Source organism: Primulina eburnea, chromosome 3 (genome assembly GCF_022965805.1).
Source record: "Primulina eburnea isolate SZY01 chromosome 3, ASM2296580v1, whole genome shotgun sequence".
In the NCBI taxonomy this organism is placed as follows: domain Eukaryota; kingdom Viridiplantae; phylum Streptophyta; class Magnoliopsida; order Lamiales; family Gesneriaceae; genus Primulina; species Primulina eburnea.
This window is the reverse complement of record NC_133103.1, coordinates 50,481,036-50,543,098: the sequence shown is the minus strand read 5'-3', so window position 1 is coordinate 50,543,098 and position 62,063 is coordinate 50,481,036. Positions and strand designations below refer to the sequence as shown.

Here is a 62,063-nt window from a genome sequence, read left to right as displayed (position 1 = left end):
TTCGTTCCTATTTCTGAAATTCGAAAGAGAGAGTTAGAAATCGAGTTTTAGCGTACAAATCTACTTCGAAACTCGAAACAAATTATATATTCGGAATCCTCGCGTTGAGAGCATTCTTTTGAGGTAAGTCTCTTTTGGTTTCAGCACTTTTATTTATTGAATCGCTGAAATATCATGTATTTTAAGTTGATTTTAATATATGCGATAGAATCATCAACAAGAAACTATTGTTCCAAGTTGGAATTGAATATGTTACGATTTCAATTTGATATGAATTTTCAAAGTTTCAAAAGATTTTTGGAACTTGAATTGTTGATTCTAAATGAATTCATTGATTGGAATGAATATTTTGATGATGTAGAGAGATTTTCTATACTGAAATCTTAAAGTTACATTGAACTGGAGACGAAGAATTAAGGTATGTTGCAGCCGAGTAACATACAATAGATATCTGTGTCATATGATATATGTTTGATTGATTTGACTGAGAATATGTGTTTATATATCTCATTTGTTGAGTTGATGTAGCATACATGACATTCATGATTATATACTGATGTATAACATAAACATTTTGTTAACACACATCATTCTATTCATACATCGATACATGACATGCACGTTGAGCTATGATCTTTAGATACCTTGATGTGATTGGATTTGATTCTGGGGTTTGTAAACACAGTGCTATGTTTGGCATTATGTGGCCCTTAAAAACATAGTCATTTTTTGCCCCAATGATTGATAGAGATTTGAGATTTGATGGCGCTTTGCCGACGCTATCATATGATCATCCCTTATACTTGATTGAGGCTGGTGTGCCAGTTCGAGCATTGATTTGATAGCGATTCGATTGGTTCTAATGCATGCTCAGTGGATGAGTATTTGACCTGATATCCCCACGACATGCATGCATTGCATATCATATATCATTGTGTAGGCACATATTGTATATATTATGGTTGTTTCATACACAGTTTTGCTCGCCCCCAAGGGGGGTTGTTGTCATCTTTGTGTGTGGACAATGGCAGGTACTCCTGGTTATCAAGAGACCAAAGAGGGTATTTCTGGAGGAAGTCACATCTGAGTTGAGATTTACTGGTCTATCCCAATATATATATGTATCTATATATCGGGCATGTCCCGAAGATATGAGTTGTTATATGTAGTTGATTTTGATTATGTGTAGACAAATTTTGTGATGTGATATGTTTAGATGAGACGTTATTATATACTATTTTTAGTATCATAATTATAGTTGACACATTTTGGGCACATTGTAAAGAAAATTTTTACTCGTTTTCCGTTATAATTACTTAATCCTAATCAAATTGGATAAAATTAGGCGTTAAGGGCCCACGCCGGTTGTTAATTTCGATTTTTGAATATAACAACAACAAAATCTCGATTTGTAAATAGGTTCGTTATTTGATCCAGATTCCAATTAGATCTAAACATATATGTAAAATGAGCATCCAGTTATTACATTTGTTGATTCAATTTCAATGAAGCAGAAAATATTGATTTTGAATAAGATAGAAGTTGTTGGGGGTGCAATTGTGGTTATTTTTAAGAGAGCAATCGAAACGTAACGTTTAAATTTAATTAAAAATTTGGTCAAAATTTTTGTTTAAAAACACATTTGAAATAGAAAGATCTTTAGAGAAAGGAAAAGATAAATGGCGATGGAAGAGAACCATATCAATTAAAAGTATTTTGTACACAATTTATGTGATATCAATAAAATAAATTTGTATGATATTATTATTTTTAGAAAAATTACTTTAACAGATATTTTATAAATTCTAAAAATCACATAATTGTTTGACATAAATTAATTTTAATTGAGTTCAGCCATATCTAACCAATACTTTATATATTCACTTTTCAGATTCCATAATATTTTGTCAAATATTTAAAATACTACTATTTTAAGCGTAAATGGTATACCTGTTATCTGCTTTCGTAAGTTCTTTATTTATTTTAAGAAAAAGAAAGACGAGTTTCGGATTTTTCCATGTCAAAGATTTTTTGGTTTTTCTAATATTTTGATTTTAATAAAGTCTTATTTTATTTTTTTATTTTTACTTTTTAAATAAGGTCAGTTTTTTTGGATTGAGGGATAGTTTTTAAAAGTGAAATGAATTTTTATTCTTAAATATTCCTTAAATAATATTGATATATATAAATATAAAGTTTTATCTTTCTGAACTATTAGATTTTTCTTAATTAATTTTTTCTTTATTCGATAATATTGTGATAATATTATTGATATTAATGATAAATTCTCTAGGTATTTTATTACTATTCTTTGTTTTCTATGTGTGTAAGACCTTATACAAAGAATAAAATCTAGGGATAAATGAGAAAATAATAAAGAAAGAATAGGAGAGCAGCTCGGTAGATAAGAATCCGTAACTTTCATTATTGATTGTTGAGTCGTCTGGAAAACTGAGAAGTGAAGTTTTGCGTGATTAACTTACATTGTTTTGTCGTAAGGTATTGGAGACACTCGAAGATAACATTAGTGTAAAGTGTTGGTCGAAGAGTTACTTGTGGTTCTGAGTTTTTGGCAATACAATCTGTGCATAATTGATTCTGTGTTATTTTAATCTTAAAATTTTCTTTGTGTGGTTAACTAATTTATTTTGCTACATTTTGTGGATAATTTTTACAATACTTACACACAATACTTAAAATTTGATACACACAATCTAAATATTTTATGTACTTTTATATTAAACAAACTAACTCTACCAAAATACATTGATATCGGAAACCAATTAAAAATGATAATGAGTTGGGTATGGAGACAGATCTACTGAGACCCAAGACTTGACCTTTTGGAAATTTACACACATATGACTTGATCCTTGGACTCATACACGAATTTTATGGATTGAAGTCAGGGGTGGATTTAGTGTAAGGCGAACGGGGGCCACGGCTCCCCCCAAAAAATTTTAAAAAAATTTTTAGTATATATTAATTTTTTTTAAACTAAATATATAAACAGATATATATATATGTGGCCCCCCCAAAATGAAAGATACGTCCATGTATCTCAGTGGCTAAAGCCAATTATAACAATTGCTCCACCCGATTTCGAAACCTGATCACTACAAAAAAACGGACACCATAGCGACGGTTTTGTTAAAACCGTCGTTTTCGACGACGGTTTGGTTAAACCCGTCGCAATATAGCGACGGGTTTGCAAAAACCGTCGCCGATCAAGATCGGTGACGGTTCTTGTCAAAACCGTCGGTATATAGCGATGGTTCTTAATAAAACCGTCGCTATTTTTCTATATATACCGCCCTTGCCGAACATTTTCTTAAACGATTTCGTCCATATCAGGTAGTTGTTATACTCTTATCAATTTTTTCGGAGTATCGATTTTTTTATTTTGTACTGACATTGTTTCGTATTTATCTCGTAGATTTGCTCGTCGATGTGATCTTCCATCTGGTTCTTCGTGGGCTGTATTGCTGTAATTAATTAGTTTGTTCCATCTTTTAATATTTTGCTCTTTGTTTTATTGCTGTAATTAATTAGTTTGTAATTTGTTCCACCTGTTTCCAGATTGATTTCCTCACTATTTCCAGTCACCGGCAAAGCTCCCTGGAGTCTTCTTCGGCGAGCCGCCGTCCCGGGTCAGGTAACAACTGGATTCAGCTGCGTTTTTGGTAATTATTGCTGGAAATAATTGACAATACTCATACTTATTTTCAGAAAGAAGGTAATTCTACATCCTCTTGAACTTATGGATTATTGAATTCATGTTTGATTTATGAGATTTTATTGTGTTATGATGTTAGTTGATTTAAACGATCAGATTTTATTTATTGTTTCAGGTGTAGTTTTTTTTCATAAATGGGAAAATCTGGTACAATTGATAAATTCTTTAAGAGGAAGATACCAAATCAATTAGATTCACCCAACTCTACAGCTCAGTCCATAGCCTCGGATGATAATCTTCCACCTGAGGTTGAGTCTCAAAAGTTTAGAAAGGTTGAAAATACCGGGGTTGATCTTAACTTGTTAGAGCGTGATCCAGGATTGTGTCGACAAATATGGGAATACTCTCCCAATGAGCAAGAGGAAATTCGTCGAACTTATCTAAATCTGAAAGCATTTCAGCCAATACTTTCAGAATACCCACTAAACAAAAAAAGTCTCCATCCTCGCAGGTTTCAATCGTCCTGGTTTGAGCTTTTTCCTTGGTTAGAGTATTCCCTAGCAAAAGATAAAGCTTTCTGCTTTCCATGCTTTATCTTTAACAAGCCATCTGGATGTCCGAAGCAAACTGCATTTACAGTTGATGGATTTGATAATTGGAAGAAGGTTCGAAGTGGAAAAACATGTTCTTTCCAATGCCATATTGGAAAAGATAATGTATCATCACCCTATCGTATTGCAGAAAAGGCATGTGATGATTTAATGAACCAACCTCGACCTATACAAAGATTTTTCGACAAAGTTAGCTCAGAAACAGTTGCAAGAAATCGTCTTCGGTTGAAAGTTGGTATACATGTAGTTCGGTTGCTTGCACTTCAAGGCGTTCCTTTTCGAGGTCATGATGAGAGCTCTAATTCATCTAATCGTGGAAATTTTCTTGAATTTCTTGATATTGTGGCCTTGTATAATGATGAACTTTCATGTGCAATAGAGAAAACCCCAAAAAATGCCAAGTACACATGCCATGATATTCAAAAGCAAATACTTCACATGTTCTCAATCCGAATGAAAAATATAATTCGTGAAGAAATTGCAGGGAGCAAGTATTGCATAGTCGTCGATGAAGCTCGTGGTGAGTCGAAAAGAGAACAATTGTCTATAGTGTTGAGGTTTGTGGACAAAGATGGATGCATACAAGAACGTTTTTTTGGGCTTGTTCATGTGTCAGATACGACAACTTTGACATTAAAGAATGCTATATATTCTTCTTTGGCACATTACAATTTGGATGTTCAAAATATTAGAGGTCAAGGTTATGATGGTGCTAGCAATATGAGGGGTGAGTTCAATGGATTGCAAGCTTTAATTTTGAAAGATTGTAAGTCGGCTTATTATGTTCATTGCTTTGCCCATAGACTGCAGTTGGCTCTTGTTGGAGCAACAAAAAATGTAACTCCCATTCATCAGTTTTTCGATAAATTAACTTTCATAGTTAATATTGTTGGTGCTTCGTGCAAGCGTAATGATGAATTGAAGGAAGCTCACACAGATGACATTGCTCACTTGATTTCTATTAATGAACTTGAGACAGGGCGTGGACTTAATCAGTTGTGCACTTTACAACGGGCAGCTGAGACGCGTTGGAGTTCTCATTTTAGATCTGTGTCGAGCTTGATCAAGATGTTTAGTGCATCATGTACGGTATTGCTCAAAGTTATGGAAGATGGGCTTCCTTCCCAACGAGCAGATGCAACATCTGTTTATGATGAAATGACTTCATTTGATTTTGTATTCATCTTGCATCTTATGAGAGAAATTATGGAGATCATAGATATTCTTTTTCAGACATTGCAACGTAAGTCTCAAGACATTTTGAATGCAATGGAGCTAGTGTCATCTACAAAAAAATTACTTCAAGAGCTAAGGGATGACAAATGGGATGATTTGCTTGAAAAAGTGAAGTCTTTTTGCGTGGCTCGTAATATTGATGTTCCTGATTTTAGTGCTCAATATGTTGATAGGCGAGGTAGAGCTCGTCGTCATCAAGGCAATTTCACCATTGAGCATCATTATCGGGTAGACTTATTTTATGCTACGATAGATTCACAAATGCAAGAAATTAATGTGACTTTTAATGAAGATGCGGTGGAGTTACTTATGCTTAGTTCTGCCTTAAATCCTCAAAATGCATGTGACTCATTGAGATATCTGGATATATGCAAATTGGTTGAAAAGTTTTATCCACAAGATTTTACTAGTGACGAAAAAGAGCGACTAGAGATGCAGTTGAAGCATTATGAGCATAATGTAGTTATAGGGCTATACTACAAAAGTCTTTCAACTCTTTCTGAGTTGTGTCAATGGTTGGTGAAGACTAAAAAAGCTGATATATACGACCTTGTTTTTAGAGTGATCGTGCTTGTGTTGACTCTGCCAGTTTCTATAGCTACTACAGAACGATCATTCTCAGCTATGAATATCGTCAAAGCTTGGCTTCGGAGCAAAATGGAGGATGATTTTCTCTCGGATGCATTGATGATATTTATTGAAAGAGAAATTGCTAAAAATATTTGTATTGATACTATCATTGAAGATTTTGAAAACTTTAAGGAACGTCGAATTCTTTTTAGTTAGAAATACTTTTGTTAAGAAACGTACGGTTGATGTTTTGTTCAATATAACCCGTAGAATTTTTGTCTTTTCCATTCTAAATTTTTGTTTGTCTTTTGTAAACGACCCCCCCAATGTCGAAATCCTAGATCCGTCCCTGATTGAAGTCGTCAGACCCGTCTAACCAATCAAACAAGCATATTTTTTTTAAATATTTGACATTTCTAATTTTTAATTAGTACATTTATAACAAAAAATTAAACAAAATAACTCAGTCACTGTCTTATTACAAAATCAATTCAATAAAATTAATCAGTAAAATATAGGTAGACAAGCTGATATATTTTTCGTAATTAAATTAAATAATTGCCTACAAATACTTTGACATGGCAAATGATATGGTTTTCTACATTTTAATATAAAAACGGAATTAAAAAAATCATTTGCATTATTTTAGGAGCAACGACGAACACGAGGGAGTAAAAATATAAACATGTAATATATATATATATATATATATATATATATATGTATATATATATATATATATATATAAAAGACATTTTCATAAGAGCTCTAACCAATCCCCTCCATATCCATCTTCATATTAGCTGATATGCACACTAGACAGGCTAAAATCAAACTCCCGGCTAGAAGTTTTAGACCATACTTTTGTTTCTCAACTTCCTCTTTAGACGAATCATCAATGCTTGTTGTGATAGTCTCTACACTGTCATAGAAGTGCTCTACTGGCGGAACATCGGGAAAAAGACCTCTCCTGAAGATGTCGACTAAATCACACCAAAAATGATCTAGGGGATAGTCACTGAACCAGAAGTTCTATTTTAGAGCAATGGGTATAGCCAATGATATATATATATATATATATATATATATATATATATATATATATATATATATATATATATATATATATATATATATATATATATATATCATATGTTAAAACGAATATAACATGTAATATGTTAAAATTTTTAACATATTACATGTTATATTCGTTTTAACATATTACATGTCATATTCGTTTTAACATATGAGATAACATGTAATATGTTAAAATTTTTAACATATTATATATATATATATATATATATATATATATATATATATATATATATATATATATATATATATAAAACGAATATAACATGTAATATGTTAAAATTTTTAACATATTATATATATATATATATATATATATATATCATATGTTAAAACGAACATGTTATATATATATATATATATATCATATGTTAAAACGAATATAACATGTAATATGTTAAAAATTTTAACATATTACATGTTATATTCGTTTTAACATATGAGATATATATATATATATATATATTACATGTTATATTCGTTTTAACACACTCATATGTTAATTGTCTCATATTAATTAGATAAATAATTTGGGAGTTGTAAATATGAGCTTGGACAATCCTCTCCTCTTGAGCTAGCTTTTGGGGTTGAGTTATGTCTAAGTTTCAATCTTAACATAGTATCAGAACTCACCGTTATGTGTTGGACTACCTATAGTTATGCCACCCGTTCTGCCCATAATTGGGTCATTTGTAAACTCCACGCTCCATATGTTCATTCTTGACCGTGAGATGGGTATGTTAATTGTCTCACATTGGTTGGATAAATAACTTGAGAGTTGTAAATATGGGCTTGAACAATCCTCCCCTCTTGAGCTAGCTTTTGGGGTTGAGTTTGATCTAAGTTTCAATCTTAACATAGTATCAGAACTCAGGTTCCACCGTTATGTGTTGGACTGCCTATACTTATGCCACTCGTTCTGCCCATAATTGGGTTATTTGTAAACTCCACGCTCCATATGTTCATTACTGGGCGTGAGAGTGGTGTGTTAATTGTCTCACATCAGTTGGATGAATAACATTGGAGTTGTAAATATGGGTGTGGACAATCCTCCCCTATTGAGCTAGCTTTTGGAGTTGAGTTAGGTCCAAGTTCGATCTTAGCATGGTATCAAAGCTCATGTTCCACCGTTGTTCATTCCTGTACGTGAGAGTGGTGTGTTAATTGTCCCACATCGGTTGGATAAATAACTTGGGAGTTGTATATATGGTTTTAGATAATCCTCCTTTCTTGAGTTAATTTTTGGAGTTGAATTATGTTCAAATTCCAATCTTAATATCGTACGCGATCCTAAGAGATCGAGTCGGATATCCGTTATACCCTTACCCATTGTCATCATTACCACCAAGTACTCACATTCCCTGATATTTAATTTTTAAACAATTTCATTTCAGCAAATAAAGGTTTACAAAACAGACGGCATGTTCTCACATTCGACTCCAAAAAGGTACATCCCCAGAAGGCACCAGAGAAAGGCAAAAGAAAGAGATAAGATATAGTTTAAAATATTTCAAGAATGTGTGACGAACCCTAATTAAAGACAAAGAAGACAGATACGCAAGCAAAATCAAGTAAACAATTAACTCCATCGACAAGTGTCTCTCCACATGTTAGAACCTCAGCCCACAAGCATGCCACGTTTACTTCCACTAACCCTCTATATAATAATTTCACGCATTCCAACACCCAATCGTACCGCAGTCACTAAGCACATCTGTCTGCAGTGTGGGTTTTATCTACTCTGTCGTTCCTTTAATCGGCACAAGAATTTAATACGGATAAACGGTTCTGAGGTGGGTTTCGTTAAATAGATTTCGAAGGAAAAAATAAGAGATAAAAAATGGCGAGAGCAGTTGCGAGGACTTTGGCAGCTCCGTTGCTGTTTCTGAACCTGATTATGTATTTTATTGTGTTGGGTTTTGCGAGTTGGTGCATCAACAGGCATATCAATGGCACCACGAACCATCCAAGTAATTATTAGGCTATTTTTACTTCAAAAATTTTATCTTCCTTTATATATTTGTATGTATATATGTATGTATATCTTCTTGTGGAATATGATATATGAACGATATTTGATTTGATATACTACTTCAGGTATGGGAGGAAATGGTGCGACACCATACTTCTTGACGTTTTCTATACTAGCTGCTGTTTTAGGGATAGTTTCCAAAGTTGCCGGCGGCGGCCATCTCAGAGCTTGGAGGAGTGATAGTCTTGCCGGCGCAGGTGCATCCGCCGTTGTCGCTTGGGGTGTCACCGCTTTGGCTTTCGGGTAAATTAAACGGAGAAGACATGGATATTTACATAATACATTTTAATACTTAATTTGAAATTGCTTAATTTACTAATAAATTTTATATATGACTTCGTTAATTAATATTTTTAAAAATTCGATTTTATAAAGAACTCTCATCTTGTCTTTCTATAAATAAAAAAAATCAAGCAATACAAAAAATATTAGTAAATATTTTGTGATGCATAGAACTTTCTCTTCATGTACATGGGAATTTTTTTCTCAGAAAAACTATGAGAAATTTCTTCCATATAGGTGTACAGTATACAATCGATGGATATTAAATTATTAGCATACATTTATTCACAGATTGGCTTGCAAGGAGATAAACATAGGTGGATACAGGGGATGGAGGCTAAAGGTGCTGGAGGCCTTCATTATAATTCTTGGAGTCACCCAATTGTTGTACGTGATGCTGCTGCACGCCGGGTTCGTGAGCAGCCGATACGGCCCCGGATACCGAAACAACGACTACGGCACCGGGGCGGGTGCGGAGCCGGTGCCCAAAGGTGCGGGTGCGACGGGGACCAGGGTCTAAATTTGCATCGTGTGCATGTATGGTATATTTTGTGTCGATTGTTTCATCTTTTGTTGTCGTGTGATGTCCTGAATTTGTTGATGAATTAGTGGGGTTTGTGCAAGTTGTGGTGGAAGTTTCTGTAAATTTTATTTTCTTTTTAAATTATCTTTGCTTGTGTGTTATGCAAAGTGTATCAAGATTCTTGTTGACAATGTATATATTATCTTTTATATTGCGGTGTGTATAAGAAATATTATCAGTAAGGTTAACTAAAGGTTAAGATAAACGGTTCGTTGATTTTTAGAGTTAATATTTGATTCGTTTTCAAATTTATATCAAATATTTTTGGAGTAAATCTGTTTTGAGATAATGTCACGAATGTATTATGTGAGACGGTGCAATTGTAATTTTGTGTAACGAATGATTATCTGTGAGACGATATAATCTTAAGTTATATTTTTTTTGTGTCACGAATGATTATTTGTGAACGGTATAATCTTAATTTATATTGTTTCATAAATGATTTTAATAGAAGATCTGTATTATTAGTATGATATATGAGATTATCTCATATAAATTTTTTATCATATTTTTGAATATATGAATGTTTTTTAGTCCAATTCTTAGTATAAATTATTTTGTTTTACATTAAATTGAACATGAATATATACTAATTTTTTAAAAATTCGAGATAAAATTATTTTATTGTTTAACGAATTTAATAATTTATTAATATAATATTCTCAAATTTCGTAAGTTGGGATCTCGATCTCCCAACAACATTAATATTTGAGTGATATTTTGTGAACATGTCGGAACTCAAAACTTCATTTTGAGTGTAACTTTTAGTTCGTGTCGAATCCGAATTCTAATTTTTTTATTATTATTCGGTGGAGTATAACTTGAAACTTCATTTTGAGTATAACTTAGTTTTAATTTTTTTATTGTTATTCTGTTTGAGTGTAAAATAAAATATTATTCGGTTGAGTATAACCTAAAACTTCATTTTGAGTATGACTTTTAATTCAGATTTAATTTTTTTACTATTACTCGGTTGAGTATTTAATTTTAATTCGTGTCGAATCTGAATTTTAATTTTGTCACTATTATTCGATTTGTTAGGTTAGTTTGATTATACAAAACTTAAAAATCAATCATTAAATGATGTCCAAAAAACGGTTTTTTTAGTAGGTATTTTGTGAGACAGTCTCACCAATTTTTATCTATAAGATGGATCAATCCTACCGACATTCACAATAAAAAATAATATTCTTAGCATAAAAAATAAAAAAATTTCATGATAACTCAAATAAGAAAAAACGATTTGTGAAATCGTCTCACACAAATTTTTATCTTCTTACAAACGAAAATTGTTCAATATCAAGTTTTGCCAAAGTATATTAAATTTTATTTCTAGTATACTAATTTTTTATTGTTAGCTTATTTTAATCAAAATTGAGAAAATCAATAATTTTTGTTGTCTTATTATAAACTTTATCGACGCAATAAAATAAAAAAAAGAAACTGATGGAGAGACCGTTGTTATCCAACCACCAAATTTAATTCTTATCCTCAACAGGACAGAGTGTCTTATTTCTCCCCGATACGACGTTTGATAGTGACCAGTGTAATAGTGAGGACAGGGAAAGAGAGATTTTTTTTTTAGGTAAGGTTTTTTAATAAGAATTAAATAAAATATTATAGTTAAATTTAGTAAGCAAAGAAAGATGGGTTAATTGAGATTCAGTACATTTTGAAAATGGAGTTGGGTTTTAGTACATAGAAAGAGAAATTTTCTTCTAAATTGCCAAATTTGCCCTTTTGTCCTATTCAAATTTAATTGATCCCCCCGCTCTCGAAAATGGTATCAGAGCCGAAGGTTGATTTATTTCAAACACAAATTTTATTATTACTAGCAACTAAATGTACGAGAAGGAGAATTTCGAAAAAAAATTATGAATCCGAACTTTAGTTCGAGAAGAATAACTTACAAGAACTATTCCAATATTTTGGAATATACACAAGTTTATCTAACTATTGTTAGATATCAGAAACAGGAGAACAAAAGAAATTTATCTCTTGATAAAAGATAGCAGTGTTTGCAAAACGTTGCATACACAAAAGGTAGATTCTTACAGGCCAAAAAGACCAGATCTTCATTGATCTGTTAAATATGCCAGGGACTACCATCCAGTTCGAAATTGAACTTATTTCGCTAGAAATAATTCAATTAGAGCAAGAATTACAGCGAAGTACATGCTTCACTGAACTCAGCACAAGAGGTATGCGTTTACAAGACCTAAAGAACCGTAAAAACATACTTCAAAGTCTACTCAGAAGAAATTCTTCAGAGAACAATGGATCTGTATAGACAGCAGATCTACGAAGGGAAGCAACAGCACCCTCAGGTAAAAATTTATGATTCAGAATAATAAATTTCTGGAGATAGTACCAAACTCCTCTAAGCTCTCTCTGGATCTTAGAGAAATCCAGAAAACGGTACAAAACTATGGCAATATGCTATATTATGTACCTCAAAGGATTGAAAAGGTCCTAGAAAAACAAGAAGAAATTCTTGAGATCTTAAAGGATATTCAAACAAGAATACAGAAACTAGAACAACAACCAAGTTCTAGTAGAAGAACTTCAGGAGGCTGGTTACCACCATCCTTTGGTACCGAACCTTTGTTACATCAACAAGGGAAGGCCAGAGTGGTGTCAAAACCTTTAACTGAAGAAGAAAAGATGATCAATCTAATCAAGTCTGTCTCATAAAAGAAATTGATCTGATGACAACTTTAGAAAAGATTGGTTTGGAGGATCTACAAGAGCTTGCGGAATCTTTCGCAAATCTCAAAGTAGTAGATCTAAAGATGAATACAGCAGTAGGTGAAACACCACCTGCAATAACCTGGTCATCTTCTCAGGAACCACCAAGGGAAAGTATGGGATCTCATAATGTAAATATGAGAGAATCTCAGACTGACTTCCATACTGGTGGAGGATCACACCCAGCGGGAACAAGGGCAAGGAGAACTCAAATTCCTTTGCATCAAACACCCTATGGGAAAACTGTTTTAGATCCTATACATCCTTACGGGGTTATGCTTAACCTTGATATTTTGGACTTCAAAAACAGAGAAGATCTCATAGACGATTGGACATCTGCTATGAGGATTGCAGCAGGAACACTTGATCTCAACAAAGAAGGATTTATTAAACTTTTGGAAATGAGTCTTATGGGATCAGTAAAAATTGCTTGGGACATGACTTCATCAGACATGAAAGAGTCAGTCCTAGTTGGGGAATCTCTTAGTGAGATCGCGGGAAAAATGGCTACCCTATTTAAAGCACACTTTATAGGGGTAGACTATTTCAACAGTCAAGATACAGAGAAGAAGAAGAAATACACTCAAGCTCTGTATAGTCTTGAATTACATGACATATGTTTGGTGGATGAATACATTATGTTATTCACTAAATACAGATGGAATTCAGGAGTCGAAGAGGATATAGCTATGCAGCTTTTCTTCGCAAAAATGCCGAGCCCTTGGAGAGAAATGCTTATAAGGGAATACGTACCTGGTAATCCAGATACGTTGGCAAGAAGAGCCTCTTTCCTTAAAGGAAAACTGGCAGAATGGTGCCATATGGCAGCATTACAAAAGAATTACAAACGCTTAAGGGGTATCAACAAAAGAACTCCTTTGTGTTGTAAAGAAAATGATCTTCCAACAATAATTGGAAGTAAACCACAGAAGCATAAAAGGAAAAGCTTTAGGACTCATCCTTATGCACGAAGTGGGAAAAGTTCTTGGAAACCAAGAACCGTATGGTCTAGACAGAAAGCCAGATCTTATAAATCTGGACAAAGAAGCGGACCATCGAGAAGTAGGATATCATCCCAAGCATCGAGTTCATCTCGAAGCACAGGAAGAACACCTACAAAGAAAACTTTCAGAAGAGCTCATACTAGAGCCAATGAAAGTTTCAAGGATTGTAATTGCTGGACATGTTGAGCAAGAGGTCATATTTCGACCAACTGTCCAGAAAATGAAAACAGAGGTATTAAACGCTTTGATCCTACCCCGGATATTGAAGAAGCAGTTTATTACCAAGATCTTATTCAAGTATACCGATTTGAGGACATCGCCTCAGATGAAAGTATATATGAAGAAGAAGAAGTCTTAAGTCAGGAAGACTCTGATGGAACAGAATCGGAATCTGACTGAAGAAGAGGTGTTTCGACACGAAACACATGAAGATCTGTCTGGGTTTTTCAGTCAGACAACAATATCTCATAACATGGTTCAAAGAATCATGAGAGAAAATCCGAGTCTACAGAGATATCAAGGTTTCTCTGCAGGACAGGTAGAAAAGTTCTTAGGAAGTCTTGGCCTAAGAAACAGAAAGCATCATCTAATCTATAAAGTTTCTAGAAGGGAAATGGCAATCCCAATGGAACTTACAGGAAATAGAATGGAGATGCAGCTAATTCCTTCCGAAGAAATCAAGGAAGAATTACAAAAACTCAAGATAGAAGTAGCAAGGACTATGTCCTGGATTCATATAGGAGCAATCCAGATTATGATAAAGGCTACCTTCAAAGAAGGGATAGATTCACCAATTGATATCGCTATATGCGATAAAAGAATGGGGAATCTACAAGATTCAGTACTGGGGACAATCTCAGGAAACCTCTGTGCAGGAAAAATTGTAGGAGTAATCTATCCAAGGATAGCCTACAACCTGGCAGATCGAGATTTCAGCCGAGCCTTGACATTGCATCAGAACTTCAAGGAAAAAAGGTTGATGAAAGAAGGTAATAGACCCTATTCTATTACCTATCAGATTTCATATGCTCTATCTAATACACATCATTCTGAATTGTTTATTAGAAACGAGTTTATAGAAATCCCTGAAATATTCGGAAAAGTTGCACAGGCAATTTATCCAGAAAGAGTCGAGTTTCCTTTAATACAGGAAACAGATATCCAAATCCAAGACAAACCGATTCTACAAAGGAATCAAAGTCTTAGATTAGAATTAAGAAGACTATCTTTTCAAGGAGATAGAATTACAAGTTACAGATGGGATAAAAGGCCTGTCATAAACACCCAACAGGAGCTGAAAAGTTTTTCTACAATAGGAAAACTTAGATGCCCGGAAGGGTGGAAGGAGGTTGAAATAGTATTTGATATTACAAAGCAAAGGAATCAATTTCCTTGTAATTCAATATACTATTTAGAACAACCTGCGATGGGAACTTACCAAGGACTGATTAATATCGGAGAATTGGAAGTCCATATTCAAGGAGTTCCGGGAAAAGAATCAAATCGACTGATTCTTGGACTAGAGTTTCTCGAGGAACACAAACCTTGGAAACGTCTAGAACATGGAATGGAGTTTATGGCAGAAGAAAAAATGTGGAAAATCCAATGACCACAAGTCCATTCTCCATATACATTCCAGTAGGAATGTTGTATGAACAATATAAGGCAGAATACTTTGCTGCATATATTGATTCAGGTGCTGGAATATGTACAGCGAAACGAGGCGTTTTTCCAGATAATTTGGAAGAAGAGTTACCAAAGATTGCTGGAAGAGATTTTTCCAGAAGAATCTTAATCTTATGTAAAGGGATTAAGATGACTGAAATTATGATTGGCGGTGCTGGACAAACACCTTGGTACATGGTAAAAACACCACCAATTTATTTTCATGATACAGGAGCTGACATATTGTTAGGAAATAATTTCCTACAAATGTTCAAATCCTATACACAAGAAAATGAGACTAGAAGATTAGTGTTCACAACACCATGTGATCACAAAATCATAGTCCAAAGACTTCGAGAAGCATTTTACAGAAAATTGCCGATCCAGTTTCGCAGCAAGCGTGGTGATTCAGGAAAACTTCTGAACCCAAAAATGAAAGATTCAAGACGATTTGGAGAAACAATGCTCCAGTTGAGAGCAGATAAAGAACTCCAACCAGAAGATATAGAATGCCTTAAGATAACTCTACAAACAAATGAAGTAGAGTTCGAGTCTAAGGTATCATTGGAAGATGTCAAGAAGAGGATCAAAGAAAATTACAACGAAGATCCCTTGGCATGGTGGGACAGAAATCAACTCAGGGCTTGCCTTAAGATTAAGGAAGGCAAAGAGTATGAATTTGTCCGTTGTAAACCCATCCCAATGAACATCATTGATCAGAGGGATATGCAGATTATAATCAAGGAACATTTGGACCTTGGATTGATCAAAGCAGGAATGTCACCATATAGCAGTCCAGGTTTTCTGGTAAGAAATCATGGTGAGATTAAACGAGGGAAACCCAGATTGGTTATTAATTATCAAGAAATTAATAAGATTCTGGAGTTTGATGGGTATTTTATACCTAGTAGAGAACACTTGATTAGTTGCATACGCAACGCCAAGATATTCTCTAAGTTTGATTGCAAGTCCGGATTCTATCAGATTCGGATGCAGGAAGAAAGCAAGAAATTCACAGCCTTCTCCACACCACAAGGACATTATATCTGGGAGGTATTACCAATGGGATTGGCTAATTCACCACAGATATTCCAAAGGAAAATGGATAATCTCTTTAAAGATTATTTTAAGTTTATGTTTGTTTACATCGACGATGTTTTGATAGCATCTAAAGATATGAATGAACATGTTAAACATTTGGAGATTTTCTCTAATGTTTGTATAAAAGAAGGACTGGTTTTATCGGAAAAGAAAGCAGTCATTGCTACAAGAAAGATTGAATTCCTCGGAATTGAAATCGATGAGTCAGGAATAATTCTGCAAGAACACATAGTGGAAAAGGTGCAGAATTTTCCAGAGAATCTCAAAGACAAGAAGCAACTTCAAAGTTTTCTAGGGGTTGTTAATTTTGCTGGGATGTTTATCAAAAACCTAGCAAAACACAGGAAAGTGTTCAGTCCATTGTTGAAAAAAGATGCTAGATTTATATGGACAGAATAACACACAAAAGGACTTATCCATTTAAAGAAGGTTTGCAAAAATCTTCCAAAAATGGCTATTCCTCAGGACGAGGATGATCTGGTATTATATACTGATGCCAGTGATCATTGGTGGGCTGCAGTACTAACCAAGCTCACACCAGATGGAGAACAACCATGCAGATATTGTAGTGGGTTATTCTCAGATGCAGAAGCCATAAGATGGCATATCAACGAAAAGGAATTCTATCTAGTAAAAAGGGCTTTTGAAAAATGGCCGTTATTTTTACTTGCAAAGAAATTCACTTTGAAAGTTGATAACACTCAAGTTAAAGCCTTTTTGAGGAATAGAATTGAGTCTAAACCAGAGAAGGCTAGATTATTACGATGGCAAGCTTTATGCCAAAATTATATTTTGATATTATGATAATAAAATCTCATGAAAATATTCTTGCAGATTTTTTAACAAGAGATGGACAGCATTGACATTGATGCTATTATCAAGATGCAGAGGCATTTGAGGGAACACCTTGAAATGCTTCAAACCGAGTTCAACAAGTTAGCTGTTAACGCAGAAGTTGCGGGAAGGCTACAACAAGCTGATAAGAGAATTGTCTCTGAGCGAATTACAGGATGTTTACAGGCATATACTCAGTTATGGTCTGTAACGCAAAGGCCTATCCTCCAGGGCATTGAGAGACCACTGGTTTCTCAAATGGAGAGTTTTCGAGTACAGGACTCTATACCTGTAGCGGGGGATTCAAATACCCCTTGCACAAGTGTTAAGTCGGGATCATCACCAGATGAGTCGACTGAAACAAAAATTGAGACTCCTGATCCTTATCTTGAGTCCTCAAGTCAACCCTTCACCTCGGGGATTGAAGAGGGAGAGATCAACCTTAGGCCTCGTATTGACAAAGGCAAAACTAAGGTTGGTACTAACGAAGCAACCATTTCTCCATTTCAGGTTTACCAACAAAATTGGGAGAAATTAAAAACAAGAATTGGCATTAACCCAGCTACCAATCGGGTTGATGTTTCAGGGAAATATCCAAGGGTATGGATGAAACAAAATTCGTATCCAAAGGAGGTTAAAGCGTGGTATGAATTCGGGACTCTTGCCTCAGTTTATACTACATCACCCAGCTTTCCAGAAATTTCAGGTCTACCAAAATGGATCCAGGAAGCTGTTCACGAAACTTGGACGAATAATGATTATTTGTCCAGAGGAGATGTTTTGGAGCTATACTTTTTTAGTGCAGCACCAGAACCAGCAGGGAAAGGTTCTCACGAAGCCTTTCATTTCATCAAGCTAAGGAGGCCAGATTCAAATGTCCAGAAATTTATCAAGGACCCTCCGACAGAAGAAACACCCCTGGTGTCTTCAATAACTGAAGATGACATTTCTACCAGAAGAACTTGGGGTATTTGGGTCTGTCTCACTGAGATGGACAAAGTCAAGTTTCCGTTCAAATTCTACAATCATTCAGTGAACGGATCATTCCTGTTAAATACCATGACAGGAAAAACAACAAGTTTTGCAGAAGATCTATTTGAAAAGAAAAGAAATCTTTTGTGGAATAGCAAGCTGCCGGCAAGTAAAGAAACTCGCCGGAAATTCTGTAATATGGCACATGTAGGAAGATGGTCTGAAAACATCTGTCCAGAATGCCAAAACCAGAAGGAACCGGAATTTGATAAAGGATTCAAGCCGAGATCTGATCGGAAACACTTTACCGATACCAGTACAAGTGGGGATGGACCACATTCACGATTTCCTCGAGGAAGCCGAAAGCCGAAGATTCCTCGACAAAATTAAAAGGGACATGTGACCCTCCATTACAAAAGCAGGACCACTACCATGTGAGTGGTAGAAACAAGACAACCACTAATTAGTGGTAAAGGACAAATGGACCACCAATAACAAATGGTGGATGACTCAGCAAGCATTGGATACCAATCTAAAAGGAATCCAATGAATAAAAGTAAATTAACTGGTTCCGAAAATTCATCTATAAATAAGGACAGAAAGGAAACCAGTTAACACACCAGAATCAAAACTTAAAAATGTATCGAGTATATTTGAAAGTTTTGAAAAGAAGGATAACATACAAGAGGAAAGAGGCAGAAGCTCTAAAATGGTTAGTAAATCATTTCAAAGAGTATAAAAAAGATGAAATTACTGCCGATATCCTGGAAACTCATCGTCAATGGTATCTAAAAGAGATAAAGGAGGATGAGAAGTTGATGTCCAGATTAATAATCTAGACAGGGACCTTTCAACCACTACATGGTCCCCAAGCAAGCTGTAAAGGCTAATGAAGATTTGAAATCCGAGTTTCAAATCCAAAAGAGCCTTCTATAAATAAAGCCGGAAGAAGGAAGTGAAGATCATCAAATATTTTCTCCATTTCTTTCATATAAGGTTGTAATATTTCCCTTACAAATTTATGTGTGTAGTAAGTTCAGCTACTATTAGTAGCTAAACAAGTTTCTCCTCCTCTACAGGAGGTTACTATGTAATATATTAATGTTTGTGTTTGAATAAAAGAGATCTTTTGCTCTAGCCCCTCTCATGTATTATTTTCAAAAATTTCATCTTATACTGTACACCTTAAGGTAGGAAACGAATTAAGGTTGTGCCAAGTGCTGCTGAAAGAATCTACGTCAGTAACCATAGGTTGCGATCGCGTGGTTAGACTGTGAGGAGCAGTCTGTAAAATACGGTGGATAAAACCCGGTGGCACTCTGGTCAAAGAGGTATAAGATTTAATTTATTTTACGGAAGCATGATGGGCCGTTATTTTAAAAGAAAACTCAATTATTTAAGAATGGATAGGAAGGGTATTTTAGAAAATTGGGTACCAAAACCAAAGTTTATAAAAAATGGGTACTGATACACAAGTTGCCCAAGAAAGATAATAAATTCAAATTGTGAACTAAAAAATAATGAATTATGAGAGGAATTCAATTTTATTTATTTAAAGGGTTTTCTTTTGTTCAATTGTATTATTATCATTGGTTAATAATTACTTATTCGTACAGTTTCAACCAAATAATCTTATTTTGTGTGTGATTCTCATGGATCTTATTCGTACAGTTTTCTTGAATGTTTTTTTGACATAATATGAACCAAAAAGTCCTTTATAATCGGTGTACGTATATATTAAACTTAAGGGAAAGCGTTTAAAGCTAAAGTTGAAGGGATCTTGAGTTAGTAAAGTGAACAAGTTTGTGAGTGGATCTTATCGATCGAATCGGTAGGCAAGAATGGCACAAGTAAGACATACAATTGAATGCTAGAGTTATTATGTATATGTTTGACTGAAAAGTTAATTCTCTGATGCCAATGTTACTTGTTGATTCTACAACCAAGAGTCTTCTTTAATTACTATACTTCGTGATTATTTTGCTTCGTTGAGTTCTATTTCGCTCGGTACTAGCAAAAGTTCAAGTTTGGAGAGTTTGATAAGTTCAAGAATTGTACTTAATTTATATGAGAATCCATTTGAATTATGTTAGTTTCGGACATAATTATGTGTGGTATTTTTTATTTTTGTGTCGTGCATGAGATAAATAATTATGGATGAATGATAATAATTAGAGGTGTTTTTTATGCTGAACTGTTGATGGAATAGCACCGCAGCTCCAAGGAAGAAGCGCTGCAGCGCTAAAGCTTCACAAAATGGAAAGAAGAACTGCAGCGCTACAACTCAGCGTCGCAGCGCCAAGATTGCTGAAGCTTGTCACGGCGCTACATTACAAGCGCCGCGGCGCTACGTCTGGGATTCAAGTATGGTTTATGGGAGCCTAGGCGCTGCTTGACAAGCGCCGCAGCGCTAATGCCTGGATGGAAAGAAATTTGGGTTTTATTTTATGGGCTCAGACGAAGGATAAAAGGTAAAAATAGGGTTTCAAAGAGGGGGGAGAGCTGTTTTTGAGAAAAAAAAAAGGCGTGAGAGACGAAGAGGATACATCGGAGAAAGATTTGGAATGCAAGGATTGATTTCAACGACGAAGAACGACGAATCTGGGGACAGAGACGACACTTCTGAATTGTTATCTAGTTCTTCCGCCCTTTAAAATCTTGTATGAGATGTCTAAATCTTCAAAAATGATGTGTTTTAGTTTAAATTTCATTATACACTGAATTTTCAATTTGAGAGGATGATGTATCTTCGTTGACACGATAATTTTGACTATGTTGTTTATATAATTGAATTCTTTTTAATTTAATTGTGTTTTCTAGTTCTTATTGATTTCAATTTACTAGCCTTAAATTGATTGTTATCATATTAATTCTACAACTCGGGAGTTCGACTAGAATTGTGGATCGTTAGAGACACATCGTTAAATGTTTATACTATTCGGAAGGCGTATAACTTTAGCGTGGTTTAGGTAAAATCAGTGTTTGCATATATCATTTAACCTAGATTTTTATTAGGAATGTTTTAATTGAAATTTGATGATACACTTTATTCATCACTTGGAAAAGAGAATAAAATAACTAAGTGTTCTTGGCTATTAAATGAGTGGAATTCATGAATATAAATTCAACTGGGAATAGTTATCGTGGAAGTTAATGAAATCATTCATCTAGATATTTTTATCATTGATATTTGCTCAATTCAGTGATTCGATTAATAGTTATTTATGATTAATTTGTTCTACGTAGACTAAACATTTTATTGATTATTCTCGATAAAGTCGTGATTATTTTAATTACAAGCACTAATATATATTTATATACACACCTCTCGTTGGAACGATAATTTAATCTTTTACATTAAAACTTGACAATCGTGTGCTTGCGAGGTGAAAATACGTGACAGTAATAATATAAAAATATTTATATACATATTTTAAAAATTATGAAAATTATTTTTTCTTATTAACTTCGATTACGTTTTTAATACTAAAAAAAACTAATTTAGAATAATTTGACGACTTTATCTCAGCTTTAATTTGATGAACTTTTTGTATCATTATTAAAAAATTTATTTAATAAAGAACATCTATTTTTCTTATACTTATATATAATTTTCTTGTATATCATGTATAAACTATACGTGAGAATGATATTGTTCGATGTTAATCAAAGATAGCTTTCCAGTTTATGAAAACGGTTAATTCATACAATTTAACAATCGAGATAGTTTCGATTGATAAATCAAGTTCCATTGATTTATTTAGATCAAATATTATTTGATTGCACAACACACTTAAACTACCGCTACTTACTTACCAATAATTACGGATCTCTGAATTCATGGTTAACATTAAAAAAAATCATACATCAAACTAATTTATCAAATCAATTGACATGCAAATTTCATAAAATAAACTCATAACAAATGTTTGAAACAAAACAAGAATATTAAATTAAGACAAAACTTCGCAGTGATAAAATTGAAATAAAGAAAATATCTCTTGACTTAAAAATAGAACCTCAGACAGGCATGAGTTGGTTTGCAATCTCCATGAAAAATAAATCAAAAGACGAAAAGCTAGGGTTCTTGAAATTTCTTGCGCCTTGATTCCATTGTGTTTCACATTCACGAGAAGAGAGGAGTGTCTAAAGGAAATCGCAAAAGCACTATAATAAAACCTAATGCTACCAGGGAAAGGTAAGGTTATCAATAAGGAAACTAGAGTTTTTATAGAATCATTGTAAAAATTCGAGATCCAGTAGTTTTGAATCCCGTTGGTCTAAACTCACATAAGGGGCATGTCTTAATATAAATTTTCTGTTGGTCCTACGTGCGGAATTTGAGATAATAAAACCCCGAAAATAAAGAATAAAATAGACACCGAGATTTACGTGGAAAACCCCTAAAAATTATTAGGGTAAAAACCACGGACAAGATGAAAAGAATTCCACTATAATATTTTGTGGTGTACAACTCACTCACTGTGTTTCCAAAGAGAACACACTCTCTTAATACAGGAGAACAAAACACCTCACAAATATTATAGAACTAAGCACTCAAATGCTTATAAGATGAGAGAAAACTCGAAGAAGGGATGATTTCAGAATGAAGGGAGGAGCTCTATTTATAGAGCCCCCTGACCGTGTGAACACGCGTTAAAAACGCGTATTCATATTTCCGTCTGAAATGTCCGAGAAATTTCCACTGCATAGACAATAATTAAAAACGTGTCTTTCTATTGAAATTTCATACACCTGCCTCATTAATATCTTTTTTTGCCACATGTCTACCACATTCTTCTTCCGACATTTCTCCCACTTGGAGATTTGATTGAGAATCAAACACATCTCCACACATCCTTCATCTTCACACATCCTTTCAATCTTGCCATCCCTGCTGCTTACGTCTCCGCTAGACCACTGGAAGATCTACACAACTCAAACTTATCAGTGTTCACTGGTTTGGTCAGAAAATCAGCTATGTTGTCTTTCGTATGAATCTTCTGCATATCCACGCTTCCTTCCTCTACTACTTCCCGCACAAAATGAAATTGTACTCCAATGTGTTTCGTCCTGGAATGAAAGGCTGGATTCCTTGCGATGTGCAAGGCACTCTGACTGTCACAAAACAAAGGAACATTCTCTTGTTTGTGCCCGATCTCCTCCAATAACCTTTTAATCCATATTGCCTCCTTGCAAGCTTGAGTAGCTGCCATGTATTCTGCCTCTGTTGTAGATAACGCCACAACTGTCTGCAGTTTTGAAACCCAGCTTACTGCTCCTCCTGCAAGTGTAAACACATAACCAGTAGTAGATTTTCTCTTATCAGGATCACCTGCATAATCTTAATCGACATAGCCCCTGAGTGTAAAATCCGATCCTCCATAACATAATGCAGCATTCGAGGTACCCTTAATGTATCGAAGGATCCTCTTAACAGTGCTCCAATGCTCTCTTCCAGGATTCGCCATATACCGACTAACTGCTCCCACTGCTTGAGCAATGTCCGGTCTTGTACAGATCATAGCGAACATCAAACTTCCCACTGCTGATGCATACGGTACTCGAGACATCTCCATCCTCTCTGCTTCACTGCTAGGACACATCTCGGAGGATAACTTGAAGTTAACAGGAAGAGGGGTCGAAATTGGCTTACTATCTTGCATGTTGAAGCGTTGCAAGACTTTCTTCAAATAATTTTTCTGGGAAAGCCAAATCTTTCTGTTACTTCTGTCTCGGTCAACTTGCATCCCTAGAATCTTGTTTGCTGGTCCCAAGTCCTTCATATCAAATTCCCTAGCCAACTCTGCCTTCAATCCATGGACCTGATCTTTGTTGGGGCCTGCTACCAACATGTCGTCCACATACAACAGCAAAATGATATAATCATCACCAGACCTCTTGAAATACGTACAAGGGTCTGCACTCAATCTGTTGTATCCAAGGCTCATGATATAGGAATCAAATCTCTTGTACCAACACCTCGGCGCCTGTTTGAGACCGTACAGAGATTTCTTCAACCTGCAAACCAAGTTCTCTTTGCCTTTTTCCGCAAAACCTTCTGGCTGGAGAATATAGATTTCTTCTTCAAGATCTCCATGAAGAAACGCCGTTTTCACATCTAGCTGTTCTAGATGTAGGTCAAACACCGCACACAATGCCAACACTACTCTGACTGTTGTAAGCCGAACCACAGGAGAAAATATCTCATTGAAGTCGATGCCTTCTTTCTGAGCATACCCTTTTACCACCAATCTAGCACGATACCGCTCCACTTGGTTATTGCCATCACGCTTGATCTTATAGACCCATCTGTTTCCAATGGCTTTCCTCCCTCGTGGTAGTGTAACAAGATCCCATGTTTTATTCCTGTCTAATGCCTCCAACTCTTCTTGCATTGCTGTCATCCACAAGGATACATCCGAGTTTTGAGTAGCCTCGTGGAAACTCGATGGCTCACCATCCTCTGATAATAGACAATATGCAATGTTGCTTTCAGTGACATAATCTGAAAGCCAACCTGGAGGTCTTCTGTCTCGAGTTGACTGCCTCACATTGGAAACCTCAGACTCAACATGTTCTTGTTCTTCGTGCTCTGGTACTGCTTCACAAGAAACTTGACCTTCGTCTGTCTTATTCTCCACCTGAAATGTAGTAGTTTCTGAATTATGTGTGCCTTTGTCTCCCTTTACTTTATCTTCCTCGAAGATAACATCCCTGCTGATGACAAGCTTGTGAACAGTAGGATCCCACAAGCGAAACCCCTTTACTCCATCAGCATATCCCAAGAAGATACATTTTCTGGATTTTGAATCCAACTTTGATCTTTCTTGCTCATTGTACAGAACGTACACCGGATTTCCAAATGTATGCAAATGGAAATAATCTGTCGGCTTCCCGGTCCACATCTCCATCGGAGTCTTCAGATCAATCGCCACTGAAGGAGAACGATTGATAATATAACAAGCGGTTTTGACTGCTTCCGCCCAAAATGACTTTTCTAGACCCGCAGTCCTCAACATAGCTCTTGTTCTGTCCAACAAGGTCCTGTTCATCCTCTCCGCCACTCCGTTCTGTTGAGGTGTGTAAGCCGTCGTGAACTGTCTCTTGATGCCCTCATGTTGACAAAATGCATCAAACTCGTCACTGGTATATTCTCCTCCATTGTCAGTCCTCAGACACTTGATTTTCTTTTCAGAATCAAGTTCAACTCGCGCTTTGAAATCTTTGAAGATCTGGAAAACATCTGATTTCTTCTTGATCGGATACACCCAACATCTCCTAGAGAAATCATCAATGAACGAGACAAAGTATCTCGCTCCTCCTAGGGATACAACCGGTGCTTGCCAAACATCCGAATGAATCAGCTCCAATATGCTTTTGCTCCTGGCAGTAGAAGTGCCAAACTTTAATCTGTGCTGTTTACTGGTAACACAGTGCTCACAAAAGGGTAGTGACACTTTTGTAAGTCCCGGCAGCAGCTTCTGTTCTGAGAGAATTTTCAACCCCCGTTCTGACATATGCCCGAGTTTTCTATGCCATAACACTGTTAATTCTTCTCCTGAACCATTTGATGCAACAGCGAGCTCCGTCTCTTTGTGTGTTTCTCCCAAAAGAACATACAGATTTGCAGCAACTTTTTCCGCCTTCATTACCACAAGCGCACCTTTCACAATTTTCATGATCCCGTTCTCGATCCGAGTTTTGCACCCGATGTCATCCAATTGCCCCAAGGACAAAAGATTTTTCGTCAGTCCTTTCACATGTCGTACCTCCTGTATGGTGCGAATGGTGCCATCAAACATTTTAATTTTGATATTACCGACCCCAGCGATTTCCAAGGCATGATCATTTCCCATGAATACAGATCCTCCTGAGACTGGTTCATAATGATCAAACCATTCTCTCCGAGACGTCATGTGCCACGTCGCTCCTGAATCCATAATCCATGTGTCACAAAATTTGTGTCTGCCTTCTGCAACAGTTGCCACTTCGCTGAATAATATTTCACCACCATCTGAAGTACTGGCCACATTTCCTTGAGAACTCTTCTCGATACTCGTACACTCTCTCTTGAAGTGCCCTTTACCGCCACATTTAAAGCAGTAAATATTTTTCTTCTTACTTCTCGACTTTGATCTACCTCGCCTTTGGCTCCCACTGGAGTCACAGTCCATAAATCTTCCTCTTATCATCGGTAACGCCTCTGCCTGCTTCGAGGATACCAACCTATCTTCCTTATTCTTGCGCCGGCTTTCTTCTCCGAGAACCGCAGTTAAGACATCGTCGAATCTTAGAAAGCCCATAAGAATATTGTTGGTAATGTTGATGATAAGTTGATCGTATGAATCTGGTAGACTTTGAAGTAGAAGCTCCGCACGTTCGTTTTCCCCTATTTTATGCCCCATGGAAGTGAGTTGGGCAAATAGAGTATTTAGTGTATTGATATGGTCGGTCATCGATGAGTATTCCGCCATCCGAAGAGTATAAAGCCTTCTCTTAGGAAAATCATATTGTGTAGGGACTTGACCTCGTACATCTTTGTCAGAGTATCCCAGATAATTTTTGCTGTTTTTATCTCAGAGATACTTGACAAAACTTCGTCAGCTATAGCCAAGTGTAAATTGGCAACAGCGTTGTCATTCATCTCATTCCACTTTCCATCATCTGCAATATCCACCGGTCTATCTCCAATAGCCGCCAAGCAATTCTCCTTTCTTAAAACTGCTTGTATCTTTATTTTCCACAGCATAAAATTGCTTCCGTTGTACTTTGCTATCTCGTACCTTCCCGCCATTATGTCTACAACAATTTTAGTAGACCGGACAAAATAATCTCGCCTTAAATAAAAAATCTCAAAAAAAATCTTTTCTGATGTGGAAGATCAGTCTAGGCTGCAACCACAGAGCATACTCAGAATTTTAAGAAATTTTAAACCAAGGCTCTGATACCACTTGTTGGTCCCACGTGCGGAATTTGAGATAATAAAACCCCGAAAATAAAGAATAAAATAGACACCGAGATTAACGTGGAAAACCCCTAAAAATTATTAGGGTAAAAACCACGGACAAGATGAAAAGAATTCCACTATAATATTTTGTGGTGTACAACTCACTCACTGTGTTTCCAAAGAGAACACACTCTCTTAATACAGGAGAACAAAACACCTCACAAATATTATAGAACTAAGCACTCAAATGCTTATAAGATGAGAGAAAACTCGAAGAAGGGATGATTTCAGAATGAAGGGAGGAGCTCTATTTATAGAGCCCTCTGACCGTGTGAACACGCGTTAAAAACGCGTATTCATATTTCCGTCTGAAATGTCCGAGAAATTTCCGCTGCATAGACAATAATTAAAAACGTGTCTTTCTATTGAAATTTCATACACCTGCCTCATTAATATCTTTGTTTGCCACATGTCTACCACATTCTTCTTCCGACATTTTCTTTGGCTTTAAACTTCAGTTTTTCCCATCAAGTGTGCCCACACCTTAAGCTTGATTCTTTTCTGCTTTGTTCTTGCTTCAAGATTTTATCTTGGAAACTTCAAGTGTCATAAAAAAATCATTTTTTAGCTCATATTTGCTCCAAGATCATAAAATTTGATACTACAATAAAATAACACAAAAATATATCAATTAATTATGTCGAACAAGAACAAGGAGAATTGTGATTGAAGGGAAATATAATTTCCATAGTAAATTGATTTCCCTAATATTATCTTTTTCTTGTTGATTTGATTGATTATAATATTTAATTATGGTTTTGCATTTCTAGATAATTATGTTAAGATTTTATTGTAATATAATATCTTCCTTAAGTCTAATTTCATTCTTGATAAGATTATGTGAAATATTGGATTTGACTTTTCTAGATATTATATTTATTATAAAGATCTTGAAGATATTATATTATTGATTTAACTCTTGATTTCTTTATTTTGTAGATTTCCTTGTGAGATGAAGTGAATTATAAATAAGAGAGATGGAGATTAAAAAGAAGTGAGAGATTTTTAGTGGAGGAGTTCACGTGTAGGATTTTCGTGGAGGTGATTTTCTTGGGAGCTTAAAAGAAAGAATTTTCGTGGGAAAAATTCAGAGAGTTTGTGTGTAGAATTTTCGTGGAGAGTTTTTAGTGAGAGTTTTTCTTGCGGCTTCTTCCTCTCGGTCAATATTCACTCATGTGTGCACATTCAGAATTTCAAAAAAAACCTTATTCAAGAGATGTGCTGTGATTTAAAAAGTTGTGATAGGGTGTTGCTGTGAATGTTGAGAACATCTGCGGACAACATCTGGGAAGAAGTTGGCCGAAGATTGCTTCTCGTGGATCTACCTTTTTGGCTCACGTGTTGCTTTCTTATTTTAGTATTTATTCTGGTTATTTGTTTTAGAAAGCATTTGTTTTCTCAACTTGTTGTGGAAATTGATTTTTGTGAAAATAACTAGTGATAGGTTTTTTTTTTGTAAACGATTGTTTTTTTCTAGTGATTAATTTTTGCCATAAGACAACGCACAAGTATTTATATTTGTGCAAATTTAATCTCGTTCGTTTATTTATGTTGAGCGAATTTGTGTTACAAACTTTATTTTTCCGTTGCATGTTATCCCAGATGTTATAACATCTGCAACAACATTTAATTCTGATAAAAACCAAATTTTCTCTTTTACATCATATTCTGATATTTTTATTATTATTGATATCTGTCGGACAAAATAAACCTAACAAGTGGTATCAGAGCCTACTCTTGATATATTTAGTGCTGATTCTGGTTTTTGTTTTGTTTTGACAGAAATATTTAATGGACACAGCACTAGCAAACAGAGCACTTCGACCACCAGCTCCTAAACCTCCTATCCAACAACAGTTTCGACCAAGGAATGAAGAAAATCGCTGGTTGCAGGTGAATCCTTCAGGTGTTGCCATAGGTGTTGCCACTTCTGGCCACAACATCTGCGAAAAATCAGTGTGTTTGAAATCCACAACTTCTGGAAATTCGAGTGGAGATGATGAATCATAAGCTGATGATGAAGAGATGACTCTTGAGAGTGTTCAAAAGCTTTATGAAGAATTGTTTGAGGATTGAACCAAAAGAAACAAGCTTAACTCCACTCTTGTAAAGGAAAACACTGATCTAAGAGCTGTGGTTGCAAAACTTGAAGTAATTCTGAGCACAAAGGGCTTAGAACTGGGAAAGACCAAAGAAGAACTTCAAAAGGAAACTGAAACATTGTCCAAGTTTAATTCGAGCACATCAAAGCTTGAATCCATACTCTCGATGGGAAGAGATGACAAGAAGGGTTAGATTTCAAAGACGGTGTGTCTGAAATTGGTGAATGTTCCAAATCAACAGTCTTTATGAAAGGAAAAACTGATATATCTACACATTCACAACCCGAGCCATCAATCAAAAGTTCTCCACCAAGAAAACAACCTGCTGCACCCGTTCCTAGGAAAAGAAAACGGAGGTATGTATGTCATTACTGTTTTAAGCCTGGACATATCAGGCCATACTATTTAAACTTCGGGATGACTGCCTGAATCGATAGTCGAGTCAAATGTTGCCCCAAATGTTGTCCAACACTTTCCGCAACATCTCCCACCATCGACCTACAGTAAGACAAATTTGGGTACCAAAGGTAAAAACTCACTGTAATGTTGTCTATACTTCATTGAAAACTAATACTGCAAGTCATTGGTACTTTGACAGTGGAAGCTCACGCCACATGACAGGTTCAAGAGAAGATCTCATCGATTATGTTGAACAAAAATGTGGTAGAGTAACGTATGGAGGGGGAGCTACAGGAAAGATTGTGGGAAATGGAACTTTGAATGTAGAAGGACTATCAAAGCTCCACAATGTGCTTCATGTTGAAGAATTAAATTCGAATTTGATAAGCATAAGCCAATTGTGTAATGATAATTTGCTTGTTAAGTTTGATAGACATACTTGTGAAGTTTTTGATGAAACTAATATGTGCATTATGACAGGTACAAGGTCTTCGGATAATTTATACCAAATAGGTGAAGATCTTTCATGCAAATATGTGCTAATCACCGCACTTGACCTTTGGCATCAAAAACTCGGACATGCAAGCTTCAAAACCTTGAAGAACTTGAGAAAGTACGATGCAGTACGAGGTATGCCTAATCTTTCATTTGGTATACCATTTGTGTGCGGAGATTGTCAAAAAGGTAAGCAGAGTCGCGCGTCATACCCAGTATTGCCATCATCTGGGACAACACGTTGTCTGGAGTTACTAAATATGGATCTTATGGGTCCTATGGAAGTTGAAAGTTTTGGAGGTAAGAAGTATTCATTTGTTTGTGTTGATGATTTCTCACAGTTTTCATGGATAAGTTTCATTAGGGAGAAATCAGACACTTTCAATGTATTTAGAAAATTGGTCACAAGGATTACAAACTTTCATAATTTGAAGGTGACAAGGATAAGGATTGACCATGGTAAGGAATTTGAAAACCCCTCATTCTCATCTTTTTGTGACAAGAAAGGTATTTCACATGAATTTTTTGCTCCAAAGAAACCACACCAAAATGGGATAGCCGAACATAAGAATAGAACACTTCAAGAAATGGCAAGGGTGATGTTGACTTCAAAGTGCATTTCAAAGCGTTTTTGGGCAGAAGCCCTTAACACCGCATGTCATATTTCAAATAGGGCGTATTTGAGAAGTGGTTCGACTATGACATCATATGAGATAATTATGGGAAAGAAGTCTAACCTTAAATATTTTCATGTTTTTGGTTGTGTTGCTATGTTTTGAATGACAAGGATCAACTTGCAAAATTTGATTCAAAGAGTGATAAGTGTTTGTTTTTGGGATATGTAATAGTCGAGCCTATCGCATGTTTAATTTAAGAACTAGGACTATTATGGAATCCATTAATGTTGTTTTTGATGACCTTGCAGATCTCAAAAAGAAAACAGCTGAGGATGATGTGGATGAGTTTCTGGAAATTCCAATATCACTGGAAAATGCAGATGTTGCCCCAAAAAATGTTGCAATAAAAAAATATGATGTGATATCTGTATGTGGAACGATTTTTATGAAAAAGTTTTAGCAAGACAATATCTTTAACATCCATAAATCTATTTGAACATACATTTTAACATACATAATCTATATAAGACAAAATAATAGAAAGTATATAATTATATCTCAAATAATTGGAAGCATGCATGAAGGTGTCTAAACTCGAAAGAAAGAAAAAGTGGATTATTGAAAGATGACTGGACTTATTTGCATGAGCTCCTTATAAGATTAAGTGAATATCTACTGAAAATTGGCTTCAAACGAGGTGAGGTAGACAAAACTCTTTTTATTTAGAAATCTAAAGGTGAGATTCTTATTTGTCAAGTTTATGTTTATGATTTCTCACAATTTTCATGGGTTAGTTTCATTAGAGAGAAATCGGATACTCTGATAATTCTAGTACAATTGATATTTCAAAAAATCCAGTAAAACACTCTCGAACAAAACACATTGATATTAGACATCACTTTATTCGAGATTTAGTAGAAAAAAGATTGATTCGAATTGAATTTGTTGGTACAAATAACCAAATGTCTGACATATTTACAAAAGCATTAGTTTTTTTTAGACTCTCCAACATTAGGAAATCTCTCAGCATATGTTCTGTCTGATCATTCATAGATGTTGTTTCAGATGTTACAACATCTCGGACAACACCCAACATGCATGTGCATTTCTAGGACTTAGACATACTGCATTTGCATTCATACTGTTATATGATGTGTTATCACAATGTTGCATAAATCTTCTGGTGCACTTACAATTTCTTGTTCTATCTAAACTTAACACACTTGGATTTGCTTAACAATCTGATTAAATCACAAAATAGTTGAAGGATGATCATGTACTCCATGGCATTGTCTCATACGAAAAGTGACTTGAAAAGATTGAGTACAAAGAAAAATCAATTATGCATATGCTCTGTTATCAGAAGAAAAGATGGGAAAAATCTAACTAAAAGAGTTCACTGAAGACTGTGCTTTTAGTGTGGGAGCTACCTCTTCTGAATTTAATACAGAAGGCAAAAATAGAAGTAAATGAAAAAAGCTACCTAGAGAAGTCCTAAAGAAGATCGTTCTTCTAGTGTGGGAGCTACCACTTCTATGATCAGAAAGATGATAAGTCTTTAAGTGTGCAGAAAAATTGAAATATATTTTGAAATTGGACGTGTTGTCAGAAGATGTTGCCAACATTTTTGTGACAGCATTTCATTTGTGAGCATATCTCATATTTGTTTTCATTTTTCTATTTCTGTTACATTCTGTTATTAGGCATAAATAGGTCATGCATAAACATAACATTGTGAATATTGTTGGTCAAGACGGTATGCGTATTTCAACAGAGAAAATTCGATGAAAACCCGGATTTTGCTAGAAATCCAATATTTGTGATTTTTGATGGTTCAGTAGTGTTAAAATCGATGCAGGTTTCAATTCTAGAAATTATTTTGAAATGATTTTGGAAGCAATTATCTCAGTAATTTTGTTAAATGATTACTCGCTAAAGCTGATCTTGTCTCTTATGAGAACTTGGTCTCTGACTATCGTCTTGCTATGGAGGTAGATGTCCATTCTGGACAAAAAGAGGGAGAAGACGTGACTCAAACTCAAGAAAGTGTGAATTGACTCAAACTCAAGAAAGTGTGAATTGAAAAGATCAAATGATACCATATATCTGATACCTTTGCTTGTTTTCGTTTTTAATGTTCTGCTAAGGTTTTGCTTCCCTGATGTGTTTCTGTTTTAATGAACTGCTAATGATTTTTTTCCAGGTGTTGTCTCAGGTGTTTCCAACACAACGAATAACACCCATATTAACTTGATTTTATTCAGGGGGAGAAAAATTCTCATATTAAAGGGGAGTTAACTAGAGTTCAACTGAGAAATTGAGTTTGATTTGATTTTGTCCAGAAAGGCAAAAAAGGGCAGATTGAAGGGAAATATAATTTCCATAGTAAATTGATTTCCCTAATATTATCTTTTTCTTGTTGATTTGATTGAGTATAATATTTAATTATGGTTTTGTCTTTCTAGATAATTATGTTAAGATTTTATTGTGATATAATATCTTCCTTAAGTCTAATTTCATTCTTGATAAGATTATGAGAAATATTGGATTTGACTTTTCTAGATATTATATTTATGATAAAGATCTTGAAGATATTATATTATTGATTTAACTCTTGATTTCTTTATTTTGTAGATTTCCTTGTGAGATGAAGTGAATTATAAATAAGAGAGATGGAGATTAAAAAGAAGTGAGAGATTTTTAGCGGAGGAGTTCACGTGTAGGATTTTCGTGGAGGTGATTTTCTTGGGAGCTTAAAAGAAAGAATTTTCGTGGGAAAAATTCAGAGAGTTTGTGTGTAGAATTTTCGTGGAGTCGGAGTGTTTTTCGTGGGAAGTTTTCGTGAAGAGTTTTCACGTGAGAAGATTTTCGTGGAGAGTTTTTAGTGAGAGTTTTTCTTGCGGCTTCTTCCTCTCGGTCAATATTCACTCATGTGTGCACATTCAGAATTTCAGAGAAAACCTTATTCAAGAGATGTGCTGTGATTTAAAGAGTTGTGATAGGGTGTTGCTGTGAATGTTGAGAACATCTGCGGACAACATCTGGGAAGAAGTTGGCCGAAGATTGCTTCTCGTGGATCTACCTTTTTGGCTCACGTGTTGCTTTCTTATTTTAGTATTTATTCTGGTTATTTGTTTTAGAAAGCATTTGTTTTCTCAACTTGTTGAGGAAATTGATTTTTGTGAAAATCACTAGTGATAGGTTTTTTTTTGTAAACGATTGTTTTTTTCTAGTGATTAATTTTTGCCATAACGCAATGCACAAGTATTTATACTTGTGCAAATTTAATCTCGTTTTTTATTTATGTTGAGCGAATTTGTATTACAAACTTTATTTTTCCCCTGCATGTTATCCCAGATGTTGTAACATCTGGAACAACATTTAATTCTGATTAAATACAAATTTTCTATTTTACATCATATTCTGATATTTTTATTATTATTGATATATGTCGGACAAAATAAACCTAACAGTGATAACAAAAATATGAACTATTACAAGGTTATGAAAACAAATACCTAAATCAAGCTTGTCCTCAAGTATAAAATAGATTTATTATCTCAACTCTTCGTTCTTCTTTCGCTTCATCTACTTATCCCGAAAATTAATATCTCACATACCAACATCATGGGCAACCACTTCCATAAAAATGCATAGGATTTAACAATTCTTCACATTATTCACTTACTACAATCATAAGTGTTTGGGTATCAAATAACTCTTCTATCAAAACATGAAATATTTTTAACATGAGCTTGCAAATATGTCATATATCTTCCACCAAATGAAATGATTAAACTACACAATCAAAAGAGCTCTGATGAGTTGTAGAAAGGCTAGAGGCGAGATATGATAAAAAGAGATTATTAAGTGCAATAATTATCAATGTTGGGTAAAACAATCGAAACATGATGTTTGAGATGTTGTACGGTTTAAAAAAGTTTGAGTTACATCATTATCACAAGCTATAGATTTTGATAAAGCGGCAAGATATGGATTTCTATGGTCTGAAAATATTTTGTTACCTTTATTTATGATTACTCACGGCAGATATATTTCTATTTGCTTCATAAAAAAATATGATGTGTTGGATTTTTGATAAAATATATAAGGTGGAAATAGAGAAGCAATGCCAAGAGATTAGATAGGGTAAAAAGTATGGTGGAAGATATACTTGAGCATGAACATGGTGCGAAGCATGGTTAGTAGTTCTAAGATTCTTAAGTTCTTATGAATTGGAACTCTTATGACGTCTGTGTATATATTAAATTGGATTCCAAATGATTTTTTTTTCCCCAAAAAGACACCATTTGAATTATGGAATGTTGGAAACCGAGTTTGGGAGATATGCATGTTGGAGTATGCTTGTCTAAAGCAAGAGTTGATAATTAACAAGAAAACAAGTTAGACCTGAGGAGCATTCATGGGCATTTCCTTGAATATACATACCAAAGGTCTAAAGAATATAGATTTTACTGTCCATCACAAGGTTTGTAGAATCAAGAGTTGCAAAATTTCTTAAGAATGATTTGATCAGTGAGACCGATCAAATTCAAAAAATTGATAATTATGATTCTCATTCATTCACACAAGTTATATATATCGATTGTTATTCACAACATGCAACAAGTTAAAGTGTGTATTGTGGAACCAATCATATTAAATTCAACAAATTGATGATCACATGGATCTTAAAGCACATTTAGCTATAGAGAATTCGATTGAAAAACACCGTGTGACTTAACTTGAAAGTGTTGATGCAACATTAAGAAGATCTATTTGAATTCAGTTATCAATAATTTCAAGTGATTATATTGTGTATATAGAATAGACTAAATATTTATTCATCATGATCCTTAACACGAGATACACGTACATATTAAATTTTCTTTTGGAGTTGAATAACTTGTCAAAAATATTGAGCCTATATTAAAATAAAACTTTAAAATTATCATTTCATAACAATTTTTTATATTAAAAATAATATTATTTAAAAATTCAAAATAAAAATAATAAATTATATTTAATTAAGATATGATAGTTACAAATGGGATATAAATTTATTACGATAAATTTTTTTGTTAAATAAAAATAAAATTATTTTATAATTTGAAAATGAGACTTTTTTTTTATCAAAAACATATCATCACGCCAAATCAAGATATTTGATTTTGAACGATTATTAAGATAATATATGCGACCTAAAAAAAAAAAGTGATTATAATTTTTTTAAAAGTCGCAAACACTGTATAGTTGAATTTTAGCTCTCGATCTCCGAAGCTTCGATACACCGAGGGCACATCTATGTTACGTTGCACATCCGGGATGCGTTCCTTTGCGCATGTGAATGATACTTGGACGTGCACAAGCAGCTGCTTACCCGAAATAAAGTTCTTCCGATTTCATACGTAAATTTTCTCCATGCATGAGTTTTATCCCTCCAATATACAGAATCAGACCGATCAAAATTCTTGGATTCGCACGTCGTTTCGAAGATGCTCGTGGCTCTTCCTCGTGTTTTTCCAATTATGGCAGGTGCTGTCTCTTGACACGCCAGTACAGTTCCTTTGAATGCATCAGTATCACCTTCAATGGCATGCAAAGAATCAGAAAATTGTGTTTGCCAAAGACTTGTTTCATCGACCATCATCTCTGCATATCCGACTCCCTCTCTCTGCGATAAGAATATAAAAAATCATACAAGACCCTCCCAACCCGTCGGTTTCTTCGAGTCCTCTTACTTCTCCCCACCTTCTTATACGTTTCAGGAATATTTCGCGACACGGGCACATATTCAATCCAACGTAGGGGAAGTAAAGCAAGAAAAAACTGTATAACAATTCCTAAAGGCAGGAGAGTGTAATCTCCAGATGATATTCCAAGAAAACTAGCCAATCCAACCCCCAAGAATCCACTAGCGGTGGACGAAAAGCACAAGGAAGATGCTAAAAAGGACATTAAAGATCCTTCACAACCCGGTGGAGCCAAACTAGCAATGAGCACATAGAATGGCAAGAGCTTAAACTGTGCGACAGTTTCTGCCAACCCCGAAAAACAAAGAGCAAACACCTCATTTGGGATCCCGATTTGAAGATTTATCTGCTTCACCAGTATAAGATCAAGGAGAAGGGTGGAAGCGTACAAAACTTGCACGATACCAGCAACCTTTCTAAGAGAAATATTCTTACCAAACCGGTCATATAGCAATGTTAAAGAAAGAAGTATCAACTGGCCGGTTACTTTTGACATTCCGATGATGGAAGGGTCAAGATTCAGACAGTGTGTTTGGTAGCAAAATAATGAGCCTGATAGAATCGGGACCATCAGAATAGATGATACAACCCAAAACAGAGGTCGGAAGATGCTCTCTTCTTTAATAGCCACCATAAGATCAGAATATTGTTTCTTGATGCTCTGTTGTATGGATTTTTTCACAAGATCATTATTTGACATATGAGGTAAATTAAGGGATTCCTCGCTCGTTTTTAGAGATAATGTCAATTGAAATGCGAGTAAGGCGGCAAATGCTAGGAACATTGACTTCGTTTGCTGTGTTTTTAGCAAGAAAAATCCACCAAAAAGGTTCCCTAAAATCCCACCAATGGACGAGGCCATGACGGCGTAAGATTGGAGACCAGGCATTTTGTTTGCATGACCATATTCAGCAACAAGGGCATCTTTCGCAACTTCCGAAATGGATGCTCCAAGATTGCTTAATAGAACAAACGCTAGTAAAGCTGGACAAGCTACACTAGCTATTGGGATTAATGCCAGCGATCCCCAGGATAAAGCCTGCAAAAGAACTGAATAGTCGCAATATATTATGGCTCGTCACTAGTATTTGGATTGATATAAAAAAAATGAAAGAACACTTGATAAACTGTTGATTCTATGGATAGATAAAATATCTTAGTCTTTGCTAAACTCGATGGTGATAACATAACAGATCCAATCACAAAGCAGAAGTTAATTTGCTATAACTACAATGGAAGGGTGGACATAAAGAAAAATTATGCATTATAGATATAACATTGAATTGTGCCTCTCGCGCACTTTTAGAACTACCAACAGAATAAAAATGGAACAAAGCATCCATCAATTTCTTCAAACGCAAAAGTTATGATTGCAGAAGACAGAAATCGAAGCATTCGTTATAATCTATAGTTTCTTAGCTAACTTGAAGAAAATAACAACAAAAAACAAAACAGATTTTCAGAACTTACCAACAAAGTAATATATCAACAGGAATTCCAATAATAAATACCATCAAAAGCCATGAAATTCAAGATTAAAGCCCGTAGCCAAAAGAAAACCATCCAACCAAATAAAGAATAAGAGCTAAATCCAAATAACATGGCACAAGAAAAAACTCAATCACAAAACTCAGTCTGCAAAACAGAAGAAACTGTGGATTTTACCTCCAATGGAAACATAAGGAATCCTACGAGCACCGCCAATATAAAGAGCATCAGACAAGATACCATACAAAGGCTTAGCCACCATAGGCAAATTACCACAATTCTGCACAATCTGCAACACAGCTGGATCCATGTTCAGATTGTATGCCATGTGAAAATTAAGTGCCAACCAAGGAAATCCCCTGAAACCATTCATATAGTAGCCAAATCCACACAAAACCAGCATTTCTTGTCTGCCCTTCTCAAAAAATCCACTCTTTTTCCTAAACACTTGATCCTTCGCCGGTTTGATACTGATTTGGGGTAATTGTTCATCTGGGGTTATGATACATGGATTCACCACATGGGCTTTGCTCCTTTTGTACCAATTCAAGCACTTCTTGGGATTCTTCTGGTGGGAGGAACAATGAATCTTGGATTTTAATGGAAACAAAATAGGAAGTTTCAAAGGGTTTTGGGTACATGAATTGATAGGGAAAAATTGGTCGGCGCTCAAAACCAACGCAGGAGCCATCAACAATCCCCCACTCAAGAATTCAGGAAAAAAAATACTGTCAACGTAAAGAATTCAAGAAAACAAGATAACCCGCTTCGAAATACCGCCGGATAACTGATTCAAGAAACAAACACGTTTAGGTGCAAACGGGAGGTACATGGAGGAATCTGGAAGAGTACACGGAGAGCTAACACTCATCCAATTTTAATAAAAATAATGTTTCGTTTGATTTGTACTTTTGTTGTGTGTATAGAAAAACTACCCTCTCTCTTAGGTATCGAAGGAAACGTACTCCAGCCGACGAGGATGTTTTCGTTTGGAGATTTTCGTCGGAAGATTTTGGGGGACCAAGAGGACAAAGACAACTGTCTAAGTTTTAGCGGCAGCCATTTTTATATATTTAGAAAATTTTTTTTTCTAGGATTGAAATTTGTTTTTCTAAATCAAATTCAATTTCAAATCGAAAAATATGAGAAAATACAAGTTGTTTTACAAGAAAATGTAATATAAAATTGTTAGGTGTGATAATTATCTCTAATAGTGATGTTTGATTTGTTTTATGATTTAAAAAATTTGAATCACCAGTTATATATTTTAAAACACTTGGAACCAGTGTTTTTATAACCGGACCGTTAATCGAACCGACAAGCCTTAAAAAATGGTTCAACCGGTTCAACCGGTTCGACCGGACGGTCGAACCGGATCAATAAAATTAATATTTTATTTATTTTATATAATAAATAAAATAGTAAAATATTGATTATTTATATTTTTATAGTTTTTATTTAATTTTTAAGATGAAAATTACAACAAATATCAAAATAAACATCACTTTTCAAATTCAAAAATCCAAATTACACATAACATGTAACCAAATAGTGATGACCAAGTTTAAGTGCCCAAGTAAACATCAAGATTAATTATAAAAAAAGTAGTAAACATCAAGTTTCTTATTAAAAAAAGTAACCAAATAGTGATGATCAAGTTTAAATGTCCAAGTAAACATCAAGATTAATTATAAAACAAGTAGTAAACATCAAGGTTCTTATAAAAAAAAAAAGTGTATAGTTGCAAAAACCGTCGCTATTTAGCGACGGTTTGAAAAAACCGTCGCTACATAGCGACGGTTATTCTTAACCGTCGCTATATAGCGACGGATTTTGAAATAACCGTCGCCGATCTCTGGGCAATTTTTTTTATAATTTCACAGACCCGGCCGGTTCCTGAAGACCGGCCGGTTTCCGGTTTTCCCGGTTGAACCGGGTTTTAACCGGTTTTTTCCGGTTAAACCTGTTTTTCGGGTTTTATTTATGTCCGGACCGGTCTGGAGACCGGTTCGCGGTTGAACCGGTCCAACCGGCCGGTCCGGTCCGGTTTTGAAAACATTGCTTGGAACAATCAAATGGTAGTATTTAAGCGGATGTATAATATAGAATATTTGAATTAAATCGTTACCGTCAATCATAATTTTTGACAAAATAGCAAACGTTTGGTCATATAAAAATTATTAAGTTGTTTGTTTTTCTGTTTCTCTAAGACAATTATGGTATTTTTTGTCAAGAGAAATGTGATATTCGTGAGATCATTGATTAATATATTTGATGAAAGTGTTATTATTTGGAAAATACTGATAAAAAAATAGTTCGTTCATATTATATTTATATTTGAACTTTAAAACATAGTTCTAGGATAATAAATCACTTTATTTGCATAACAGAATTGTGTGTATCTTCAATCATTTATGATAATTTAATTTTTGATCTTTTACAATCAACTGATGTTTAATAGTATATTAATATTTGTATATAAATATGATGGTGATGTATTAATAATCGATTTAGATATTATTTCTGAAAAATTGTGTTGCATGTAATAATTGTTCTTGTTTGGTAGAGCGATCGAACCGTGGTGAATGAGCTACTGTGCGGTTTAAAATATTTGAGTTGCATTATTACCACTAGCTATAGCTTTTGGTAAAGCAGCAAGCGTTCGGTCCTACAATTGGTATCAGAGCCAAGGTCACGGGTTATATTCTTATTGATTGCAAGGAGTACAATTATTGAGAAGGAGATTGTTGGGTGCAATAATTGTCTCTGTTTGGTAGAACGGTCGAACCGTGGTGCTTGAGCTGCTGTGCGGTTTAAAAGATTTGAGTTACACCATTACCACTAGCTATAAATTTTGATACAGCGGCAAGCGCTCGGTCCTATAAATTGTGATTGTGTTAGTATTTTATTTCCAAAATAACATCTTCCCAAGTAAAAAACACAGCATATCATTTCGGACGACTTTTGATATATAAACTTGTAGCTTGAAAACAACATAAAAAAGTTCAGTTATTCAAAGTGTTTTATTAAATAAAAAAAACGCAGTGTTAATAAATGTTAAAAAGAGTTTTTTTTTTTAAAAAAAAGAAAGAAGTAAAGACTTAGAAGCTAGAACTTCTAGCTTTAAAAAGTAATATATATATATATATATATATATATATATATATATATATATATATATATATATATATATATTATTTTTCCCACATATTCCATTAAAATCTTTCTCCAAAACACTTCACTTACAACTTTGGAAATAAAAAAAAACATGAATAGGTATGGTACGAGAGAGTCTCATATATCTTTATTCGTAGACGGGTTAATGCTACCCATATTTACAGTAAAATTAATATTTTTAGCATAAAATGTAATGTTTTTTTATAGATGACCTAAATAAAATATTTGTATCACAAAATTGACATGTGAAACTGTCTCATATAATTTTTTATGAATAAAAAAGATATTTTAATTTCAAAATAATTAAAACTAAGCATCACCTGTCTTGTTGATAATAGATTAGTTAAAAATACTATTAAGTGTACAATAAAACGGGGAAGATCGAAGCCATGAAGGGTATTAAACAATAGCTTTGCATTAAATGCAAATTTGCTATTAATTAATTCCAATTTATTTTTTTATTTTTTTGGTTATATAATATTAATGCATGCAAGCTACCAAATATTGCAAAAAAATTAATAAATCCGGCGAACGAATTCGATTGGAGGAACAAGAACAAACATATATTTTAACACAAAAACTACGTCTCACGCAGGGTTGATGAGGTCTGAGGCGAGAAGTAAAAAAAGCTCTTTTATTGCAGAAAATAGTTGTAAATGTTAGCAAATAAAAATTTATCGCGGAAAATAATTGTAAAAGTTCACAAATAAAAATATAATGAGAAATACATAAATACACCATATTACCAAAAACAATGTATTATATTAATTAATAGATATTTAAAATAATTACATAAATAATATTCGTTTATTTGTTTTAAAAATGAAAATATTTATCAAATCAATATAGTCAAGTTGTCGGATAATTTTTTTGTCATTCTACAACACTACTAGCTCATTTATTCTGTCATATGACGTTGTTGATCATAAATATTTTTTGATTAACTTCAATTTCGATAAGCTTATTTTCTGCTGATGAGTATGAGTAACAAAATCTTACGGACACCATATCATTTGAAAATAAATCATTCAGTATCATCAAACAACGTAAGTATTCGAGAATAAATAATTCAGTGTCTTCAAACACTATAGAATATCACTTGGCTTTATTAATTTATTGAATAACATTTTATGACTATCAACTTTGATCACAACTCATCATAGTTAATGTATAAATACCCACTGTGACTCAAGATTATTAAACTATTTCTTAATTTTTTCAAGTTCAAAAAAACCCAAAACTGTATTGATGTTCTCTAATTTGTTCAAATCGAACTTGAGAGAAAACCGATCTTAATCAATTATTAACAAAAATATTCATATTGTTTTTTTAATTTAATATCGACTTAGATTTTTTTATACTGTGATATAAATTCAACATATAATTATAATAATAAAATAATTGTAATAATAATCTTTGGCCTTACATAAGGTACAGCTCTGGTCTCATGCGTCAATTTTATTATATAAATCTTCTATTAAACCAAATACATAAAATTAATTTTATTTTTATGTCAAAAATATTAATTTCATTTTAAATATAGACTGGATCATTCGTTTTTCTAGTATAAATCTATGAGACTATATCACACAACATATACTCATATTTAAAATTACAAATAAATTAAAAATAATAATAATCTATACATCTCATTGTTTCAAATTACAGTAGTCAAATTTTCAAATTCTTTTTCCATACATTACAATTCAAGTTGGAAACTAAAATACAAAAAAAAAAAAAAAAAAGTTACAAAAGTCAAAATTATCAACTTTTTCTGCCCAAATATTAGGCAATGGGAAGTGAATCACGTGTGGAGTGTGGCCTACGTGTTGATTTAAACAATATAGTAACCAATTTTTTTTTAATATACTAATAAAATCATGAAAAATATATATCCACAAAAATTGTTGATGGGGATATGTAGTTTGCTAGCAACCATGAAATATCACCGAGTGGCGACTATGTTACACGTGTACGGACAAATTTTTGACGTAAAAATAATATAAACATTATTAATTTGTCGCCAACTACATAAATTTCAAATAATATCCCAAATTTTGTTTTCTAGAGATTTTCAAAACAATTTATTTTATGTAACCTAGATATTCAGTCACGGGCCGGAAAAAAGAAGGAAATTACATAAATAAAGAGGGGATTGGATCCCGTCATTTGTGACACGTATTGGTAAATTTAAAGCCTCGTCAGTTGATTTGAGACACACATATTCAACATTTTCTATATATATATATATATATATATATATATATATATATATATATATATATATATATATATAGTTTTGATATGTTGTACATTTATATTAATATCGATGAGATGATATTGATATATTAGATGTGATGAAATATAAAAAAAAATTGTACATCAAATATGTGAGTGTCACTTCATCAGTGTTCATATATATGTATAATGTAGCATATCAAAAATAAATATATAAACATAAATTGTTGGCAAATTTGCTCTAGATGTGTTAAACAGGGCTAGTTGAAATATAGAAATGGAATAATATGTTTCCTTAAATTAAAATGGTAATTAATCCATTGAAATATATGTATAAATTTTTATTGTTAATATCATAATTTTTAGGTGAAGCTCTTCAAATTAGTACAAATGTGTAGTTGTTAGTAAACGTGTAGCTTTATTTTTATTCTTATGATAGTTTAAGGCAAAAATTTATGTGAGACGGTCTCACGAGTCGTATTTTGTGAACCAGATATCTTATTTGGGTTATCAATGAAAAAATATTATTTTTTATGCTAAGAGTATTATTTTTTATTATGAATATCGTTGGTAGGGTTGATCTGTCTCACTCGTAAGACCGTCTTACAAGAGACATACACAGTTTAAAATATCATATTAATTGATGAGTGGATATGAAGGGATACACTTACTTGAGTGCCAATAACTCGGGTTGTCTGGCTCTTCAGTCTGGAGAAGGTTTGTCTTCCCACATTACCTAACATAGATTAGTCTTATGATCATTTCTTTTCGTGGTGTTGTCTACACCAGATATGAGTCTTATGTATTAAGATCAGATATTCTTTTTTTTTTCGGTTCACTAAGCCAACCAAATCATACAATAGTATTACGATTTTGACACACGAGGGCTTCTCAGGAGCTCATTCATCTCATTACTTATATCACTCGTGAATGATTAATTAACACAACAATAAATGACAGAAATATAATATTTATTTATTTTATCTAATTCAATCTTTTAATTTGAGAATCAAAAATAAATGTTATGCAAAAATAAATATGTATCATGAACGGCATAGACTTATTTCTAATTAATATTATATTTGTATCACAATTTGGGTTAATCATTTTTATCAAATTAAACGACGATAAATATAAAGTAGTTCACACATAAATCCACTGTGCAGACGTGCTTGGGTGCGCCTATTTCCAATGCGTGACAAGAATATAGTTTTATGTCTAAACTGTTGAAAATAAATGATTTGAATATTGAAAAGTAATAGTTGAATATTTGAATGTTGAAAATAAGAGTTGTAAAGTTAGAAATTTGTGTGTGATGATGTAGGTAATGATGTATTTTATTTTTTGGATTATGTGTAATGAAACTCTATAAATAGATCTCTCATTTGTGAAGAAAATCACAATTGAGTAGAGAGAAAAATATTATAAAGTGTGTAGTTTGGTAAATTTTGAGAGTTTGAGATTTTTACTTTTTACCATAAATTTTTACTTTTTCACAATACGTTATCAGCACGAAGCTCTAAAAGTCCTACATACTTTTCCAAGCTCCAAACAGAAGAAAAAGGTAACAAAAATAATTATATTTATTTTACTGTTATTTATTTATTGTGTATTTATTTAATATACAATATAATGTTATTATTAGAAATAATAAAAATAAATTTTTCATAAACTTGTTATAAATCCTGGGAGGATGTTAAGACGACATCTCACACTTCCGGTAAGGGATACGACAAGTATAAAAGCCTATAAGGTTTTTAAACAAAATAAATTATGACACTCATTATAATATTATGATATGATATATATAATTATTTAAACATGTCTAATATTATATACATCATATTATTACCATAAAATTATACAAATACATACATTTATTTTTTTGTACACCAACGGTCATAAATGGTAAAAAACGGCTAGTTTTTGCCCTATAAATATGATCTCACAAACACATTCAATCACTACAACTTTCTCTTCTTCTCTAAAAATTATTCTTCATCAAATTTTTCGAAGAAAAAAGAAGATGGCTTTCTCAAAGTTATTTTTAATTATTTTGGTTATCATACTCACGAGTCTTGTATTTATCGGAGAATTTCCTCCTCGTGCGTTTTCTTTATTTTTACAAATGCTTGTACTTGTTGTTTATCCGTTACTTTGTATTGCAATATTTATTAACTAATAAAATGCATCGTAATTTTTTTTAGTACCACCATGTCAAATTTAACAAAGCTCGAATTTGTTGCGCTCGACATCACGGGAAAGAATTATATGCCATGGACTCTCGATGTAGAAATGCATCTTGAGTCATTGGGTCTAAGCGAGACTATTAAAGAAAATGGCATATGTACATCACAAGAAAAGGCAAGAGCCATGATATTTTTACGTCGACATCTCGACGAGGGATTAAAATGTGAATATCTGACAGAAAAAATCCCATGGCTTTGTGGAAAGGATTGAAAGAAAGATTTGAACATATAAGGGAAGTTATACTTCCGACCGCCCGTGATGAATGGAATATGTTAAGATTCCAAGATTTTAAGAAAGTCGGTGATTATAATTCAGCGATGTATCGAATAATCTCGTAGCTAAAATTTTGTGGACATGAGGTCACAGAATCCGAGATGCTTGAAAAAACATTTTCCACGTTTCGTGCATCAAATATTACTCTACAACAACAATATAGAGTACGTGGATTTGCGAGATATTCTGAGCTCATCGCCTGTCTTCTTGTGGCGGAAAAAAAACAACGAGCTATTAATGAGAAATCATCAGTCTCGACCCACTGGATCAACAGCATTTCCAGAAGTAAATGCTGTAAGTAAAAATGAATTTAAACCTCGGAACCAAAATCAAATTCAAAGACAAGATTTTGGTCGAGGTCGAGGTCGAGGTCGAGGTCGTGGACGTGGACGTGGACGTGGAATTGGTCGTGGTCGTGGACGCGGCCGTGGTTTTGAAAATAATATAGATAGTTATTTTTATAACTCATCTCAAAAGAGCGTCTCAAACCATCCACAGAAAAGACATCATGAGAATACAAGTGTTAATGAAAATCACTCAAAAAGATATGAAAGTTCTTGTTACAGATGTGGTACTCCAGGACATTGGTCCAAAGTTTGTCGAGCCCCTGAGCACCTTTGTAAACTTTATAAAGAATCATTAAAGGGGAAAGAAAAGGAGACCAACTTCACTGAACGCAGTGACCGTTTGAGTGATTCAACTCATTTTGATGCTGGTGATTTTATGAATGATTTCTCTGCAAATGATCAACATGTTGGTGGGATAGAAATGAACAATTTTGATGCTACAGATTTTCTAAATGATTTCTCTGAAAATGAACAATATAATGGCAGAATATAAATGTACAATAATTTATTTTTCATGTATTCATAGAATAATGTTTTATTGTATAATTATGATATGTGTTATATTTAAATATATATTGCCACTAATTTATTTCATTGCATATTTTTTTTTGAAGTTCAAATATGGAAAATGCTATGAGCAAAACTGAAGTTTGCATACCCGATAGTGGTACAACGTACACTATCCTCCGAGATAAAAGATATTTCTTGGAACTAAAACCAACAAAAACAACGATGAATACAATATCAGGTCCTGTAGACTTGATTAAAGGATGTGGTAAAGCAAAATTTTTGTTACCTAATGGTACAAACTTTTTGATCAATGATGCTTTATATTCACCACAATCGAAAAGAAATTTGTTGAGTTTTAATGATATATATTCCCATGTGTATGATACTCAAACAATGAATGAAGGGAATGAGAAATATATGTGCCTTATCACATATAAATCAGGAAAGAAATATGTGATCGAAAAACTACCAATGCTCCCTACTGGATTGCATTATACACATATAAGTCCCATTGAATCAAACATGGTAGTTGATAATTCTTCGATATTAATCAATTGGCATGATCGATTGGGACATCCTGGTTCAACAATGATGCGAAGAATTATAGAAAATACACATGGTCATCTACTGAAAGACCAGAAGATCTTTCAGAATAATAAGTTTCAATGTAAAGCATGTTCTTTTGGAAAACTTATTATAAGACCATCACCAGTCAAAATCCAAACTGAATTACCAATGTTTCTTGAACGTATTCAGGGTGATATTTGAGGACCAATCCATCCACCATGTGGACCATTCAGATACTTTATGGTATTGATTGATGCCTCCAGCAGATGGTCACATGTATGTTTATTGTCAACTCGAAATGTTGCATTTTACTTGCTCAAATAATAAAATTGAGGAATCAATTTCCCGATTATACAATCAAGAAAATTAGACTTGATAATGCTGGTGAATTTACTTCCCAGACTTTCAATGATTATTGTATGTCTATGGGAATCATTGTTGAGCATCTTGTTGCTCATGTACATACACAGAATGGATTGGCTGAATCATTGATTAAACGTTTGCAAATGATTGCTAGACCAATAATTATGAAAACAAAGCTCCCTATTTCTATATGGGGACATGCAATTTTACATGCTGCTTCATTAATTCGCATCAGACCAAGTGCATATCATAAATACTCCCCATTACAGCTTGCATTTGGTAAAAAACCAGACATTTCTCATCTGAGAATTTTTGGATGTATGGTGTATGTGCCTATTGCACCACCACAACGAAAGAAAATGGGACCTCAAAGAAAGGTTGGAATTTATATCGGTTATGATAGTCCATCAATCATTCGATATCTCGAACCTCAGACAGGAGATGTGTTCACAGCACGTTTTGCTGATTGTCATTTTAATGAGGAAATCTTCCCAATGTTAGGGGGAAAACAGAAACTTACCGAAAAAGAACTTACATGGTATGTATCATCATTGTTACATCTGGATCCAAGAACAAAACAATGTGAAAAATATGTACAACAAATTGTACACTTGCAAAGAATAGCAAATCAAATACCAGATGCATTTGCAGACACAAAAGGGGTAACTAAATCATATATACATGCTGCAAATGCCCCTGCTCGAATTGAAATTCCAAAGAAAGAAATGGAAGATACTCATGATGTCATTAAACGCCTGAAGCGTGGAAAGCCAGTCGGTTCCAAGGATAAAAATCCTCGAAAAAGAAAATTCATAGAGAAACACGATGATCACAAAATAAAGAATGATGTTTCTGAAGAAACACATGATGATCACAAAATAGAGAATGGTGTTCATGAAGAAACACATGATGATGAAAATGTTCTGTCAGAACCACAAACTGACGAGAATCATGAAATCTCTATCAATTACATTAATACTGGAAAAATATGGAACCGAAAAGATATAGATGAAATTGATGATATATTTTCTTATAATGTGGCAATCGACATCATAAATGATAACGAAGATCATGAAACAAAATCTTTTGGTGAATGTAAAAATCGGCAGGATTGTATAAAATGGAAAGATGCCATCCAAGTTGAATTAGATTCGCTAAATAAACGTAATGTTTTTGGACCTATAGTCCTTACACCTGAAGGTGTAAAACCTGTTGGATACAAATGGGTTTTTATTCAAAAGCGAAATGAGAAAAATGAAATAGTAAGATATAAAGCTCGACTTGTTGCACAAGGTTTTTCTCAAAGGCCTGGAATTGATTATGAAGAAACGTATTCTCCTGTGATGGATGCAATTACGTTTCGGTATTTGATTAGCTTGGCGGTATCTGAAAATTTAGAAATGCGTCTTATGGATGTTGTTACAGCTTACTTATATGGATCATTTGATAGTAATATATATATGAAAATCCCTGAAGGATTTAAGATGCCTGAAGCACAAAGTTCAAAACCCAGGGAATGTTATTCTGTGAAATTACAAAGATCATTATATGGGTTAAAGCAATCAGGTCGAATGTGGTATAATCGACTAAGTGATCACTTGATGAAAAAGGGATATGTAAATAATTCAATATGCCCTTGTGTTTTCATTAAGAAAACAACATCCGGATGCGTAATTATTGATGTATATGTTGATGATTTATACATCATTGGAACGAATAAGGAAATTCAAGAAGTTGTATCATACTTGAAGGAAGAATTTGAAATGAAGGATCTTGGAAAAACCAAGTATTGTCTGGGTTTACAAATTGAACAAAAAGAATGTGGAATGTTTGTTCACCAGACAAATTATACAGAAAAGATCCTTAAACGTTTTAATATGGATAAAGCAAATCCTTTAAGTACTCCAATGGTTGTTAGATCATTAAACATAGAAAAGGATCCATTCCGTCCATGTGAAGATGATGAAGATATTCTTGGTCCAGAAGTATCATATCTAAGTGCCATCGGTGCCCTTATGTACCTTACAAATTGTACAAGGCCTGATATATCTTTTGCCGTGAATCTGTTGGCAAAATTTAGCACATATCCAACAAAGAGACACTGGAACGGAATTAAACATATATTCCGTTATCTACGAGGAACGACAGACTTGGGAATTTTGTATTCAAAAGATGCTAATCCAAGTATAATTGGTTATGCCGATGCTGGATACTTATCTGATCCACACAAGGCACGTTCTCAAACTGGATATGTATTTACTCGTGGAGGCACTGCAATATCTTGGCGTTCACAGAAACAAACGCTCGTAACAACTTTATCAAATCATGCCGAGATTATTGCACTACATGAAGCAAGTCGTGAATGTGTGTGGTTAAAATCAATGACCCAACATATCCAAATTTCATGCGGATTATCATTCGATGAGAAGACTGTGATACTATATGAAGATAATTCTGCATGTGTTGCTCAAATGAAAGAAGGATACATAAAAAGCGACAGAACTAAACATATTCCTCCTAAGTTCTTCGCATTCACCAAGGAGCTTGAGAAGAATAAATGTATTGATGTTCGTCACATTCAATCAAGTGAAAACTCATCAGATCTCTTCACAAAGACACTTCCTACGTCCATATTCAGAAAGCACATATATAATATTGGGATGCGCAATCTACGAAATTTGTGAAGAATTGTTCATGTCAACATCAGGGGGAGTTTACGTGACTGCACTTTTTTCCCTTACTATGATTTTTATCCCAATGGGATTTTCCAAGTAGGGTTTTTAACGAGGCAGTACAAAACACGTAATGAAGACATCATCGTATCATGATCATCATCACAAGGGGGAGTGTTGAAAATAAATGATTTGAATATTGAAAAGTAATAGTTGAATATTTGAATGTTGAAAATAAGAGTTGTAAAGTTAGAAATTTGTGTGTGATGATGTAGGTAATGATGTATTTTATTTTTTGGATTATGTGTAATGAAACTCTATAAATAGATCTCATATTTGTGAAGAAAATCACAATTGAGTAGAGAGAAAAATATTATAAAGTGTGTAGTTTGGTAAATTTTGAGAGTTTGAGATTTTTACTTTTTACCATAAATTTTTACTTTTTCACAATATAAACCATACAAATTGGGTGTTTTAAAATAAATTCGAGATAATCCATTCAATTCCTAACTCATTCAAGTGTATCATTTAACATGTTTTTTATGTCTAAAACATACTAATCACGTGTTTAAAATAAATTCGAGAGAACCCATTCAATTCCTAATATAGGAGAAAATGGGTAAATTCTATCTAAAATCTTCCAAACTTTGATGCAAAAATTCTCAAAAATTTGAAACCAAGTCGGCCGATTGACCAATGCGTCATCGGATCGGTGGTAGCCGTTTCCGGCGACTAAAAACTTTTGAAAACTAATTCAAAAATATATATTCTGGGTAAGATTGGCTTGGATTTTCTAGAAATGTTCCATACAAAAAGTTGTTGAGAACGCATCGAGGCACACCTATTGTAAAATTCTGTGCGGCCGGATCTTGGTCATGCGCTGACAAGCCCCGACGTGTGTGTTCGAATCAGAAAATTCCGGTGGCCTCGAATGTTTCTGGGGTGATTCCTGACTTGTTTTATAAATTTGAGAATTTTTTAAAAGACGGTTGGATTCCTACGAATTTTAATGTTAAACCAAAAGCTTAATACACATTTGGAAAGCTTAGTTTCTCAGTATTGGACATCGTTTTTGGACTTTAGTATAAAACAGAAGTTGTTCACAATGTTGTCTAATATTCATAAATGCCGGATAAGATCCAAAAATACACCAACATTAATATTTTTTGGCGATCAAAAACTCTTGAAAATCATTTCAAAAATATAAAATCTGGGCATATTCGGTTGGGATTTTGGATACAAAAGTTGTCGAACTCCATGAGATACATCCACTGTAACATTTACGGCAGATCTTGAAGCGGAAGACGTCCGACGACGGAATGTTTCTGGGATGGATACTGACTTATCTTTCAAATTCCAATTTTTTTTTTGAAAAGGTTGTGAATTCTTATGAATATTTTTAGTTAAATCAAGGTTTAACCTGACTTTATTTTGTGGAAAATGAACTAAAAATAATTAAATATTCATACACTGCTCTAACACATGAAATATCATTAAAATTATAATCACATAAAATTTTCAAGACATTTGGAGCACTAAAGAAAGCCAAAAAAATAAGGGCAAAAACTTGTGTGAAACGGTCTCACAGGTCCTATTTATGAGACACATATCTTATTTGGGTCATCCATGAAAAAATATTATTTTTATGCTAAGAGTATTACTTTTTATTGGAATATCAGTAGGGTTGACCCGTCTCACAAATTAAGAATCATGAGACGGTCTCACATGAGACTCACTCAAAAATAAGTAGAAAATGTGATGTTTACTACCGATTTTTTTGAATTATAGCCTTTTGCCTTTGGCTTTTTCCCAATCTATTTTAAATTTGAAAGCTCTTGTTATTTTATTTTTGAAAAAAATTCGTACATTATATTTTATTGTATCTGTCATTTCACATATAGGTAAAATTATAATAATAAATTTTTTTTTTCAAATTATTGTTTTTATTTTATAATTGTATTTTGTAATAACATTTTTCCATTTTTTTTCACGTTAGCATCCGACTCTTTGAGTTTGTCTTCAACATCGTACATACTCTATTCAGGCTAGTACTCGATTTGTTTTGTTTATCTCCAACTTCATACAAACGGATGAAAATAATTATCGTAAGTATTCTGTTATAAATTATATTTTTTGTCGGCTAAATGAGATAAAAAATGAAAATTTATTGAATTAATAAAGTTTTTAATATTTATTTTGTGCATTAAGATATTGATAAATTTAATATAATTATTTGAGAGCTTAATGTTACTATTATAGGAAGTAGGCAATTAAATAATTTATTGATTTACTACTACTATTATAGGAAGTAATTAAATAATTTATTGATTTACTACTATGATTGAGCGAATATGTTGTTGGAGTCTTAAATAACGGGCAATGTATTGGATTTTTAGTCTACTGAACAACACACTTTCGACCTGAAAAAGTGAGTCAAACGAAACATAGGTTAATTTCAAGTATATAATTCATCTGAACAACGGGGACAAAATCTTAATCGCATGGGGGAATTGTATTAACAGTAAATAAAAACAAGTCACTTTTATATATTTCGTGAATAAACTATTAAAAGGTAAAAGACCAAAAAATAAACTCCAAAATTTTAAATTTTAGGGGGAAAAGTTGTTGTCGTTTGTGCATCAAAAACTTTTTCTTCGTTTCGTTTTTCTTTTTATCATTCCATTAATGTAGTTTGATAGCGTACAAATTCGCCGTCCCTTGCAAATTGCATGATCATTTTTTTTAATCTATAATATTATATTAAATGTCAACCTCTCACAACAATTAATTTTAGTAAATTTAAATAAATGGATAAAATATCCTTATTTTGGTTTTTTAAAAAAATCATTTTGATTATGATTAATAAATTTTTTTTAAAAAAATTAATTCAATTAAAAATATGTACATGTAAATAACATTGTTTTTATGAGTTTAGGAAGCAGACGCATGTAAAGTGGTAGATTCCATCTCACGTTGTTGCATGTTTTGGGCCGATGGGGGAGTTAACAGAATTTAGAGAGTTATGTCCTAAATTTCTCAGCTCCTTTTAACACATAACTATGTTGGATATTAATGATATGTTAATCATCTCTAGGTTAAATAAACTATATATATTGAGGGATAAATGCTGCAAAAAATAGAGGACGACGAGAAAGAGAGCATGCATTGCTTCGGAAAAATCTAGTGATTAAGTCTCGTCATGTTTTTGCTATGTTGTCGTCGAGTATTGAAGACAATCGAAGACAATCGAAGACAACACTTAGTTAAAGTGTTGCTAGCTAGAGAATTGTTTGTTCAACTGAATTTTTGTTTCACATAATTTGCATCCTTATATTTGGTTATTTTTAGTGATAGAAATTTAGGATGCAATTTGCTCCCTTGATGTGTTATGGGAATTAGATTTTTTTTTTTTTGTGTGATTCAGCATAATTCTTTTGGTGTGTAAACTGACTATTTTTTTGGCGAATCTTTTGCCCGAAGGCACCGCATAAGTGTGTTCACTTGTTGCGTCTTCATTTATTTATGTAAGCTTTGTGTGTTAGATTATTATGTTGTATGTTGTCTACCACATTCAACACTTCCGAAATACACAACTCCAAAATTACATAATACTTTTTATGTTAAGCAATTTTTTCACATATGTAGCATGTTACATTTCTCACTTTTCCAAAAACTATAGCTTTTGGTAATAGTTGGGAATGTAAACGAGCCGAACCGAGCTCTATCAGGCCTGAGAAATGCTTGATTAGAACAAATATAGGCTCAATCTCGGCTCGAGCTCTTATTATTAGGCTTGACCTCAGCTCGTTTGAAAATTATAAGCTCGCGAAGAGCTCGAACTCAAGCTCGATTCATTAATAGCTCGTTTATCATGTTTAACAATCCCAACTCAAGATCGGCTCGTTAATCGAACTCATTTTCGAACTCGCTAAACAAGCTCGCTTTAGAGCTCGTCGATCATTTTTAGACAAAAGAGCAACTAAGATACGAGGAATAAAAAATGTATTCTTCTCATTTATAGCATTTAAATCTCTAACATTTTACTAAAATAGCAATATATGACAAAAACTCATTGACAACGATCTCGAATAAGCTTATTACCGAGATGAGCTCCGAGTAGTTCGCAGAGAAACAATTATGGTACCTACATTATTAAAAAAACACATTGTCTCTGAGGTGGTGGTGGGATAGTAAAGAAAAAATATTGACTTCTGGGAAGTTTCTTTCTGTGTTTTCCCTCTTTATTTTTTCCCAAAAAGCTCCTATTGTTGCGCACATTTGTTAATGTAAACGACAAAGCAAAGCTGTGGCTCACGAGCGAGACAAGAAGGCACTTCAAGATGGCCGTGGTTCCTTTGAGTATTCTGATTTTGTTCCTCTCTTTGTTGGCCCTTTTGTAAAACTTGATCTCTAGGATCATTAATGAAATAGTATGTCTAGTTTTTTTTTTTTTTTTAAAGAAGCATTTATTATGATAAATACTAGTTTTATAACAAATGAAGAGGTATATTACGGTAAATACTAGATAATACATGGTATGACGTTGTCTGATTCGGTATTTCCTTCAGTTTGCCTGGTTGATGAGATGCCAATCTTAGTTTAGTATCCGATTATATATATCCAATTGTACATATCTTAATACACGAGTAATATTAATGTTGTTAGTGATAATATTACAATATTGTTAAGATTGAGACTTGCACTTAATGCAACCTCAAAAGCTAGCTCATAGAGAGAAGATTCTCTAAATAGATATATGCAAATCTCATGTATTTTATCCAACTGATATGATACAACTAGCAAAAACACAAGTCATTAGATCAAACATTAGGGTAATACCCTTACGATAGTTTGAACTCAATCCGTTTTCCCGACTCATTACTCGAACTTTCTTTTTAAAATGGGGCTCAAAGTAACAATGCTTGATATGAGAATATTTTCCTCGTATATATAAAAACACTTAATGGACCCGTTGTTATGAGATAACAACCCGCACTCCTGTGTCCGCAGCAATAAATATTTGGGTCGCCACCTGTGTCACGAAACGAGATTAGAGGTATCGCGAGATACCCAACAAAAATCCTCACTCTCAAATTAGCAAACACCCCAAAATATGTACTCTCAAAAGTTAGATACTTATGGAGCATATGATGAGATCAAAGAAAAATCCCCCAAAATATGGTGAGATAGCTCATATTTATAGGCTCCCTTGATGAACCATGGGCTTTCTATTGGGCCTAACCCTTAATCAAAGGCCCAATCCAATCTTTACAACATTAACCAATTCTTAATTATACTCTAAAAATAAATCACTTTCTAGACTAATACCCATCATAAGCTCCCCACTCTCGAACACCTACACTTTATTGGAGGTGATCGAGAGTAACAATTTATCAGAAAAAAGTTTTCTCTCACGCCCTTAATAAAATAAAATATAATATCCGAACACAAAACTTACTCTATTCTTTAATTTAATTATGCAACTAGGTTAATCCCACCTCTCTATAAAAAGGGCCCACACACCTCATCTCCCACTCGTCCATCCTGCCGCCATGTCAGGTATCCTTTCTTCCTTATCCTTTTTCTTTATGAATCATTATTGCTGCTTCTGTACTATATTACTATATAATATATATTAAATGATTTTCCTCCATTCTCCACTCCATGAAACCATCGCCATTATTCTTGCTCCTACTTGCTTTACTGTTGCAATCTTGTGAGGCACCCCGGTACCATTTCGGCTTCGACTATGCTAGTTCCCTTTCCAGCGACTGTTTGTAAGGAACTCACAATGCCTGGTCCGGAATCGGCGGAGCAGGTGGTGCCGTCAAAAGGGATCGCGTCGGAGGGGGATGGCGAACCGTACTTCTGAAATGGTGCTGAATATGAGTTATTGATGTTCAGGCGAATCGTCGATCTCGGAAACAGAAACGGATTTCTCCGAGAAAGATGCATCATCGGCGTAACGGCGGAGTTATCGATAGAAATTATAATAAAAGGGAAACGCGGAAGCAGGTGCTAGTTGTCGTTACGTCAGGCTGGAATGTGATGTGCTTTGACCATAACCTAAAGAAATTGTGGGAAATAAATCTGCAGAAAGATTTTCCCCACAATGCTCATCACATAGAGATAGCAACCTCATATGCATGTAGATCCTTTTGAGGAGGTTGAATTGGCCGAGAAACATGCTGAGCAGCATCGACTTAGTGCTACCGAGAAGGATGTATTGGAAAGTGCAGGGAATGTAGATTTGCGACACTTTGCTATTTATGCATTAGCCGGTCGAAGTGGTGAACTACGGTGGAACCGAAGTTTGAGAATATTGATGCTCAGTCCTCGGATGCCTCTGTTGATTCCACAACACAATTATAAGCTCGATGCTCATGCATTGAATAGCCGTCAACCTGGAGAGGTGTTGTTGCTATCCCGCAAGTGGTGACCTTGATTGGCTCGGGTTAACAATCGTGTGAGTTTGCTGGGAGTATTTGTGTAATGGGCTTGAGTTGCGGTGGTTTGGGCTAGGGATTGGGTTGGGTTGGGTTGATTTGTGGATTGGATTCGGGTTGGGGTTATTTGGGCCAAGGGTTGGTTTGGGTTGACTTGTGCATTGGATTTGGGTTGGGGTTATTTGGGCTAGGGATTGGGTTGGGTTGGGTTGATTTGTGGATTGGATTCGGGTTGGGGTTATTTGGGCCAGGGGTTGGTTTGGGTTGATTTGTGCATTGGATTTGGGTTGGGGTTATTTGGGCCAAGGGTTGGTTTGGGTTGACTTGTGCATTGGATTTGGGTTGGGGTTATTTGGGCTAGGGATTGGGTTGGGTTGGGTTGATTTGTGGATTGGATTCGGGTTGGGGTTATTTGGGCCAGGGGTTGGTTTGGGTTGATTTGTGCATTGGATTTGGGTTGGGGTTATTTGGGCCAAGGGTTGGTTTGGGTTGACTTGTGCATTGGATTTGGGTTGGGGTTATTTGGGCTAGGGATTGGGTTGGGTTGATTTGTGGATTGGATTTGGGTTGGGGTTATTTGGGCTAGGGATTGTGTTGGGTTAATCTTTACAACACGATACGGGTTGTGCGCCTAACGTTACTTCTCTGAGGTTAGCTGATAAAATTTAAAACTTCTTGCAGGGTGTGCGCCTCGTGGTAAGGAGTACTCTCTGCTAATGGCTAGTCGTATGCACAAATCTCCCCTTTCGAGTGATTTTAGTTGGGACGAGGCTTCAGATACTTATTCCTACCACCCTGACACTCCGTCCCTCTTGAGCGATTTGGGTTCTTTGGGCGACCTGAGCCTCCTGGGTGATTTGGGTTCCTTGGGTGATGATGATTTAATGGATGATCTTGAGACTTCTTCCCTTCCCATCCCCCAAGTGCCTTTACCTTGCCATCATGGTTCCTCGTTTGGCGATAATCTTAATCAAGAAGTTATTCCCGGGGACCTAGATCGGAGCCTTCTGACTCCTGAGGATGTGAAGTGTTTGATTGGTAAACTGGAAATTTCATCTGGCTATGAGCTTAAGGCTCCTGGCCTGGGGGATTCTTATCACAACCCACCTGCAGGGTATTTTACTGTGACCCTGGCCCATTTTAATAGTGGGTTTTCTATCCCTCCTCATTCCTTATTAGTCGAGGTGACTCGCACCTTAGGTGTAAGCTTCAGTCAATTGTCCCCAAACTCACTTACTTATTTCCTGGGATTCTGTCACCGAGCAACCGAGTTTCGAATTCAGGCTACTACTTCTCTGTTCCATTCCCTTTTTTCAGTACGATGCCTTAAGCCTGACTACTCCGTCTATTTTCAGCCTCGTGCTGGTTGCAAGTTTATGGTCAGACTACGCTCGACTCGAGGGGATTGGCGGTCCCACTTTCTTTTTGTAAAGGACAGTGGGTGGGACGTACCTTCAACTTGGAGCTCTAGTTGTAGTGTTGTGAAAATGAGAATGAATCATCGACATTTGCAAGTTCAGTGTCAAACCCTGGGGTTTTTTGATGATTTATTCGATCCGAAGAGTTTGTTGACCAGTGGTATCTTTTTAGTTGCTCTAATAGTCTTTTTGCACATCGTCGACATTCACTACTTTTATCCTTTACGTTTGAGTTATGAAATTTTGATGCTTTACTGCCCCTTATTTTTCTTGTAGGGTTGCGTGTGAACTTGGCCACCCTTCAAGCTCGAGAAGATACTATGGGGAGGTCTCTTTCTATCGGAGAGAAGAAAAGAGTTGATGATCGGCGCTACCCTCCCGCTCCTCGATCTTCTATCCCTACTTCGGGGTCGCACCCTCAGTCTGGTCGTGGAGGAGGGTCTAGTTCTCAAGGTCGTCAGGGGCCTCATCCTATGTCCACTGACAGCCATGCTTCTGGAGCTGTTGTGGATAAAAGAAAGGACCAGTGTACTAGAGGACATGACGATGGCAAGAGGAAAGGCGAAGTGGCCACCCCGCCAAACTTTAAGAAAGGTCGTGGAGATCCGATATCGTCTTCTCGAGGTTCTCGGAAGAACTCTCTATTCTTGGAAGGAGTTAATGCTAAGGAGAAAGTGGGGTCTTTTTGGGATATAGATGACCCTGATATGGGATGGAGAAAGGGGAGGGAGATGATATGTGATCATGACATGGCTCATTTGGTCCCTCAGCCCCTGCTGCTCTATCCCACTCCCTGGCCTTGATAGGCTGCCAGGTGCTTTCCTCGCCCCTCAGTGTCTTTTCTGTAGGGATGTTTACGTGATGTAACCAATTGTCTCTTGCTTTTCAGGCTGTGTCTCTGGCATGTGCTTATCAGGCTCGAGAGGAGAGAGGTCGAGCTGAGGAAGCTCGATTCCGCCGGGAGCTCTCCCAATTAAAGGAAGAAAATGAACGTCTTCGATCGGAGAACATGAAGTTCCAAGACGATCTTTCTTGCTTGACAAAGAAATGTGAAGAAAAGACCAGAGATGATGAGGAATTGCGTAAAGAGCTTGGTTCCCTCTATGACAAACACCATACCGAGGTGAAGACTGGTGGGATGTTCTTGGCTTCTAAGACGGGGCAGTCCTTTGTGACGGGTGTTGAGGAGAAGGCACTAGCAGCCTTTCGTGCTTCTCCGGCCTATGCTGATGAGGTTTACAGTCACGCTTTTGGTCTCCGTGATGAGGTGGTGCGAGACTGTCGTCTCCAGCTCCGCTTGACAGGCTTGGTTCCTGAGGAGGTGATTATGAGGATTTCACCTCATGTGGCAGAGTTGGATGACACCGCTCAGGTTGACCCTCTGCCACAGTTTCCTCCAGCGGGGGATGTTGACTGCGAGGTCATTGGTGCGCTGCACTTGCTCCCTGCTGACGAAGCTATCGAGGATGGATGATTTTTGTCTTTGCCACTAGACCTGTCGGAGCTTTATTCTAAGATCGTACTTTCGCATAACTATTTTGCTTAGTCGAAGTTTATTTTGATTACTATGTCATCTGGACATAAATTTTCGTTTCCTTTCAGTAATACTTCATGCTTGCTGCTTAATTAAATATGAATTTGGGCACATTTAAGCCTCTGTGGTCTCGACGGGACATTATTACCCTAGCGTAGGTATCTCGGGACTCTATTCTGGTGACCTCTTACAGTGTCTGAGCACTTTCCCGCTGGGCTGGCCAAGCCTCTTATGCTTGGGTGGCTCTCTGTGACACCTTGGGTCTCGCGATGTCTTTTGCGCGCGTTATTATTATTATTATTATTTTTTTTATTTTTTTTTGGTTCTTTAATTAAGTAAAATGAAAAGACGATAAATGCAAGAAAAACTTTTAAATTTATTGATAAACGTAACTCATGTAATAACATCTTGTCACTGACTGCTCTTTAAGTAAAAACAAACAGAAACACGCAGTCTATGCGTAAAATTTCTTTAAGTTCGCAATGTTCCATGTTCTTGGTAAGGTCTTCCCATCTGGTTGCTGAAGACGATACGCTCCTCCTTTGATTATCTCGATTACTTTGTATGGGCCTTCCCATTTTGGATCGAGTTTACCTACCTGCCGCAAGATTTCTGCCTTCCTCAAGACTAAGTCCCCTACTTGAAATGACCTATGCTTAACCTTGTTATTGTATGCTCTGGCCATTTGCGCTCTGTACCTTTCTGCTCGGAGTGATGCCTCTTCCCTGAGCTCGTCTATGAGATCCAAAGATAACCTCATCGCTCTTTCATTATCCGCTAGAGTATAATTATGGACTCTCATGGAAGGTTCTCCTATTTCTGCGGGAGCCACTGCTTCTGCCCCATAAACCAAGTTGAAGGGTGATTCTCCAGTAGAGGTGCGCGACGTAGTCCTATAAGCCCAGAGGGCACTCGGCAGTTCATCCACCCATTTGCCTTTGGCTGCTCCTAATCGGGTTTTGAGGTGCTGCAAGATAGTACGATTTGTAACTTCTGTTTGTCCATTAGCTTGGGGGTTTCCTACGGAAGTGAAGAATTGCTTGATGGAAAACCCCTCACACCACTTTCTTAATTTGGAACCTGAGAATTGTGCTCCGTTATCTGAGACGAAGGCTTGTGGTATTCCAAACCTACAGATTATATTCTTCCACACAAAGTTTATTACGTCTCTTTCAGCTATCTTAGCTAAAGCTTCAGCTTCTACCCACTTTGTGAAGTAATCGACAGGCCACAAGAAGGAACTTTCTCTGTCCAGAAGCTATGGGAAATGGTCCCACGATATCCATTCCCCATTGTGCAAAGGGCAAGGGGCTTTCTAAGGGTTGCAAGAGCGTAGCTGGCTGATGATTGATATTCGCGTGCTCTTGGCACGCGCGACAGTGTCTTACCAACTTTTCTGCGTCACACCTCATTGTGGGCCAAAAATACCCTTGTCGCAGAGCTTTATGGGCCAACGCCCTTCCTCCTAAATGATTCCCACAAATTCCTTCGTGAATCTCTCGAAGTACGTAGTTAGCATTAGTGGGAGCAAGACACTTTAGGTACGGTAAGGAGTAGCCCCTTTTGTACAACTCATTATCTACTATTGTAAATCGAGCGGCTCTGATCCGAAGCTTTCGGGCTGTAGGCGGATCTAGTGGTAGGCTTCCTTGTACCAGGAAACTGATGATTTCATCTTTCCAGCTCGGTTCACCCTCTCCCGCGCACAGAATGTCAAGAGTTGGTCCCTCCGCCTCTTCCTTAGTAATGTCTAGAAAAGTGACCCTTCTACTGCCAATGTTCGCCATAGAACTGGCCATCTTGGCTAATCTATCTGCTACTTCATTCTGGGCCCTGGGTATCTGCTTTATCTCATAGTTCTCTAGACGCGAGAGCAGCTCATTAACCCGGAGCACATACCTGGCCATCTTCTCCTCCTTAGCCCCGTAAGTCCCTTGAAGTTGGTTAACCACAAGCTGGGAGTCACTGTGTGCTACCAATCTCTTTGATCCA

At 35.0% G+C, this 62,063-nt stretch overlaps 3 protein-coding genes across 3 annotated transcripts; 2 read left to right on the top strand and 1 right to left on the bottom strand.

Annotated features, from left to right (window-relative positions):
* Nucleotides 1-3,870: 3,870 nt before the first annotated feature.
* On the top strand, nt 3,871-6,309 carry LOC140827446 (uncharacterized). The gene has a single exon (XM_073190118.1). The coding sequence runs from the start codon at nt 3,871-3,873 to the stop codon at nt 6,307-6,309; it is 2,439 nt and encodes an 812-aa protein (XP_073046219.1).
* A 2,570-nt stretch (nt 6,310-8,879) lies between these two features.
* On the top strand, nt 8,880-10,239 carry LOC140827825 (membrane protein PM19L). The gene is made up of 3 exons (XM_073190676.1): nt 8,880-9,161; nt 9,289-9,466; nt 9,797-10,239. The coding sequence occupies exons 1-3, from the start codon at nt 9,032-9,034 to the stop codon at nt 10,023-10,025; spliced, it is 537 nt and encodes a 178-aa protein (XP_073046777.1). The 5' UTR covers nt 8,880-9,031; the 3' UTR covers nt 10,026-10,239.
* Nucleotides 10,240-36,457: 26,218 nt separating this feature from the next.
* On the bottom strand, nt 36,458-39,295 carry LOC140827824 (probable folate-biopterin transporter 9, chloroplastic). The gene is made up of 2 exons (XM_073190675.1): nt 38,454-39,295; nt 36,458-37,838 (listed from the first exon to the last, which is right to left on the bottom strand). Exons 1-2 carry the CDS (start codon nt 38,965-38,967, stop codon nt 36,682-36,684), a joined length of 1,671 nt encoding a protein of 556 aa, XP_073046776.1. The 5' UTR covers nt 38,968-39,295; the 3' UTR covers nt 36,458-36,681.
* Between the last annotated feature and the right edge of the window lie 22,768 nt (nt 39,296-62,063).

Coding starts and splice junctions, on each gene's coding strand:
- LOC140827446 (XM_073190118.1), top strand. CDS start 3,871: ATGGGAAAATCTGGTACAATTGATAAATTCTTTAAGAGGAAGATACCA.
- LOC140827825 (XM_073190676.1), top strand. CDS start 9,032: ATGGCGAGAGCAGTTGCGAGGACTTTGGCAGCTCCGTTGCTGTTTCTG. Junction 9,162..9,288: donor TGGCACCACGAACCATCCAA/GTAATTATTAGG, acceptor ATACTACTTCAG/GTATGGGAGGAAATGGTGCG. Junction 9,467..9,796: donor GTCACCGCTTTGGCTTTCGG/GTAAATTAAACG, acceptor ATTTATTCACAG/ATTGGCTTGCAAGGAGATAA.
- LOC140827824 (XM_073190675.1), bottom strand. CDS start 38,967: ATGGCTCCTGCGTTGGTTTTGAGCGCCGACCAATTTTTCCCTATCAAT. Junction 37,839..38,453: donor TCCTTATGTTTCCATTGGAG/GTAAAATCCACA, acceptor GCGACTATTCAG/TTCTTTTGCAGGCTTTATCC.